The sequence below is a fragment of the Saccostrea echinata genome, unplaced genomic scaffold (genome assembly GCF_033153115.1).
Source record: "Saccostrea echinata isolate AGI-Se365-2 ecotype Australia unplaced genomic scaffold, CSIRO_AGI_Sech_v1 ptg000029l, whole genome shotgun sequence".
NCBI classification, from domain to species: Eukaryota; Metazoa; Mollusca; class Bivalvia; order Ostreida; family Ostreidae; genus Saccostrea; species Saccostrea echinata.
Genome location: NW_026889778.1, coordinates 10,064,559 through 10,119,288, shown reverse-complemented (window position 1 = coordinate 10,119,288; position 54,730 = coordinate 10,064,559). Strand labels below are relative to the sequence as shown.

Here is a 54,730-nt window from a genome sequence, read left to right as displayed (position 1 = left end):
GACTGTGTCGTACGTGTTACATATATATTTCATTTATACTTGAATATTCTATCGTGCCTTGAATAAAATTTACCCTTTAAAAAGGGTAAGAAAGAAGGAAAAAACTACGCAAATACATGAAATATGAAGATTTTCTTAAGGAATCAGTGGGCTTTATTTAGGCCAGTCTTCTCCAACATGTGTTTACAAATTTTCCTATCACGCAATGACTAGCTACATTTCAAACTGCCGGGTCAGTTTATATTAAGATTACATATGGGTGATAGTGGTTGAAAAATATTATGTTCTTTTATTCTTTTTTTTTTCTTTTCGAACAATATATATCATACAAGGAAAGTAAGACTACTGTTCAACTCTTGAAGTCTTTCAACCTTTTAGAAATAAGTAAGTTACAGGAAATTTGGCAAAAATGGGAATTCAAAGCTAAAGTCTATTTCATTTTATTTCACCATAGGATGTATGTCGCACAATTTACAGTGCATGGCAAAAAGTGATTAATTTCCTTTTTTACCATATATTTCATTGAAAAACCAGTTTTTGTTAAAAATATTGTGCATTCAATTTCAGTCCTAATTTCAAGAATGTTTTAGTCGTCCACGTGGCGCATTGGTTAGAGCATTGCGGAGTTAAGAGTTGATCCTTACGTCGCGGATTTGAATCCCAATACGGGACGTGGATACCGTATAAACCGAGGTCCCATGTCGCAGTAGGTGTTGGCACGAAAAAGATCCCTCACTGCTAAGTGGCCTTGAGTGCCGAGTATAGGTCTAAACTTGCAGCCCTCGACCGGCAAGTAGTGGCAACTCCATAATGAGTGAAAAATTCTCGAGAGGGACGTTAAACAACAAACAAACAAACATCAATAACTTTTTCACTTAATTATGCCAGATTGTTTACACTTTCTTTTTTTCTGAGGGTTAGCAAAATTTGGTAATTGATTACTGAGTATAAGATTTGAAATTAAAGTAACAATTTCTAACTTCAGAATACTACGATTTCTGGACAATTTTTTGCCTTAAAATTAAATTTTTCTTATTTAATATTTGATTTGACCGAACTGCATGCAGATAAAATTATTTTAAAAGTATGGGAGGAAAGTACAAAGAATTCATTATTTACTGATACTCAATTCATCAAACTGAGCTATATATAATGTTGCAATAATTTTTTTAAGATAAGCAATTTTTAATAATGTGTAGGTTTAAAAAAAAAATCAAATGATCACTTACAGTCATAAACTGTAGATGTTCCATTCCACATTGAAACACATGACAAAGTACAAGGTGTGGTAACGACCGAATATGGCCCCTTATTTGATGTAAAAATCAGAACACAGTTAAAACTGTGAAAGTTTGTAGTTAAGAACTTAAAATAAGCTTGTTTTAAAACCAGCACTTGTTTTGATTCAAAGCTTACACGGATGCAACAAGAGGGTTCAGAAGTGGGACATTTTCCCGAATTTCCTCAATTCTGGTGGAATTTCGTCAAATCTGAGATGCGTCTCACTTCGGGAAACATAGACCACAAGCTTGCCTATCTAAGATTTTATACACAAGATGCATCTGATACTAGTGTATGAAATATATAAATTTAGTAGATAGACAAGCTTGTGTTCTTTGTTTTCAGATAAAAAAAATGTGCAGTAAAATCGATGAAAATTTGCATATAAATGAGAAAATTCGGAAATTGACATATTTTTTTTTAATTGATTAAAAAAAAAACTTTTGTCATCCCTGCCTCACAATGAGTATTGGTTCTAAGTTATGGGATACACAGAGGTCACAGGAAGGTCAGGAAATATGTCAATTTCCGAATTTTCTCATTTTTATGCAAATTTTCATCGATTTTACTGCACATTTTTTTTTCTGAAAACAAAGAACACAAGCTTGTAATAGAACATTGTAAGTTGAAAGGGCAAGATAGGCTAAGACCCCTTTTTGGCACTTGGTTTGGGGTGTCTTTTAGAATGATGCAACTGTTGCATCATTCTAAAAGACACCCCAAACCAAGTGCCAAAAAGGGGTCTTAGCCTATCTTGCCCTTTCAACTTATAATGTCTATTACAATATGTGCAAATACAGTATCATTATGCACCTTCCCTTTTAAAAAGCTCAAATCTGCAACTCACTTTGGGTTGGTCAATTTACTGTTGTTCATTGAATATCTCAAACACCATTTAACTGAAGAAAATGCACATCTAACTTGGAAGGGCGTCTAAATGGAACCACACATGCATGTATATAAAGAGAGCTATTTTGGAATAAATATGTTTGGTCAATACTTGAATATATTAGAACCTTTTGCTTCCCTTATATTAAAATTGAGGGTAAACTGGTTTTCACAAGTATAAGGACTTATCGTACATTAAATTCAATGAAAAAAAATTAAACATTACGATCTTAAAATCCATTATTTGGATATATTTTCAATCTGCCTAATCCACGGAATCCTCAAATATGTTTTTATTTTAAATTTTCAATTATGATTGCACACCACAATAGTACAAATAGCCTAAAAAACTTGAAACGATCGAACTTTCGTTTCTGATATTTCAGCACATTTTTATTCTTCAAACCTTTTTTTAAGAATAAACCTAATGAAGAAAATTTTATATAATAAACTTTATAACAACTTCAATTAATATATGTCCTCATCATAATGACGCAAATGAAATAAGTTTACTTATCGAATACATGCATTGTGAAAAATTGCAATAACTTTTCATAATTTCCATTTCATTTTACAGATTCTTATTTATACCACCGTCTATCACTACTCACAGTACTTTAATTTATTGTTGTTAGTGTTCTTATTTTTTAAAAGTCTTCTTAAATCCTTATCACTGACGATCCCACACCTCTTTCACGTCGAAAATAAAAATCGGTGACATCAAAGTCCAAAAAAGAGCTGTCTCTATCGCCTGTATTTGTATCTTGGTTAATTATCTGTATCATGAAGTGAAAGATTTATGAAAATTATGAGTATAGCGAAGGTTTGAAAACTAAAGTACACTGTAAAGCAAAAAAAAAAAAATAATAATAATAATAATAATGAATAAATAAATAAATAAATAAAAAAAGACTGCACAATATTATTGCCGGGAAAACAAAGGTTGTATCTACCATTTCGTTGTTATCGTGGGTGCGTTCAGAGTTCATTAGTTTGTAACCAACGGTAGGTTAGGTAACCAACGACTGACTGCAAATGGTTACAAATGGTAGTACTTTGGATTTTAAATAAGGTCACCAACTCTACCAGCAGTCTAGAGGCTAGGCAGGTTTGGTATGTGACGTCACTTATGAAGTTCAAGATGGCGGGCTTAGCGAAAACTCTAGAGATAGCAGAGGATCTTTTCTCATTTGTATTGACAGTTAATGGAATAGACCAAACTTACCTAATTAAGCAGTCCGCCGTAGCGTTTATTTCAGAGAGTAAGTGTGTTTTGTAACATAACCATATTCCATACATGTCGAGGCTACGATTGTTGTGTACATATTGCATGGTCAGAACACGTGTTTGACATTTTAAGAAACTTGAAGCTTATGTAGTGATGTGATAGCGTAAAACTAAGGGACATTGGAAATTGATGAAATAAATAATGTTCGTAATTATACTAAAGAAATAGATCCGTGCCAAATGAATATAAACAATTTATTTAAAATGTTTTAAATGTTGTTTTTCTTAGAAGAAATCGAAAATTAGAACTAGTACTGAATTTTTATGATCATCTCTATCCATGTGTCGTTGCTCGTATGTAGACTATATCGACACAAGTTAGAACTCTTCGTTTAACAAGACTTGGAGAACCCTGTTAGGTACACGTAAATGCATAGAAATTCATTATGAATGCTTTCATAATCGATATGAATTCAGATTTATGAATTCTAGGCTAACTAGTAAGTTTACGATATGATGATCACTGATGATGGAAATTTGTAAAATTCACTAGGCTGAAGCAAAGAGCGTAGTTATAAGCTTGCAGCCATTTATAAGGAAACTAATCAAAGAACTGACAGAGGGTACTTATAGTAAAGATGACAATAATAAAATAAGGTATAAATAAAAGCTTTTCTCTTTGGATAGAATTGAAGATTTGACATCATTCTATGAATTAAATTCATAGTAATTAATACCAATGTGGGCATTAAAGCTAGCCTGTATGAGATATTCCAAATGTTTTATTGTCGGTGATACATCTATATGCACAGTGTAAATTTATATATTTTGACTACAAGTGTGTGAAATATTTTTTGATATTTACATTTGCAAATGTTTTCTTTTATATAACACTATTAAAAGCAATGCGTATCTATATCCGTATAAACACCGGTTCCTCGCGTAATAAATGTTCGACGTAATTTCTCAGTGACGTCATAAAGGGTCGACGCGCAATTCAGTGGATCAAACACTTGCCGTTGGGTTTGAAAAATAAAACGTTAAAGATTATAATCAGGTAAATATAAAATATGAATAAGTAACAAATGTAAATATAAGTAATAAGGTATCATTTTAAAACATCTATCGGGCTATGAATACGGGTTGGAACGAGATCAAATTTACCATAAAGCCCTTCGGACTTTATGGAATTTGATCTCGTGACCAACCCGTATTTATATCCCGATAGATGTTTAAAAATGATACCTTATTTCTTAAAGAAAAAGAATTATCAAAAGCAAATTGTTCTTAGTGAAGTAAACATAAAATCAGATACATGATGTTTTATAATTAGGATTTGTAATAATTATGATTTTATTATTCCAGATTATGAAGATTTCGAGATGGCCATCCAAAATTATTTTAATCACAATAAAGACAAGGGGACAGTACTAGAATATCTTAGCAATGTTGAAAACTTAACAAGGGAGTATCTAAACAAACCTTACAATGCAGGACCTAGTACTAACAACATAGCCAAGCCTACATCAAATAGCCCAGGCCCAAGTTCCAGCAGCCTTGCCAAACCCACAGGAAATAGACCAGGCCCAAGTTCTAGCAGCCTTGCCAAACCTACAGCAAATAGCCCAGGCCCAAGTTCTAGCAGCCTACCCAAGCCTACAGCAAATTGCCCAGGCCCAAGTTATAGCTACCTAGCCAAACCTGCAGGAAATAGCCCAGACCCAAGTTATAGCAATATAGCCGTGTCTACAGCAAATAGTCCAGGCCCAAGTACTACAAACAACAAGAAATAAAAAGAAAGTATGGGATGGAATAGCAGAAACTCTCCGTGAAGAGACTTGTAAAAATATAAATATAACGGGAGAACAGACCAGAGAGCGATTTTAAACTTTAAAAAGAGGTTACCGGGAATTTGTCGAAGATTCAAACAGAACAGGAAACAAAAGACCACGACCATTTCCCTTGGAAAAAGAAATGGCAGAAATCCTGAGTAAGGACCCAACATTTACCCCAGTAGGGGCCAAAGGTTCTCTAGATAGTAAAGCATCTCAAAATTCAGATGAGGAAGAGGAAGATGAGTCAAACAAGACCCCACCCCCAGAAAAGAAGAAGAAAAAAAGTAAAACGGAAGAATTACGTAGCATACTTGCAGAAAGAGATGAAAAATTTTTGAATGCGCTAAGAGATATGCAAGAATCACAAAATGCAGTTTTAAACAAGTTAATTGATCAACTGTCTTAAACTTGCATTTTTGATTCTTGAAATGTTCATATAGATGTGTTCGTTAACATTTTTTTTGGTGACTAAAAGGAAAATAATTGTGTCCACTGATATCAAAATTATTTTCTATATACAGTTAGAAGGGGGGATGTCCCAACTTGTTTATATCTAATATCTTATTTTTCTATAATGGGAACGTTTATTTAAGCGTAACTTTTCCCCATTTGAACCGATAAGAAAAGTTTTATTTATTTTCTCGAGTACACCCACCCCCTCTGCACGACTTAAGAAAATGAGATTTAGAAAGTATTTTCTTTTGAATTGTGGATTGCCATGAACTTCGGGAAGACCTCTGACCTGCTCCCTCCCATAAATTTGAAAACCCATACTTTATGCATGACATGTTTTTATTTATTTTTATTTTGATTTGTTAATTTTGTTTTACAAGTATGCACATTTAATAAAGAATTTTCTTTAAGAAAATATGTTTAATTGTTAATTTCAGTATTTCATTAAGGCTTAATTTATTTGCATGAGCTGCTGCATCAGTTCATTCCGCAGTCGAACTCCACTCATTTGATAACAATCTGGATTTTGTCTGTCACATACATTATTATTGTCAGCACCATCATTTCCCATATCCAACTGATAAAAATTTTCCTCATTCATCTTCATACAAATGTTGTGTAATACACAAGCAGAGGGAATAGAGTTTATAACAAGTTTTATGTCAGAAGCATCCAACCGAAGTAGTCGTCGAAATCTGATCTTCAGAAGCCCAAAGCTTCTCTCAATCACTGGTCTTGACTTACTATGGCACACATTGAAGAGGCGTTGATTTCGGGTCAAGTTGCCATAGTCTTTAAATGGTGTCACAAGCCATCCCAGAAGTGGAAATGCTGAATCCCCAAGTAAGTAAAATCCTTGGGGGAAAAGTTCACCTGACTGGGCAAACAACTCTGATGACCTGAGCACTGAAGCATCATGGGTGCTTCCTGGGTTGCCAGTCCATACATATGTGAACTGCAAATTTGTATCACATGTTGCTAACAGAACAACTGAATGAAACTTTTTTTCGATTGTAATAAGCACTGGGATTTTCCTTGGATGCCTTAATAGAGATGTGTGATCCGTCCACTGCCCCAAGCATATTTTGGAATCCCGAGATATCTCCAAAGGCATTACTTATTTCTTGGATCCTGGCAACACGAGGCCACTGTATAACAGAGGGCATTATCTCATCCACTACTGTTGTAGCAACTCTTGTAATGCTCAAGTGAAAAGGACTTTTCCCAACATCAAACCTATCAGCCATTGACCGAAAACTCTCCAGACTGCCTATAGTATTTAAAATAAAAGAGGGTTTACATTCATTTCAAAATGAATTATCAATACATTGTATATGATTGTGTCTACGGATAATTCATATGGAAATTAGGAAATTTGCTGAAGTAATAAAACGTTAAGTTTTAGGTATTACACATGTACAAGTAACACACTATCATTAAAGCTGCTGTGAAATTTTAAAAGCATGTGGTCAAAGATTATGGTGTTCTGTATGCAAGTTTAAAAATGCTGCTGGAATATCGTGTTTGTAATCTTAAATATCTATAGAGCTTACCTATGTACCATAGAAACATAAGAGAGTCTCTGATAGGATTTGCTTCTGGACCAAGCAGTTTGTTGTAAGTTTTACAGTTTGCTATTCGCATGGATAGGTAATCAAATGATTCTCTAGTAAGTCTAAAATGACTCCTGAATTCATCTGGGATATACCTTGGAATAACATTTTTATAATAGTTCTCTATCCTATTGACATACTCTTCATGTTGTAGAAAAACTGATGAAAAAGGCTTGTGGTGTTCATATGATTGGCCATTACCAGGCAATTTCGATTACTCTGTGTTTGCAAAGTTGTAAAAACTACCATTTTTTCCCGTATATTTAGCTTAAAGGGTAATAATTGGTCAACATTGGTTACCAATGGTAACCAAGTATTGCCATTTGTTTGAATTTGGCAAAAAATCGTTCATAGTCCTACAGGAAAAAATTGTTACCAATGGTAGCACTAGGTGACCAATGCCTACCTTAGTTTACACATGGCAACCAAATGCTACCAGTGGTCGTTTTCAAATTCACTAATGGTAAAACTCTGAACGCACCCCGTTAACGTCAAGGTCACGCCACTTTTTTTTTTTTTAGCGTAAACCTGTGAACAACATTCAATTGGAGCATGCAAAGGTAAGAAATATGTGCTAATAATCTTTTTTGACGATTGCAACAACAATTCTTGGTCTACCGACATTCCTTTTTTGGTACTTGAGAACATGGTAACTTTGCATGTGAGTTAAGGCTAGGTATAGGCGTCTCTATGCAAATGAGCTAATAAAAACGCATAAGAGGTATATTTATTATTCAGAGAAAGTTTTGATTTATTTTCTTATGCATAATTAGTACCCACGATATGTTATAGCCAGAACACATTATGACGTCATAGTATGACGTCATTATTCTTATCTACTGGTGGTAATAAAACACATCAAGAAAACATCTTCAGCGAAAGGGATTACCCAATTCATTTTTACATAAAAATTGTTTTATGCTAAGAAGAATATTCTATTGATTCATAAAACTGCTGCACAAATCTTAGGCATTTTCTCATTTGATCGACATTTGAGGAAACTTATATCGGTTTGGTTTTCTTACCCTGATTCAACTTAAAACTTTACAAAGAGAAATTATACAACTGAGTTGTTGATATTTGTGCAGCAAAACCACCATTCTTTGGATTATTTTTCTTCTAAATATACCTGGTTTCATTTAAATAAAATAGAGCATTCCCTTGCGCCGAAGCATTTTTGTTGATGTCCATTTTCATCTTGTGTAGTAAAGAACAATGGCGTCATAATATGACGTCATTATGTGTACTGGCTATCTCATGTCGTTGATACCAATTGTGTATTAGACAATAAGTTTTAACTTTCTCTGTATAATAGATATAGTCCTTAGGCATTTTAAATTAGTTTATGTGCATAGAAATGCCTATACCTTGCCCTAACTCACCTGCGAATTCTTCAACTTTTCTGCGCACGCGTACAATAAGGAGGAAGAAGTAAAACAATATTTTCGTGTTGGGTCATACAACAATTATTTTTTTCTCCATAAATTTAGATTTTTTTAAGTTCTGACACCTGTAATTTTCTGAAACCTATTCCTTTTAGGAATATTGAACAAAATTTGCAAAGGTCATGCAAAAATTCTTTGTTTGTCAATTTTCCCGTTTGTGCGTCACGGTGTAGCTTTAACATAGATTTTGAAACTCCTCAAATATATATCAGGATCAATCTACAATTTGTCATAAATCTACAAGAAGGTTAAATCGTCCACCATATCCGTTAAGAAATTAGAAGAGCTCAAATCAACTGCGCCTAACCCGTTGTCAAAACCTGACTGAATCTTACGTTGTTCTTGGAAATAATTATATACATGTACTAATATACTGCTGATGCTGCACATCTAAAAGTTGGAGGTGCATGTTTTGATCGTCACATTAAAATTGCGTTAAAACAAATTAATTTGCTTAACCTTATAGAAATCTTGCACAATTTGAAGTCATTTTCAATTTTTACACTTAATTATAAAAAAAAAAATTAATGATAAAGACAAATTCAATAGCTATCCAGATTGTGATTGAATAATCTGGGCGTTGGAACAGTTTGCGTATTAAACTGTCCCATCCCTGATTACATGTTATGTAGGAACTTCGAATAATTTATCAGAGATAATTCAGAGGTAAAAAATGGATGGGTGGCAGGGTAGGGTTTGGTGGGGAGAATAACACAAATCAATCCCCTGCATAATACATACATATTGTGTATAACAAAATCTGTAAACAATACAAATTATTTTTATCCTTGAACATGGCATAAAACACGACCCCCCCCCCCCCAACCCCAGAAATTTCAGACTTATTGACGCCATATTGATCAGGTAGACGCGGATAAGCATAGCGTGATGCTTTGTTTACACAGTCATGTATCAGTTTGGAGACGTGAATAATCATCACTGCCTTTTCTATGGTTGAATATTTGTCATGTAGTGAGTTAATTTTCATAAAATTATTTCAAACAACAAAGTGTATTTGTAAAGACACAAAATTATGCTGAAAATATCTGATTTGTGAAGCTCTAAGGAATCCTTACGAAGTATCAACTTTTATATTTGATCAAGTTTTTATATTATAAAGTTTGAATGTTTACCTTTCATTAAAATATAGAAAAAAGGACTAAAAAATATTTTAGTTTCTTCCGGAATCTTTTGCAATGTTGTATTCAGATCTTAGGTACATACAGTGGCCATTGCGGAACTAAATAAACCTTAAAGTTAGGTATGTATTATCCTCTATATTTCTGTTAGTTAAAGACATTTACAATTTAATGTATTTTGGGGGAGAAAAAAAAAAAAAAACAAACTGAAAGGAAATTTAAAGGCATTGAAAGAGCGGTAGTTAACACGAACATCAGATTTCTACTTACAAAGAAGACGAGAGGATTTTTTGTGATTATCTATCTGAAGAAATCTACAGTAGCAATCAATTTCTTCTTTATATTCATAGACAATGCATATTGTTAAAATTATACTAAGTTGATTTATCGGTTTTTGAACTTGAAATATCTTTATTTGTAATTTTGTTTTCTGTCCTTTTTGACGCCATATTTATCAATTCCACCTGTAACATGAGTAATAGTGTCAAGGTTATGTTAGCGATTATTGATCAGGTTGTATGTGTATCGTATTATTGTTTGTCTTTTAAAGGAAAGCTTACTTGTCCTAAATTTAAAAAAAATGTTAGTCATAATTAAAACATTTCAAGATACTCTGCTAGAATTTTTAAGACCAGCGAATGTTAACTTCGTATTTGACAGCAAAAATATCAATAAAAATTGAATTGGTGTTGAAGTCCTTACAGACATTTGGAGACACATGTAGGTGAGACCTATAATTACGTTCCAACATCAAAGGATTAGTTAGACTCCAGGGATGACATGTATCCTTAAAAACTTTTCAGTGGGTCATTTTTTTTCTTTTTTGTTTGTAAGCAAGATGCATTTATGTGTCAATATTTAAATGAGTTTGCTCAAAAATCCGTTGTGATGCCAAAACATTACATATTTTATAACTCTTTTTTTCTAGAATGAAATAATTGCTACGCACAAGACATGATGAACACTCAATCAGTAATCCCAGAGGAAAGAAACAATGCAGCATTACCATTTCTACTTCTCCATGATGTGTGCGCTGAACAATTGCGCTCTGTGCTACGAAAAAAGATAAAACCGAAAGAATTTTCAAAATATATTAAGGAGAAACACCATCGTTTACCAGCTCTGCCTCCTAAATTTAGCATTATGATTATGCCTATTTCCGGAACATACAAGGGTAACTATGTTGAATTTGACATCACGTTGTTGTACGCTCTTTTAAGCAATGTTTGTGAATTACCTCCACCGAAGAAAGGATGGAACAAAGCTCCTGATACTGATGATATTTCATTGTCAGCATGCATAGAAAGAATTCATTTGGCACGCAATAGAATTTGTCATTTATCGCATTCCTATCTATCAACTAGTGAGCTAAACAATTGGTGGTCATCAGTTAAATTAGCCGTGACTGAAATGGACAAATTTCTCGGTAACAAAAATATATACGCACAGAAAATGGACGAGATACGCAATAGAACTGTGAATCAAGAGATGGTAGACTTCTACAAAGATCAGGCTTGTAAACAGTATGAGGTCACAGAGTTACTTCTTTCATTACACAGACTGTTAATGAACAGTAAGAAATTATTTCTCAGTATTTTCAAAAGGGCGTCAACTCTGAACCATTTCAATTAAAACAGCTTTAAAGACAATTATTCTCTTACATCTTTTACTAGTTATTACTTTTTTAAAGGACTCAAGGACTTATACATGCATAATATATATATATATATATATATATATATATATATATATATATATATATATATATATATATATATATATATATATATATATATATATATATATATATATAATTTATATATGGTATTTGATACATATTATTTAAAGTATGTTTCGAGCCTTTTCAATCATTAGGACATAATTTAATTTCTTTCTATTATAGAAGACATACAGGAGAAGAAAAGGAACGAAATTCAACAAGAATGTATGACATGTAAGATATTTTCTATTGATATTGAAGTTTATTATTGAAAAAAATGCTTTCGTTTCTGATTTATAATATCCATGCAGTTTTGGAACCCAGGTCTTCCAACAATCCGTTGAAATTCCCAATGGGTACTTGCTGTGCCCCGTTATAAGCAGACCTGATTTTGGGCCACCAACTCCGAGATTTACTCAAATCTTAGATTTCTAACCAAACTGTGCCACCAAATATTTTTTTCTCTGTTTTTTTTTCTGTTTTTGTACTTGTACTTATTCCAGTAAATTACTATTACACAAATATCAACAGAATGTTGTCTATATGGCAAGATTCCATGTACAAATATTTCTATGCTTTCGAAATAATTCGAATAATAAATTAAAAATCGGTGATGATAGCAGTCTGTATTTGTCTCTTAACTAAATTTATAAAAATCTCAATTCAGAATACGCACAATACATCCCACACTGAAATCTGGATTTTTGTATTTTTTTTAATAAAAAAAATTGACAATGCCATTCTTAGGTTCACCTATATGTATAAATCACGACATGAACTGCATCTCTTCGAATCAAAATTTTTTAAACACTTAATTACAAGTTGTCTTTAGAAAAAAAACCCCGACCAATTACATGTACGGTTTGAAATGAAACCGTCTTAACTGAAGCGATTGTGATCCATAGTTTCACATGGTGATTATACGTAGTGTAACTTTTAATTATGATATGATATTAGTAATTAATCACGACTAAATGAGAGTATGCCTGATTAACATGGGTTTTCGAAAATGTTTGACTATCTGGAAAGAAAAAATGAATTTCCCTGACATTTTCTCACAGGCGATAGAAATATGCGATGTGTTTTATAGCATCTTCCTTATACCATAGCGAGGATTTTTTTTTGGAGGGGGAGGGGGGCTGAAATTCTCTGACGAACAATCCTTATCAAAATTCCCTACACATAGAAGGATGATGTAAAATCAAGATGCGCCATATATTGACGACCTCTTGACATGTTCATTATCGCAATTTATGCACAAATACTTACTTTCACTCAAGAAATTTATGATGTGCCAAATTATATTGAGTTATTCCTTTTGATAAGTTAGAACAAAAAAAAAAAAAAAAAAAAAAAAAAAAAAGATCATGGAGTGTTCATTGGATAACGCTAAGTCGGCGGTATTTCAATCATATTTCGGGCTGTAAAATTTATTTCCTTACGACCGATGAGAATCATTTATTTTATATATTGAAATATAGGAAAAGTCCGTATAACTGTAGAATTTTTTCCATGCAAAATTAATATACATGTATCCGCCATTTCTAAAAACAAAAGAAAGAAAGAAAAATGTGTTTTATCAAAGGAATTCATTTTATTCAGTAGAACCGCAAAAAAAAGTTTTGATTCGCCTCTATACTTCTATTTGAATTTATCTACAGGTATCACGTCACAATGGCAGAAGTGACGCCTCCGTGTGTGTTTGTGTCTCTGTGTTTTCATGTTGACCGACTGCCCAAGACTATAAAAGTTTCATATGTTTGTGTGTTATTTTAGTAAGAATATTTTAAATTGGGACTCGCTGAACAATTATTGAAAGACTCGAAACAACAAATTAAAGATGTTGGAAGTGGGCGATGTGCATTTGAGCGATCATACACTAAAATATTGCATAAATAACTAACTTAAAGGTAATTCAACCATCCATTCAACTATTTCGTGCATTATTAGAAAAAAAGGTTGCACATAAGAATGAGAACAAGTCTACGATTTTTCTCAAATCTCAACTTTCTTGAGACAAATCTAGGGAAAAGCAAGATGTTTTAGGGAAATCTCAGCTGAGGGAAAAATCTAAGATTTGAGGCAGAGATTTGGGTTGAGATTTTTATATTGGTGGCCGCGAAGCCTGTATTTGCATTCAATCGAAGGTGAATGTACTTAAAAACTTCCAAATGAAACGAAGTCTCTTGCTGTGGCCTTAAATCGACATTTAGATCTATCGACGACGTTTAATAAATTACTTATTCATTTTTATTCCTATGTTGATACAATATATCCCTTTGAAGTCGAAATAAAAGACACCATAGAATCTGACGCATCGTCTGTTTCATATTTCGCTATTTTACTACAGAAACTAACAACTAAAGTTTATGATAATCGTCGTCATCTTCCCTTATTATTGTAACAATATACTGTTATCACCTGCATATGAAATTTATGTCCCCCAGTTGATTCGATATGCAAGAGCATATCTACATACAAACAATTAAAAAAATGCAAAATATTGACAAATAAGTTGATGATACAGGAATATCAGCAGTCTTGTTTGAATCAACATTTCGCAAATTCTATGGTCGATACAATCGCGGCCTTTTAGCAAATGTAATCTATTGTTAAGTAGAATGTTGACTGAAGTTTTTCATACAATTGTTAGGCTATTATTTTCACACTGAATAGTCTATAGATTTTTCCGTTATCCCAGTCCTGACAAGGAGCACATGGATGATGTGACCGGTCGACGGAGGATGATTACTCCTCCATGGCACCTGATCCTATTTCTGATTTTTTAGAGGTCCGTGTTTGCTCTGCTCAAAGTTTGTATTGTTTCAATAGGCTTTTTAGCTTAATCACTTTGTTATCTTTACATTGTCTCATTAAAAATCATTTAAGGCTTATAATTAATTATCTTTCAGCTTTTACGTCGTTTGAATTTCAATTTATGAAAAAATAGAATGTATCATGCAAATCCGTCCGTACAAAATGACTTTGGGTTGTCTGCAATATTTTCTTGTAAAAGGAAAACAAAAGAAGAACCAGCTATTTACCTGTTTTGTTTGTTTGTTTGTTTGAGAGAGAGAGAGAGAGAGAGAATAAATTATGCTATATTTTTGGAATTCACAGTTCCTAACAGTTATTTCAATGTAAAGCAATTCTGGGCGTATTGTTGTTGATGTTTATATCTGAAACTCCCACCTGATTATCATTAGTATTTTGTTTTAAAATTATCTGCTTGATATTTTTTAATTAGGTTCCTTTCCATCAAATACAAACACCTGTCTACCTCACCTAAGATTAATGGATGCAAGGGTGGAAGGTGACGAATTGATTCTGAAATACAAAACAATCAATAAATCATCCCAGGAGAATCAGAAGCTTTGCCAGTGCATCGCCTTAAATGAAAATAGGATGGATGAACAGAAATGTAAAATATGTATGTTGACTGATTGATGTATTTAAATCTATTTCTTTCATTTAATTTTACTATGTTTGAAATGCGCTTATAGATTCACAAAAGTGACTCATAAGCTATTGACCCTCTTTTCGATTTTGTACAAAATATCTATAAAACGCTACTTTCTGAATTTATTTTTCATTCATGAAATATTTAGGAGTATTTACTATTTTAACCAAACGATATATAACTGACATCTACCTTTAATTCCTCTTTGATTAGACATAGATCTCCTTTTTAGCAATCATTATCCCCCCCCCCCCCCCAAATTTCTATGCTAAATTAATGAAGTCTAGATTCACTAAGAAAAAGGAAATAGAATAATCATTTTTGTAAAAAAAAAAAAATCAATATATGAAAGGCACTGCTGTAACAGGAATAGTATTTAAATGTCTTTATTATCTCACCTGAGACAAAGACTTATAATGTAAGTGAGCTATTTCTGAAAGAAGAGTGTCTGGCGTACGCGTGTCTGTTTTGTCGTAGTCTGTCGTGTTTCATGTATAAATTTCAACTTTCAAGTACCACTGGGTCAGTTCTAACAGAACTTGTCACAAAGCATACTTGAGCAAATTCAATTTGCATAAAGAGGAAACGAGCTAAACATAAGGTGTCATTATTTTTTTTTCTAAGGAACAACTTGGCCAAGAAGCCAGAATTGATATTGAAGCTTCTTTCAAATGTTAGAAAAAACCGTTCACGGTAGCTCAGTCGATAGAGCGCTCGCTCCGTGATCGGGAGGTCGTGAGTTCGAATCTCGGCCGCGACTGCCTTAAGTCAATAAAAATGGGTAGCAACTGTTCCTTCGCCAAGCGCTCGGCACTTTGAAGTGAACGTTGCGGGTCCTTCGGATGAGACCTTAAAAACCGAGGCCCCGTGTCACGGCAGACGTTGGCACCATAAAGATGCCTCACTGCTCAATGGCCCTTAGTGCTGAGTAAAGGTCAAAATTTGAAGCCCTTCACCGGCTATATGGTGACGTCTCTATATGATGAAAAATTTTCGAATGGGACGTAAAACAACAAACAATCAATCAACCAATTGTGAAAATTTAAGTCTGTGCAAACTATGACCAACAGGTCTAGGGTAGTTCCATATCAGTGTCAAAGTTAAAAATGTATAGAAAACAAAAAATATCTTCTCAAAAACAACAGTACCACAATTAATTTTAGGCAAGTGTAAAATAAAATTTGTTCAAAATATTCTTTTGCAAAAAGAGGGGCAACTGTTACACGTCGTCATATTAATAAAAAGGAATCTCTAGGTAGATTCAAGTTTTTCTAAATCATGCCCCTGGAGGTTGGGCGGGGCTGCAATAGGGGGTTTAGGGGGTTTAGATTTAGGTTTAGATTTATATATATGAAATCTTTCTCAAGAACAGCTGGTCATGTTTAGTCATTGTCATATAATTATAGTAGTATCCCGATGAAGTATGAATTGGATATTGAAATGCATTTAAGTCAGGCCATGGTGGCGCCACAATTGGGATATCAAAATTTAGCTCATGAAAATATAAGAATATCTTTAAAATTTTCCCAAGTGCAGAAGAGTATCACATTCATAAAATATAATGCAAGCATCTGTAGAAAGTGAGGATTCAAATTCATTCAAACATAGCCCTGAAAAAAACATGGGGATACCATAAGGGATTTTCCTAGAATGTAAACTATTAAGGTTTTTTTTTCCAACATCAAGAGCACAAAATTTACAAATTAGTCACAATAATATATGCAATTATCCCTGTCCAGCTTTCGTATTTGTTCAAAATCAAGACCTCTGGCCCTGGTGTGGGGCCGAAAAGGGAGTGATACAAAGATATGACATAGAAATATACAGAAAAGCATAAAAAAATTTGTACAGGGATACTTGCATATTAACAGGATGTTATGCAACCGCAGCAGGGTACACTAAATTCGATAAGTCATATTGATATGCAAACATCCCAAGTCATGTGGATTTATACAGTTAAAGAATATTCTTGCATGATAAGACATAATCCCGACGGTAATGCAACGAAATTTACATGGAAATATATACGATAAAATCTTTAAAAATAGCGGGGCGAAGGTGAAGCAGGTCAGCTTTGTGGCCCATGGATTTCTTCTTATCAGTCTATTTATAAACGTAATCGAAATTTCTGTTGGGGTTATATAGAAATCATTTGTCTGTCTGTGTGTCTGTCCGTGCAATCATGTCCCGACCATTAGTTCATAATGGAAAAATGAAATGTACTTTTCACTTTCAGTAAACACGCATTTTTTTATTCGATAATCTAACCCCTTCCCCTTAAAGCAAGAAACTAAAGCAAGGCAGGACATCGCTTTTGAATGGAAGTGAAATATATCTTCCGACATAAATATATACCTCACAAACTATCTTTACTTGTGAGTCACAATTGTCACAATTTTTTTTATGTTAAAAGGGTAATAATAGTTTTCAGTAATACTAATCCTAATGAACAATACTTCTTAGTTACCTCAGAGTACATAATATACTTGTAACTCGTCTATAACTAGAAAAATTTTATTAACTGGAAATAAGTGCAATAAGATAAGTTTTACCACAAAACCCAGAAAAAACTGCAATATTGGGATCCATAAGTTTGCAATATTGATATGTATTAATATGTAAGAACCCTTTTTGACAATCATTTTAGGATTAAACATTCTTACATGTACATGCAACACATGGGTCTTCTTTAAGATGTGTGTTAATACTTTTCTTTCAGATAACTTTAAGACACCAAATAAAGGAATCAAAGTTTCTGTCACATTGGGGACGTTTTCTGCAATTCAGGTGGGTTATCGAACTTTATATCTTTGTTCTTTTAAAAAGAATATTCATCTCATACATGTAAAATTCTTTAGGTTAAGGTATGTCAGTCATCAGCTTTTAAGGACAGACGATGCGTTCCTCAATAATATATATTTTTTTCAAAGATTCTGTCATTGAATTATTGCTACTTTAATGTTTACTAGCAAAAAATGAGGTATCTTACCAGGCATTTGTGCAAGGTACCAGAGGATGATGTTTCCTATAAAATCCTTTTGGAAAAAACTTAATTTGCCGATATCACATTTTTTTAGTGTTTCAAATTTTTAAAGACAATTACAAACCAGTTTAGAAATCAAAATGTAATTAAAATTTTGAATATTTTCCATACAATACGAAGATATACAAAACAGATATTTGAGGAACGTATCGTCTGACCTTAAGAAAAGTTCAATCAGAACCTCTAACTTCAAAACTATTTATTACAATTCAAATTTTAGAACATATTTGAATTAAACAATGCAAATTATACAACATTTAATTTAGAAACTGCTCACAAAATCATTAAGAAGCAAGATGTATGGGGGATTATTACTTGTAGTGGAAGTATATTTAGAAGAAGAAAATCCTTCACTTCTACACATTTGCTCAATTTAATATCTTCGAACTTTGGCCCTACATATTTTTATGAGAGATTTTTTCTTCGTTATTATATGCTGGGAATATTAAATATAGTTTTCAATAAATATTTTTAAACAAATCTTACACATTCACTCAGCAGACTTTGCTAAGAAATGAAGATATATTGAAGTAGTCAAGATAAAATTTGAACTTTTTTTTTGCCTAAAAATCGCATATTTTGACCAATATCTCAAAATTTACATCACTGGCCCCAACTTTTTCTTTAATATTTTAAATCTTACTTTAGTTCCAAGCGATCAGCCCTAAAGTCATCCAAAGATTGATACAAGTAAATATTTTATTACCTTTTTAGATTTTTATTATCCCTCCCCCCCCCCTCCCCCCATGATACTTTTTTAGTGCAAAAAGGTCACAAAATAAAGCATGCGCATTCATTTGCATGATTTGTTCAATGATAAAAATATTATTCAAACTATTTTATCTAAAATTAGATTATATTTATTGCATTTGATAAAAATGATGAAGGTTAAATGATTGAAAAAAGAGTTACAATTTAAATACAAAAAAAGTCATGTTAATTGTTTCGTTGCTCAGTAAGATGTACACTAATCCTCAATTTTTGTTTGCGATTTTGAATCATGCTATATGAGTACTTATCTAAAATGTACTTGTAAAAAAAAAAAAAAAAACCTTGATAAAAGTAAGGTCACTAGTGACATATATTAAGACTCGATATTATGCAGAATCAAATAAGAAAGAACTTGTAATTGTATTCCAGGCATGGCTGTTCATTTTATTCATTTGTTCATTGCTTTATGACCTATCGTGTGTGCACTATCACATGAAGATAATATTCCTTGTTCATATGAATGTGCTCATAATTTATGACTATTTATACCTGTATATTTCTACATGTCAGTTTGTCTCTTAAATAACTTATTAACATAGAATGGAAAAAAAAATGAGATGTTAAACAAGTGCAATAATCAATAGATTATTTCTCTAGTCTGGAGCGTTTCACTTGATAAATTATATTAAATACACAATGATGTTTTTTTTTAGGTTGACGCAATTATAACATTTAGTGGCTGCGATCTGAATATGACGGCTGGACATGTTAACGAATCTTTAGTTAGAATTGAGGGGGAAAACATTGAACAGTACCTAAGGAATAACTATGCGTTTGGTCTAAGACCTGGGCAAGTAGCTGATATTCCAGCTGAAAATCTTCCTTGCCACAGAATCTATATTGGTGTATTACCGGATTACAACCAAGAGGTATTCAAAGTGAATATAAGCGAGTGTTTCCACACACACACACACACACACACACAGAGAGAGAGAGAGAGAGGTCAACCTTGAACATTATGCACATATCCTCTGACTGTGACTTAGTAAATACCTGTTTACGTGCTAATTTTCAATGTGCAATAATAGAGACATTTTACATGTAGGGTGGAGTAAATAATTTGTGTAAGTTAAGGTAAAATTACATTATACAGTATCCTATTAAGTTCCTGGACATGTTTACCTTAGTAGCATGAAGGAAAATCTCTCATCTACATTGTAATTATTTAAGTTGAAGCTTGTATTTCTGATGATTTGACAATAGTTCTCCAAAGCATTATTCATACTTTTTTTTAGGTCTTTCAACAAATTATTGCCGATTGTTTGCATATGTCAACTGGAAGAAAAGTGAAATCTCTCGGAATACCATGTTTTGAAGACAAATCAACATTTCTAAGTATTGTGCAAAAAACATTGGATGTTATAATAAATTACGACATGATATTATCAAGGACTACGGTCGAAGACATCTGCATCATTGTTGAAAATGAAGACATTGAGTTGTATAATGTACGTTAAAACATATCGGTTTTGGTGGTATCTCATTAAAATACTTTTAATATAGGCGAAAGATTTATATTATATATAATTATTATATAGTGTATATAATGCTGATAAAACAAATATTAAATATGAAAACTAAATGATAATATTTGAGGATAGATCTGTGTTTCATAGCAAATGAAATGGTTCACTACAAACTTTACAAGATCATTGACAAAGTGCAATATTTATTCTATCTTTTTTTGTTTGAACATAGGACATTCTAAGACTTCTTTTAAATACAACCATTTCGAAGACAAGAAGTTCAGAAAATTTGAAGAATTTCTGTTCATGGCCCAGGCCTCAGATTACTTGCGGGATTTTGGATCATGGTATATACATGCTCATGCCACATATAATGCTACTAATTAAAATTCTTGTAATTTCATGAAAAAATGAATATATTATATGACATTATTTTCTTTAGAGTTCATATTGAATGGTATTTCTGTCTGCCTTCTCAATGATGATATATTAGATGTACAGGCTGATGCAATCGTGAATAGCACAAACGCTCTTTTAGACCTTAATAAAGGTAATTGTATGTGAATGCCATTCCTCGACATCTGTAATCAAAAGTTGTTTACGATTTTGATCTTTTTAACAATGCAGCAAAAAAGCAGTTATATTATTTTAAACATTTTACTTTTTATTTGAAATAAACAGTAGCAGGAATTGTAGTTTAAGATCATTAGAATCGTTTATTAAATAAGATTCAAAACATTCTACAGGACAGCTGTCAAAAATGATCCTCAGAAGATGTGGACAAAATCTTGTTCAGGAATGTTCGAGAAAACGTAAAGTATTAAACACACACACACCCCCAAACACCCACCCACACCGCGGACAAGTTGTGTAGAGTGACAAAAACAACACTGCGTTCAAAACTTCTCACTACTCATTCATGCATTTTTCATCTATAATAAATACCATATAACTATATCGAAAACAGACCGTGAAAATTTGGTGATTATTTGCGCTTCAAGACTTAAATCTACGAGAGTTTTTGTTCTATAAAGGGTCGATGCATTTAATCAGAAGTCTTTTACAATCAAATGCCGTTTAATTTGACAATTTATTTAAAATTCTAACGTACAGTTTAATGTTACGGAACCATTCTACATTAGATTAAGATACCTCTATACACTGGTATCTAATGTTTATTTCAACATTATTCTCTTCAGATAATATAAACCTGAACAATCATTGCTGCACATATATTTTAAATCGTTCTTTTCCATTGTAAATATGCTTCTGATATCTTTCCATCTCTCTTGCAGGCTCGGAAATGGTAAAAAAACAAAGTTGTGGCAACCTCAGCTTACGAATTAATTGCTCGCAATATCATTCACATCACATGTTGCTTTGCTGTCCATGAATGGCTGACAAGATGTCTGACAATTTTCGACATTGCAAGGAATCTCAGATGTTCTTCCCTTGCTCTGCCTTTATTCGGAACAGGTAGGTAATTGGAAGTACTTGGAATGGTACAAAAATATTTTCTTATTCATTCATCATTAAAATTTCATTTCAATGATGAAAATAATAATACATTTTATTTTTTCTGACTATGCCTCCATACACCAAAACCTTTTCTCTATTTAACATTTTCTTTTTATATTTTAACTTTTTTCTTTCATACGTCATTCACAAAAGACATATTACATAGGTACGTACAAGGAAACAAATAGCTTTATACACAGATTTCACAAATTTGTATTGTTTATGGATTTTTTTTTTTTTGGGGGGGGGGGGGTCGATCAATGATCGTTATCTTCACCCTTTTCACAGTTACCATTTCTAAATTTTCCCTTCACATGACACATGCGTACATGCAGACGTTGAAGATGTTACAGAATTTTGAGCATCCACTCCCACTTTTATATTGCAGGCTGTGCTTTTATACCGTACGATGTGGAGACGATATGTGAATTGATATTGGTCAGCTTATCAATATTTTCACAACAGAATACAAGTCATGGACTTCAAAGTGTGAAAATTGTTGCTTATAAAGGCAAAGATTTCACTGACATTCTTTCATTTTTTAAGAAGGTCAGCCAACATTGCAAAACGTTGTGAAATTGTTAATATCTGTTAATGTAACTTATTGTGATGTCATGAAGTATACGGGTATTGTAATAAACAGATTTCATGACCATTTATCATCGGAGAACTTCGGATATTCACACGTAAGGCATGATGACGAATAGGCGAAACTCTGAATGACTTCAGTGTTGTATCAATTGAAGCCTGTTTTAATTTATTGCTTTTTTTCATATAAATAATGTTCTACGGACAAGTTCTTCCTGCACTGTTTGTCCTTTTAAGTGAAGGCGTCCTATGAATATTTTTTAAAAAAATATAACTAAGATCTGAGGATTTAAAAACCATCATATATGTAGCCAGGAAACTATATGTTCATCTCCTGCGTTGTTTTAGGCATTGTCTGGCTTGTTAATTTGTGCTATAGTTGACACTCCTTGAAAGTCTTTTATATACACCAACAAAGTTTTTACAAAATTTATATCACTGTTATATTCAATGATATGTATATTGTTTGACCTGGTCCGTTATCATGTGATGATGACATCTGTTACAGTGGTAAAAAGGGTTTTTACTTTTATGTAAACCGGTAACTAACAATGTTATTAATATATACAATTTACATGTATACCAATGCTGTATGTTTGAAAAAGTAAAACAATGGATGAAGGATTGTTGATTTTTAAGTCAATTTATATAAAAGACCTCGTTGTGTATGCTAAGTTTATAAATCCCTGCTCCATGTGATATTAGACTATACAGTACTACAAAGAGAGCTTAGTAATATTTATTGAATATTCAACATTACATAATAACTTTCTCATATAGAAAATAAGTTCAAATGATAAAAGAGCCAAAATATACCTGAATTTAAATACGTTAAAAATCTTATGCACTTGCTCTATTGTTAACAATTTGACTTTTATCAAAACCCAAGACCAAAAGCTGAAAAAATTGTGAAACTGAAAAAAGTCAATTCTTGGTCAAAACCGACAGTTCAACTTCCGAAATTATTAATGGAAATAATACGTTCCTTTCAGGCTACAAGTTGTCTGGATTTCTTTTCCATAAACTCGATTTAATCTGTTATAATCACATTGGATGGTCAGAGTTCGAACAAATGAGGGGTAAAATATTCTTTTATGCTAAATACATTTGTATAGTTTCGTGAGCCCCATGTTTCATGTTATAAAATAATGTTTATTCAAGACACAAACTTGAATCCAAAAGTTCATGATAATAATCCACATTTGATCTATTAAATGGTCAAATCACCTGGAATTTTAAAATATAGCAAGTGCATGTATGAAAGAAATGTTTTTTCCCCTTGAGAAGAATAAGACTATAAAATGTCATGCAATGTAATTACATCTAATTAGTCCTGGACAGGTCAATGGGATCTTGAACAGGCGAAATGTAGAGAGGATATGGTCCAAAGGTTATGTGTTTTCAAAACATTGGCCATCTTTAACGTAGACGTAGAAAAAAAAAAAAAAAACCTTTTTTATATTTTGATAGCAACGTATTACTTTTATTTGGGAGAACCCTTTCACCCCAGAGATTTTACAATATTTTTGCAAAACTGACAAAATAAATTCAAATTCAAGTAACATTTACATAAGGCAACCCATAATATATTCTGAAGATGTTTATATTTTTATTTATGCATAGTAATATGAAATCAGGGTTGCCATGGCAACAAAATGAATTAAAATTAAAAATGTAGGATTTTAAAATTTTCTTTCAAGAAACACACAAATATTTACAAATATATTTTCTTGCAGAGTAGTGACTGATTCTTTTCAAACAAAAAATGTCAATAATTAGCTTTTGATTATTTTTTATCTCTGATACACACACACTACAAAAACAACAAACAAACAGAACTTCACACTAAAAAAAAAAACAAACAAACAACAAACAAACAGAACTTACGCGATGGGGGGTGAGCGTCATCTGTAGGTTTATCTTTTTAGCAGTCTGTTTTCTTGTTACAGTGTACATTTTTTAAATACTCCTCCGACAGTTTTCATCCGATTTCAATAAAACTCGGTACACAAGTAGACTTTACTAGTATAAAGAATCGTGTGCATCAATAATTGGTTTAAATGAATGGGGTTGATATGATTACTAATAGTAACAATTTCCTTTTCGAAATTCTACTTCGTCGAAAAAAAAAGTTCTGATTTGATCATAAAACAATTTATCACAGATATATTACACCATGGTTCCCATTAAAAAAAATCATGGAACAATATTTTAGTTGTTGATTAGAATAGACTACATTGTATGTATATCCATTAAAAAAGTCACTACCTCCCTTATATGCAATTGGCTGGTGCAATTTTTTTTCACGTTGATGTAAAACTCCTAAGATGAAGGACAACAATTGATATTCAGTCAGATTTTTAACTAGTACATAACTACATAAAGATGCATTTTAAGGGATATGTTCTCAAATGAAGAAAAAAATTAATAAAGGAAATTTCAAGAACTTAGTTCTTTAACAATTTCTTCATCTAATTTGCTTGGAAGTTGTGATTCTCAATGTACCTTAATGCAAATGTTCAATTAATTTACACATACAAGAAGAGTACGTTAAATAAAAAAGCACACAAATATTGTCCTGTTACATATTGTCTAAAAGATTGTCCCTTTTTTAAAAATCACTTGGCATACTTAAGAGTGTAGTCTGTGAAAATCTGAAAATTAACGGGATTTTTTTTCTAGAGAATTATCTACACATGACAGCTTTATGCTTTAGTAAAATCTAGTTGGATGCACTGATCTCAGTTATCTTAAAAATCAATGAGTTTAAAGATATACTTTCAGCATGAAATATGGAGATAACGAACAGTATTCAAACTCAAAGTCCATTTAAACAATACAAATCGAGAGGAGAGAAAACACGGACCTCCAAAACTTTCATAGGTTGGATCAGGTGCCATGTTAAAGTGAGCATCCCCTGCAGACAGGTCACATCCGCGGTGTGCTACTTGTCATGATCGGGAAAAACGGAAAAAATCCGTCGACAATTCAGAGTGTAAATAATGGCCTAACAATAAGTATGAAAAACATCAATCAGCATTTGACTTAATGATAAGTTGTATTTGCTGTCAAGGTGATTGTATCGACCAAATTGACCTCAAAGAAGACTGTTGATATCCTTGTTTCATCAACTTGTTTGTCAATAGCTCGTTTTAGAAATTGTTCATACGTAGAGCATGCTCTTGTGTATCGAATCACCTGGAAGACAAAAACTCCATATGCAGGTGATAAGGGTGTATTGCTACATAAGTAAGGGAAGTTGACGATTGAAAAATTGAAGTCATCAGTTAATCATAAAGCTTTTTTGTTAGGCTACCATTATAGTCTTTTTCTAATAAAATATCCAAATATGAAACAGATGTTTCACATTCTGTGGTATCTTTTATTTCAAACTCACTGGGATTTGAAGATATGATTTATTGTTACGATGAAAGATGCAGCGAGAGATCGGGATTATAACATGAATACACAATTTTTATCTTAATGCTATGAATGTACAGCCCAAAATTTCATTATATTGTTATCAATCAGATGCAAATAGATTATATTCCGTTATTTAAGAGGGGCAATTCGATTTTTGACGTGCACTCCTTGACTCGTTTAAAATTTAATTCGTATAATGAATGCGCACTTTGTTCCTGTCCATTTTGATAGGGGAACTCTAGTGTGTGCATTAATGAAATTTCCGAAATTAAGTGAGATTTTCCTACCTTTTTTTTTACAGGAGTCGGCAGTTTTATTCATAACGCAACGTAAACAAGAACCAGTGATCTCCGGGAGCGTAGCGACAGGAATGCAACGCGTTTTTGGCGAATGAATTCTGCTCTGGCGCTTTAATTAATCAAAATAACAATAACACGCGGTATAAATCACGTCACTTCATGTTTCTAACCTTATTTCTGGTCCGATCGCCCTCTCAATTGCCGTACGCGACCCATAAAGCTAATGTTAACGACATCTCGAAAAGAATCAGTCACCATGAGGGTCTGCATGGCGTCACACCATTCGCTCTTGAAGTTTTTCGAGTTGATTTTTTTACGAAAGTTATTTTAAAAATATATTTAACATATAATCAATAAAATTTCGCGTCTGTTTTTTTTAAGTACTAGGTTAGTGATAATTGATTATATAACGTAAAAGTTTACTTGACTTAAAAACACCTAAAAATAAAGGGAGATGATTTCAAGGTTTAATGTTGTGCAGCATTTTTCGTCATTTTAAATTATATCCCACTAAACTTAGTTTTTATTAAAAAAACGTTTTAAAATGTAAAAGATTAGACGTTAAATATATTTTTAAATAATTTACATATAAAGTGAATGGCGTGAAGTCAAGCAGACCCTCATGGCGACTGATTCTTTTTGAGATGTCGTTAACGTTAGATTAAAGGGTCGTGTGAGGCGATTGAGAGGGCAATCGGACCAGAAATAAGGTTAGAAACATGAACTGATGTGAATTATACCGCGCATTATTGGTAGTTTTATAAAATTAAGCGCCAGAACAGAATTCGCCAAAAACGCGTTACATTCCTGTCGCTTCACTGAAGCTCACTTGATTTTATTTACGTTGCTTTATGGATAAAACTGCCAACGCCCGTGCTTTTTTTTTTTTAAAGATGAAACATGATGCTGCTTTAAACACTTTGACGTTATTATCTGTGCACCGTAAGGCGATACCACACATTACATAGGATGAAGTTTGCAAAGTATATTGATGAAAAATGTATTAAAGAGTAGTGAAATTCTAAAATGTACTGAAAAGCAGGTTTCCATGGAGATTATGTCATCTTATAATATATTTATATTTACACACACTAAATATCTTTTTCTCCTTTATTTCTGATGAAAACCGATTCCCATTATTCAATCAATTATGTCTAAACTAGTTAAATAGTTTTTTAGACCAGCTGTATGAAATATTCTAAGAACTGTGTTCTTCTGTCAATATAAGGGCGAAATCAATAATAAAATATTGCTTATTTTCACATTCTAATACCAATATTGTATACAGAGAGAAATTATAGTAAAATCCTTTTCTATTAACGCAGAATTTCAATTTATCGTATCTACAGATTACACAAACACTTCATTTGTAGTTGAAACAATTACTGCTCTTCGCCTTGCGTTCTCCAGAACCGATACTCTTTGTCCGAGCTCGCGCACCTCTTCTCTTGTTCCCTGTGCTGTTATATTAATATCGTCTACTTTTCTGGTCAAAATGTCGATGCGATTTTCTATATTAGAATAGTTACCTACTAAACTATTGGAATCTCGAAACTGTAATAATGCAGTTTTCGGTAGACCAAGATCAACCAAAACGTTTTCTATCGGCGTCATTAAACACGAACCATGTGCTGTGACCGCAATGACCATACCAACACAAGATAATTCAAGATTGTCTTCCCCAAGCATAAAAACAAAGGCTCCTGAATCACCATTGGTAACAAAGTTCGACATTTGATTCCTTTGTCTCCTTAATCCAAGTACCTCTAGCTGACCATGTATTACAACAGTGTGTTCTGAATCCTCGTTGACTTGAAATTCTGCATCATTTTCTGCATGAGTTTAGCATGGCTATTGAAACAGCTTAGATAACCTACAGTAAGTCCAGTTCTAGCCCCAACTTTTTTTAGTGGTTTGCGAAAATTGGAGGAGTCAATTTTTGATATTAATCCTCTTGTAAATGAAGGTTGGTTGTAAATAGAGAATCCTGTAAAAAATATGTGTTTTGCGATACAAACCAACAGCAACTGTAAGTTTGTATACATGTAATAATAATAATAATAATAACAAGAGGCCCAAGGGCCTTAACGGTCACCTGAGTACAATACAACAATTTAGAGGATCCATAAACTGACAAATGAAGCTTTGTTGCTCAAAAGCAAGAAATATAGTATGATTAGCATCAACAAAATAACTGGTCTAGTATCTATCTGTCCCCCATTTATCACTATTACCATGCAGACTACTTAACAAAATGTCTATTTTTTAATCCCATATTATAACTTCTCAATTTGGCCTCTCTTGGCCTTTGATTGATTGATTGTATATTGTTTTACGTCCCATTCGAGAATTTTTCACTCATATAGACGTCACCATATACCGGTGAAGGGCTTCAAATTTTGACCTATACTCGGCACTTAGGGCCATTGAGCAATGAGGGATCTTTATCGTGCCAACGCCTGCCGTGACACGGGGCCTCGGTTTTTAAGGTCTCATCCGAAGGACCCGCAACTTTCACTTCAAAGTGCCGAGCGCATGGCGAAGGAACAGTTGCTACCCATTTTTTTTATCGACTTAGGTCAGTCGCGGCCGAGATTCGAACTCACGACCTCCCGATCACGAATCGAGCGCTCTACCGACTGAACTACCGTGAACGGTCTCTTGGCCTTTGAAGAACATTTAAAAAGATATTTTTATCTCAATTTTATTCATTTATTATTTCCAAGTCTACCTGATCATTAAAACTGTGAAAGTAATTTTTTTTTACAATAAATATTCTTGCATAATTCTCGTATTCTATTAAACTTCCAAATACATTGTTTACAGTGATTAATTATCAAAGGTGAATGGCAAAAGGGAATAACTTTGCTCAGCAGAATACAAGTTCATAGAGCACTGGCCAGGACCAGAACACTTGACTAAATGGTCAAGGGGTTCAAAATTCTGGTAAAAATACCTTTGCATATTAAAACTTCTACTCTGTTTGACCAGAAGCATAGAAGATTTTCAAAGAAATGCATTTTCACTATATTATTAAATAAATAAAGTCCCATCCTTACACCAGAACATCTGACCCAGGGGCCATGAACTCACAATTCTGGAAGAAGCACCCTTGCTCATCATAACTATACACTTGTTTCTTTGCTTTATAACCAGTAGTAGAAAAAAAATAATTTATTTTGAAAGAAATTATGCATTTTCAATATATAATCAATAGAGACCCCCCCCCCCCTCTTCACCTAACCTTTGACCCAGGGGCCATGAATTTCACAATTTGGAAGCGACATTTTTCCTTATCATAACCATGCTTTTCCTTTGTTTGAATAATACCAAGGAGCAGAGAAGATTTTGAAAGTAATGGATTTTCCGTTTATAATCAATAGAGCCCCGCCCTAACACCAGAAACCTTGACCCAGAGGCCATGAAATTCATAATTTTGGAAGAGGCAACCATGCTCATCATAACTCATCGTCATTATGTACTTACTTTATTTAGTACCCAGGAGCAGAGAAGAAGATTTTCAAAGAATTAATGCAATTTTACTATATAATCAACAGAGTCCCGCCCTAACACCTGAACCCCTGACCCAGGAGCCATAAAATTCACAATTTCTGAAAAGGCAGCCATGCTCATCATAACTATGTTCTTCAAGTCAGTTTATTTAATATCCAGGAGCAGAGAAGAAGAATTTCAAAGATGTAATGCATTTTCACTATATAGTCAATAGAGCCCCGCCCTAACACCAGAACCCCTGACCCTGGGGCCATGAAATTCACAATTTTGGAAGAGGCACTCTTGCTCATCATAACTATATACTTCGTTACTTTATTTGATACCCAGGAGCAGAGAAGAAGATTTTCAAAGAAATAATGCACTTTCACTATATGATCTATATAGCCCCACCCTGGGGCCAGAACCCCTGACCCTGGCGCCATGAATTTCACAATTTTGGTAGAAGGCTCAATGCTTATTACAATGATGCCAACAGTTTGACTGCTTGATGTTCAGGAGTAAAATAGAAGATTTTTAAAGATTGCATTATTTTTGGTGGTTTTAGCCTCACCCCTCAGGCCCCAGGGGGGCAGGGACCATGAAATTCACAATTTTTGTTCCCCTTTACCAATAGATGCTATATGCCAAATTTGGTTGAAATTGGTTAAGCGGTTTCAGAGAAGAAGCTAAAAATGTTCAAATGTTAACACACGACGCACGCCGACGGACGAGAACGGATAGCAATAGGTCACCTGAGTGACTCAGGTGACCTAATAATAATAATAATAATAATAAATTTTTATAATAAGTGCATTTTGTATCTTTGAAGATATTATGAAAAAGATATTTTAATAAAGAATACAATAACTAAAGCAGTATCGAATCATATTATAGTACAACAGGATTTCACATTCACACCAGTGTCTAATCAAGTAACTTTACCTACACGAAGAAGTGATTTATTTGTTTTGGTGCGTTTATACCTATCTTTCATATGTGTAATTTGTATATGAAATGTGAAGATAACGAATGGTATTCTATCTTGAAAGTTCAATGACACGATACAAATTTGGAGCAGAGCAAACACGGGCCTCAAAATTTAGAGTGGGACCAGGTGCCGTGGAGGAGTTAGTATCCCCTGCCAACCCGTCACATCCGTTACTAAATTCTACATAAGAATAGCACAAAATGAAATAATATCTGAAATTCACAGTAAAATTACTATAATTAATCAAAGTATACATTGTAAATCAGTATTTTTAAAATCTTTGATACTTTGATTTGCTTAGAACTTAATTTTGGTCGTAACGAGCCATCATTTGATTGGATGAAAAATTACTTCAGAAACTGTGTTGCCGAATGACTCGCGTCGAAAACGTACCGATTCCCTTTACGTAACATTTGAATTTTGTACAATTTGAAGTCATATTTAATAATAATCGTTTTATTTTATTATACTAAGTGAATGAAAATTAAATTATAATGAATGAATTTAATAATTCACTTTTTTAGAAACCGCTTCGTGCTTTATAAAGTGCCCTAACCCAGTTTATACGGTATAAATTGGACAGCTATTAAATTCATTCCTTAGAAAAAACTTTGAAACTATGATCTTTTGTAATGAAAAGATTAATATACAGTGAAATAATGAGCTATATTTCACTACTCTTACTACAGTATTTCGTTAGGGCGTAACCTACATTTCGATGTATTGTAATAAAATAGTTGAGCTATATTTCACTATGGTTTACTACGGCTTTTTATGGTTAGAGCATTTACCCGTCGCGGGTTCGAATCCCACTGTGGACGTGGAGACCGGTCCTTCGGATGAGACCGTATAAACCGAGGTCCCGTGCGCAGTAGGTGCTTCCTCACTGCTCAATGAGCCTTAGTCCTGAATATGTGTCTAAATTTGCATCCCTCCACCATCAACTGGTAGCGTCTCAATATGAGTGAAAAATTCTCGAAAAGAAACTTTAACAAACAAACGAACTACAATATTTGTAGAGCGAAACCTACATTTTGAAGATGCATGATTAGGTACGATGGTTCATCCAAAAATACTGCTACAAAATCTATAATCGAATTTTATCAACAAAATTTTACATACTAATAACCCTATCTTTTTTTGCTTTTTGTCTTAAAATTTCATTCAGTTATATAAAATACCCTTTAAAATATTAAGATAAACACAAAGGTAGGTTTTGTCTATCGTGCACGGCAACAATGTTACGGACGACTTAATGACATTACTTTTCGGCAGTCATCTTCAGATCATCCACATACATTTATGAACCTCTCATATGCTTCTTTTATATTACTTTAATATTCAATATTTCAATAATCTTATCTGCTATTAAGCGTCTTGTTTTGAGATGTTGTATCAAAATTATTTGAACTTTGTCAAAATGATATTTCTTAATTCATTCTTTTTTGCATAGATTTTAGTTGTGGATGAACTGAAAATTTGTGCTGAAATGAAACGTCATAAAGACGTCGGTACATTCTTGCCGTGCCGCGATAGACCAGACTAAACATTGTGTTTAATCTAATATCTTAAAAAGTACTGGATAAATATGAATAAAAATTTACGGCGGAAATCAGAATGACAGAGGTATAAGTATATAAAATTTTGTTGATAAATTCGATTATTAAAGATTTTATAGCCCTTGATACATTACTTTTGGATCACTAGGTAGATATCTTTTTTTATTGAACGTCTTCTTTCTGCTGGCTAAACATTTCAAATACAAATCAAATAAAGAGAAAATATGATTTTTTTTCTCGGGGCCATCATTTGTTTTTTTTTAGATGTTGATTATATATTTATTAAATGCAGTACAAAATGTGAAGATTACGAACAAGACAGTATAATTATGTATAGACGGTATAACACCAAAATCTAATTATTCCTCTCCCTTTTTGAACTTTACCTTAAATTCAATTAAAATTCCATTCGTTTTCATTAATTTAAGAAATTTTTCAGATATCTCGATTAGTTTTTATGTCCTGTTCACAGATTTGTATTGTTTATTGATTTTTCTGAGATCCAGCACTGTTTATTATCTTCACCGTTTTCATTTTAAACCAAGTCTTTTAATTTAAAAGGAGGCAATGTTTTTTTAAATAATGATCAAGCCTCTATAAAGACAAGATTTTGAATTTTACTCGAAACTTGGTCATATCCAATTAGATATTTTTTCATCAGTGTACCTACATACTTTCCTTTAAAATCATCCGTTTCTATACGATAGTTAGCATTTTTGTGTAACTTGGTACTGATACACATACTTTGATTCACTATTTCAGGGAGGAACAAAATAAACTGTGGAAGTTTATTTCCTCAGTTAACCTATTATCATATGTCTATTCGATTAAATGCGATTAAATACTTTAAAGGACCGATGTACTTTCATAAACTAAAATTGATTAATGAAAACTACATTTTGAAACACTTATTATTAAGGGTCAAAGTTAACAGAAGGTTCTCGACTATTAAACGGAAAATGCTGAATTATTCAAGTTATTATGTACCGTTCCTCTGTTTTAAAGAGAGTTTGTATCTAAAAGAAATAAAAACTTTCACATCTGAAGAAAAAAAAACTGCTCAATAAAGAAACGTTTTGAATATAATCTCACCCATTTCCCTCATTTGTTGTCGATCTTCTGTGATTCTTTCGGTAAAATAACCATTTTCTGGATGTTTAGACCTATTATTAATTGATACTAATGCAGCGTCTACGCTGACGCGTGCATGATTTCCATGGTCAAATATAGCTTTCTGCACGGTTCCAATTTCTCCTGTTTCGTTTACGTCCATAACTGATATAGGATTGTTCTCAATATAATGACTGAGGTTTTGGTTAAATAATGACTGGGATGGACAAACAACGTGTGCACATGTCAGAAATCCTATTTGACTAGGACAATTAAGCTTAACAAATCCCCCGAGTGTTCCACATTGACCATTTTGTATACCAATTTCATCGCCCATTTGAAGGCGTTTTGGACCGGCAGCTAGGAGACAAGCGCTTTCTCTGACGTCCACTGAATATTGTTTAAGCTTGGTAGGAAATGCTGTCTCCCCAAGCGGTATATATCCTTTTACCCAGCAGTAAATGACAATGCATTTCTCTGAGATTATTTCATGTTGAGTTAAATAATTTCGAGATCTTTTATGACAGACAGATATACAAGTGAGGTTTTTATGATCCTTCATTATTTTTTGTATTTCCAAATTACTTAGAGGTACCTTATGTAATTCAGGAAGTGAGGGATTTTCTGATTCAATCCTTGTCATTATCTTAGCTTCTGCACTAAACAAAAAATACTCGGTGTCTCTAAATATAACCTGGAATCCACAAAAATGTATGTTTGGTTGGTTTCTAACTCCTTTGGAAATCGCTATCAAAGCATCCAGCCAGTTTTTTGAATCATATTTTGAGGTAGCATATATACCAATTATTTTGAATTTTTCTTTATACAATCGTATGAAAGATTTTATCAATTCTTTGCTGATAGGCAGATGGAGAGATCTTTTAGATGCTAATAAAAGACTTTTAATTTTTGGCAAGCTATGTTGCATGTTTCTGAACACAAATTTGATCATCCCTTCACATGTGCTCTCTATGCCATTTTGGAGGATAGAAATGTATATATCGTCCATCATCTTTCCTTGGCGCCCCATTAGATCTTTTGTCTTCCATGTGCCCTGTCTGTCTGTGTATATTTTTGCAATGTCCTCAGATTTTGCAAACAATCCATCCTTTTGGATATTGAGCGCTAATCTAATTTCATCTGAAATCATTTGAAATTAAAAAAAATCGTTTCAATCATCTTGAATATTGATTATATACTACACATAAGAACTATATCATTTACGTGCATCTATTAAGGAATAACTGTCCATGTTTTATGGTATGATATCAATCAGTTTCTTCTTGTGTCAATTTCTATTTACGCAGAAGGCGTTTTCTGCTTAAACTTATCCTGCCTGCAAACTGATTGATCATCATCATAAAAAGAATGTTTCTCTTATAACTATATTTTCACCAGTTCCTTGAAAAAAACAATTCTTATTCAGTAATGAGAAATCTCAGCATCCCAGCCTACTGTATTATTAAGCTACACACCGTGAAAAAGCATGCGGGTCTGTGACGTGCTGAGGAAATCGCTTTATGGGGTTATGAATGTTTTATTTTTTTGAAGTCTTATCTCGGACAAAGGAATTTGAAAATGTAAATGTTTTCCGATGTTACTATGATATTTAATTTTTTCCAGATAGAATTAAATAAAAATATTTTTAAAAAGTAGACGTTTTGGTAACATTTCACATTTGCCTAAAAAGAACTTTATTATTTAGATGGGAAGTAGAAGGTGAAAGATTATAAAAAAAGGAGCGGGATTAACTTAAATATAAAATAATTTCGATTTGCTTCTGTCCATGGAGGTTATGTTTATCTACACACCAAGTAAAAACGAGGCGTTTAGACTGAAAAGTAATCGAGATGCTAAGGCAAAAAAGGGACATTTAAGTAAAATAAAGATTTTATTCTGGAAATTTTGTATGCAATAGATAAATATTTGAAAAAAAAATCGAGAAAAAATCAAATTAAAGTTTACGAATTAAATATTTCAATATTAAGGCAACAAACTTAAATTTTAGTGCTCTTTTTTCGATTGTTTCCCGTGTACATTTTGTCCTGTGTTTTGTATAAAATCTCACATTTTTGACTACTTCTTAAAAATCAATCATGGCACAAATATTGATGGTATGAAAGTCCATGGTTTTCTTCAATGCGAAACAATATAGACATGATTAAGGAATAAGGTATCATATAATACTTGAAATTTGTGCTACACTTACCATCATTGTCTTGATTATACATATGACAAGAGAGACTGATCGCCAAATTGCAAAATCAATATCAATTAATAAATTATATTTCCCTTTATTTAAAGTTTACATTTTTCCTGGAGATAGAACGTTTTAAGTTTTGTTACACATGGAATTAGAATTAAAAAAAAAACAATTTGCGAAAAAGGAATAAAAATCTTCTCTGTCTACAGAATAAACTTTAAAACATTTTGTTTATCCTTGATTAAATTGTCAATGTTTTATTAAGCAGTGGTATGATCTTGCGGTGCAGCCTCAAAATACGACGTATTTCCACCATGAGCCTAACGGAGACAAATACTGACATGAGCATTTGTCGTCCAATTTTCAAATTTATTCACTAGTATGATGTGAAACAATTGTTTCTTGAAATCTATAATTCTTGACTCAATTTTTCAGTTCTTTGAGATCTTATCCTAAGTTCATTAGCGAGTGCTAAAAAATAGTTCTTAAACAAGACGCCGGAAAGGGGTAGGTGCTTTATCTTATTGCCGTTATTTAGTGTTTTCCTTTTGAAAATCTCGCATATGCTTTTGAAATGTTTGAAACAGGCCAGGGAGAGAAAAAAATATGTCCAGGTTACTTGTTTTTAAATGGCATAAAAGATTCAGAGAGAGGAAAGACACAGTTAATGCCGATTCGCGGTAGGGGTGTACAAAGTCAGAAACGTCGAAAAAATAACGTTGCCTGCATGTTGTAGAAAATAAACTCCGTCAAGTTGATTGATTAAGCTGTCAAGGTCAAGTAAGGATCTTCTTCATTGGAATAGATCTTTACAATATTGTTTACCATATTGTGTTTTGAAATCAGGTGTATCTGAAATTTTAAAATCATATGAACAAAATGATATTCGGTCAGCAATTAATACATGGTATTTCGTCAAGAAAAGTACATTAAAGAAGAGTCTTTAAAAAGCGACGACAATGTCGATTGTCATAAAACTCAACAACCATTGCGCCTTGTTATCATATATTGTCCTTGGTAATTTATGATAAATCGAAACATTATCAACGTTTCAAGCTAATATTTTCAACACTTTTTTAAACTTTCGTTATTTTATGTTCCATATAGATTTTGTAAGCACAGTTGAGACAGTGTTGATTTTAGGGCGCAAGTCTACGAATTTTTCATAATCCCTTGTATACTTATGTGTGTACGAAAACATACGAAGCCTCTCATTTTGGAAAGTAACAACAAATAAAAACTGCTCATTTGTAAGTATCATAATTCAAGATACGTCGCTGGTTCGAATCCCACTGTGGGGCGTGGAGACCTGTCCTTCGGATGAGACCGTATAGACCGAGGTCCCTTGTTGCAGTAGATGCTGGCACGAAAAAGATCCATCACTGCTCAAAGGCCCTGAGTGCCCAGTGTAGGACAGAATTTGTAGCCCTCCACGAGCGAGTGATGGCGTCTCCATATGAGTGAAGAATTCTCGAGAGGGACGTTAAACACCAAATAAACAAACATAATTCAAGATTCATTAATAATTTCTTACATAAATATGATATATAAAACAATTTTTAATATCTCAGTCATTAACAGTACAAAAATTGCAGTGAAAAAGTTATCCATGTACAAAGGCTTTCAAAAAAATCTGTGGTTTTTCTTGATGATAGTGTCTCTGGAAAATGCGCACGTTAATATTTCAAAATAGATCATGATCGAGAAAAAAAAAAATCAGAGCAATGTACACCATTTTACGAAAGAAAGTCGAACGGCCTACTCTGAAGCTCAGCATCAATAATAACGATAAGCAAGTAATGTTCAGTGGACTTTGACTTCTTGCATCTTCTCCCAGGTTGTTTGTATACCATCTGTCACTTCCAAATCATTGAACTGGAAATATTCCCTTTACCTGTTGATTTTGTGGTTTCTTTATCTTTCATGTAATTTTTTATGATACCCTAAAGAAATGTTGTTCAAATGGCCAACGTCGCTCTTTCGGATGAAATCAAAGAAATATTCTTGCGGTTTTTCTTGAAATTCCCATATCCGTCTAATACTCGATGCTAAGCTATCAGAAAATTACGAAAAACTATTTTATTTACTTTTGTAAAATTTCTAAATTGATTAATGAAATTTCGTATATAACCACTTAAATAAAAAAAAAATATGAACACGTTCATTTCTTAGCCCTTGGCCGTTTAAGACAAGTTTTACATTCAATGTAATCTCAACCAATCAAACATAATTATATTTTTTTCTTGTATTTTGACAAATATTGCGGTATACGTATGCATATCAATAAGCTTCAGAAACACTAAAACTTTATGAACAGTCCTCGTATTTCGTATCAAAAACGGCATGTTTTACGTTTACTAACGTCAATAAGTAAAATTTTTGTTTTTGTATTTTTCTGTAAAACCCTTCAATCTGTAAAAAGCACCTATTCAAGTATTTTTCAATTTTTAACAACATTAATTACCTGGTTGTTTGTTTTCTTTTAGGTCTGGTTTACCTCGAGGATTTTCTTTAAGAAGTCCCTGATTGAAAATGAAATAACCAATACATGAAATCTATAGAAATAACAAACAGTATTCAAGCTGAAAAGTCCATTTAAACAATACAAATTAGGAGCAGGGCAAAACGGACCTCTAAAATATCAGAGGTGGGATCAGGTGCAATTGTGGAGTGAACATCCCCTGCCGACCGAGCACACCCGCCGTGTTCTCCTTGTCATGATAGGGAAATAATGGAAAATCCGTAGACAGTTCAGTGTATAAATAATGACCTAACAATTAGTATGAAAAACATCAGTCAGCATTTGATATACTGATAGATTGTACTAGCTGACAAGATCATTGTAACGAACATAGAACGCAAACATCGTTTTAATATCAACATCAGAGTACTTGTGTGTACAATAAGAGTGCTTTTAAAAAAATAATATAGTAAATGATCAGTGACAAGGTAAGTATATTTACGAGTTCCATTTTTATTAAAAGAGCAGCTGTCTGTGATGTCAAAAAGCCTGGAGTTCCATTTATCGTGGGGAATGGTTGTATAAAGTGTTGAAAAATCGTACGTTTTGATGCTATTGATTTAAGTAAAATTTTGTGATTTCAAATTTTCCAAAAGTTCTTTGGAGTTTTTCAGTATCCACATCTGATTTACACCACTTCTCGAACATAGTTCTCATGAAGTTTCTCCTTCATTACAGTAAATATTTTAATGAGAAGTAAAGACAGAGGCTTGGTAGAACATTTACTGGAACTCACTATGTATCTTTGTTTGTAAAGATTTTTATGAAGTTTAGGAATCCAGTAAAAGTATTGTAATTCAAATTCATTTTAATTGTTGGGAATATTAAAAATATCTAAAACGGATATATGATTTTGAAAAATTTCCTCCTTAGAAAGGGAGCTATGGGAGTAAGTTGGATTTACACCCGTAGAATTAAATCTTAGTTCCTCTAAAATACAATTCAATTAAAAAGCCTTACAAACAAAGACTGTGTTGTTACCAGCTTTGTCAGCTGGGACCAGCACATACATGCTTGAGTTTCTGATTAACAGTATCTATGGAGTTTTTGCAGATCAGGTCTTCCAACAATCTATTGAAATTTCCATGGGTACCAATTGCGCTCCCTTATTAACAGACCTATTTTTGTATTCATATGAAGCAAAATTTATTCAAAAATTTCTACATGAGAAGAAGAAAACACTTGCTGTGGCCTTCAACTCGACATTTAAATATATCGCCGACGTATTATCACTTAACAATAGTTACTTTCATTCAAATGTCGACTCGATATACAGTCCCTGAAACGTTCTACTTTCCCACTTGAACGGTGAGCGAACGCTGAACGAACGGTGAACGAACGCTGAACGAACGCAGAGCGAACGGTGAGTGAACGATGTGTGAACGCTGAACGCAACTTGGTGAACGATGTGTGAACGCTGAACGGTGAGCGAACGCAGAACGCGAACGGAGCGCAAACGCGAACGCAAAGTGAACGGTGAACGAACGGTGAACGCAAGATGAACGATTTATTCGGAATGCCTCTGATCTTTTCCTTGCATTGAAACTATTCTATTGTATGTATGCTAAAAAATAAATGAATAATAAATAAATAAACAAATCAATGAAAACTGTCCTAAGAAAGACGATACATGCACATTAAGTAAAATTATTAATTTAAGTTTCTTACAATATTTTCTGCAGATATGTACGATGTTCAAATTCAACTTTTTAATAACACGATTTTTATCGCTGTAAAACATTGTAATTGTTACCGAACGCTGTAGTAATCTAGTTGTAAAATAAATATGTTTATTCTTATTTGATATATAAAATCATTATAAATAATGTGGATTTTAGAAGAGCAAATTACGGACTTATAGAATGAATCACAACTGTTGTAACAACCATATATCTATACATGTATATTCGTGCCAAGGCGATTCCGTGTAAAAAAAAAAAATGAGAAAATTTTTTTTTACAAAGGTATGTGGACGTATTGCATAAATACGCCAGTATTTTAAAATTTTAATGCAATAATATACTGATGTGTCAGTTTTATTTTTTATGATGATTTATTGAGCAGATTTATACATGTATCTATAGACATTTCCCGGCCGTGATTATACTCGGACAAGATGATACAAAGAGGCATTCACATTACATGTATTTGTTATATATTAAATTTTCACAACTTGATATTTAAGTAATATGCTGTCATAGTTTTTATTAAACAGACAAATGTGTGTGTGTGTGTGTGTGTGTGTGAGAGAGAGAGAGAGAGAGAGAGAGAGAGAGAGAGAGAGAGAGAGATATTCGGTTTTAGCCCCCCACTTCCTCAAATGTTTGTACCTATATCAAATAAAAATTCTTATTTTTTTCCCAAATATATCAGGCAATGAAAGTAACCATTTTTATCAACAAATCCATTTGTTTTACAGTCATAATCGGTTTTTATTTTCCTGCTTCAAGTTCACACGAAGTCCACGTGCTTGACCTGTCAATCAAATCATTCGACACTGTGCAGGTGTGAACGTCTCGTCACACCGAAGGCAAAGTGTTAGTATTTCCAAGAAGTTTTAAGTTAAACATTTTTTCTTATCATTTCTAGATCTGATTCCAACACTTCTAAAAAATAATAAAAGAATAAAATACATTGGGAATAAACACTTGGAATGATTAAACCGCTTGAATTTGAAACATATTCCCTGTCAATTTAAAATATCACCGCCGGCACATGTATATTTTGAATTACTATTGTTTAATGACTTTGTTTAGATGCATGTTTGTTTTGAGACTGAATTTTTTGTGCTACAAAACACATTAACTTCTTTTTAAATGTTAATTAAAATATACTGGACATACATGTTCTAACTAAGTAACCGATTTAGGGGAAAGGGAGGGGGGGGGGGGCTCTTAATCATATCGAATGGCAAACATATAAAGATACGGTGAAAAATATCATTACTGCGTGGAGAATCACTTTGGTTATATTAATGATAATCATGTTATAAAGGCATTTCTCTCTCTCTCTCTAATTAAAGACTTTATATATGTAAAGTAGAAAAAATTCTATAATGTATTACGTTGTAAACAATTTTTTTTTCAATCCACACCATCAATTTAATTCGCTCTAAAGATATTTAATTAACTGTATATCCACAGTACTGTTTATAATCCTCAGAATTAGTTCTAACATGTATTTCTGTATTATTTGAAAAAAAAAATGTGTTAGAAATAAATATTCTCGTATTTCTGATAATAATGATTCTTTAAACACGATATGTTAATTATTAAATTTAAAACCTGTAAATCCTTACTTAAAAAAAGATAAGTCCTTTCAGTTCGGAATTCCGAATGGCAATAAAGACTGAACGATAAGTGAACGCTGAACGCAAGGTGAACGCAAAGTGAACGAACGAAGAGCGAACGGTGAACGCTTTGTGAACGGTGAACGCGAGCGCACGGTGAACGCTGAACGCAAAACTGTGAACGGAGAGCGAACGGTGAACGCACGGTGAACGAACGGAAAAATGGGAAAGTAGAACGTTTCAGGGACTGTATCTCAGTGAGCTTGAAATAAAAGATATCACATATTCCGACACATCTGTTTCATATTTTGATATTTTACTTGAAAAAGACGTTAATGGTAACCTAACAACAAAGCTTTATGATAAACGTGTTGATTTCAACTTTTCAATCGTCAACTTCCCTTACTTATGTAGCAATATACCTTTATCACCTGGGGTTTATGTCTCTCAGTTGATTCGATAGGCAAGAGCATGCTCTACGTAGGAACAATTTCTAAAACAGGAAAAGAGGAAAGGTATGGACAAACAAGTTGATGAAACAAGGATATCAACAGTCTTGTTTGAAGTCATCTTCTCGCAAGTTTTACGGTCGATAAAATGACCTTGTCAGTACATACAATTTATCATTGCGTCAAATGCTGACTGACGTTTTTCATACTAATTGTTAGGCCATTATTTATACACTAAACTGTCTACGGATTTTCCCAGGCTTTTTCCCCCGATCATGACAGGGAGCACACGGATGGTGTGACCGGTCGGCAGCCGATGCTCACTCCTCCATGGCATCTGATCCCGCCTCTAAATTTTGAGGTCCGTGTTTGATCTGCTCAAAATCTGTATCGTTTCAATGGATTTTCGAGACTGAATACTGTTCGTTATCTTCATATTTCATTGGAAGGATTTTTATGACATTTTGGAATCCAATATAGATATGGTAATTCAGAATCATTTTTATTGTTAGGAGTACTAAACATATTTAAAACTGACACATGATTTCGAAGAACTTCCTCTTTAGAAAGGAGCTATGTACATATTCAATGAGCGCTTTTGAATTTTGAATTAAGCAGAAAAAAGGTGTAGAAAAAATTCCAGAAACGACATTTCGTGACATTTCTCGTAATTAACTGGGGGTGTCAAATCACCTTGATAGAATTACTGAAAAATGAAATGACATAATAGTGGAAGTTCAAAAACTTCGTTTTTAAGAAGTTGATTAAGTAAGTTTTTTTTTGTTTTCTGTTTTGTCTTTGTTTTCTTTCTTTTTCTTTTTCTGAAGATGATAGAAATTAGATCTTTTTAAAATTATTTGAGACTTGAATAAAACTTCAAATAAATTTATTGTGTGGAACGAAACTGAAGCACTAAGTAAAAGTAGGATTTTTGTTCTTCTATTTTTTTTCAATTTATTTTCATCTTAAAAATCTATTTATGATAATTAAATTATTTCCTTTTTCGGTCTTATATCGTGAGCGTTAGGTTTCTACTAGTTTTGTGTCATATAACGTTTAAGGACAGATAACAAAAACAAAAGAAAAGGATGCCTGGATTGGTAAATATTTTGGATCTATTTTAGTTGTAATCGATGCAAAAAATACATTTCTTAAATATTAGGAAATTGTAAACCTTCAATGATGTTCAAAATTCTACCTCTCTGCAACTATCCTTATTAATCTATTTAATTTTTTGTCACTTATAATTCTATTATTGTGAAACTTTAAGTGAACATTAAAAAATCTATGCGTTTAAACTTATTCATTTTACTTTTATAAACATGGATTAAGCCGTTATTTTTAAAATTTTGATAAAAAGTTTTTTTTTTGTATCGTTTGTCCTTGATTAATTTTTTATCCAAGTTGTATTTAATTTGTTTCAAATTTTGTAGTAAAATTTATGTGTATATAGGACCTGTTTAGAGTTTATTGTAAAAAGCTATATATTACTGACATGTGTCATCATGTTTTGTTTCTATTACGTTGATGCGTTTTAATGCTTACATGTACATCACTAATGTATCCGCTTTCGTCAGACCTGAAATGGGAATGCATTCTCTCAACCTGGAAACGAAAGAAAAATAATTTCCTTAAAGAAAAACAAATTAAAAACAATGCAAGCAAAAAATCAGACAGTGTGATATTATTAAAATAATTTTAAAATACTGATAGAATTATGAAAGGATTAGATCCATTATTGAAAAATTCTAATCTTAAGTTAGTGTTTATATTAAGTATAATAAAGCTAGGGTCATCCGTTCAGCATTATATGCATATCCTCATATGTAAGATAATATATGCTACTGTTTTAGAGTTATGCCAGGATATTCCTCTGTACATTTCTATGTAGTGTCCCTAAATCGTAGTACTACCATTCCAGGGAATTATTTTCTTATTCATTTACCGATTTTCAGTGAACGATTGGTTAGTAAAAAGGAACAAGATAATAAACGAATGGAAAAGAACAGAGTGAATGGTAAACAACCAAAGAGCAACCATGGTTATACGGATATGGATGGAGAAGAAAAAAGGAGAAAAACCATGTAAGAGTGAGGTGCATTTCAGCGACGAAAATGATTTCCCTATGGTTTAAAATCTTTACATTAGAGCCTGAGATTTACACAAACTTTTATTGACATTCGAAAAAAAACATATATACTTAGTGACACAAGCAATTTTAATATTGATTAATTTGTATGAAAAAATATTTTATACTTAAGAACGTTCCTCTAATATTGATATTTTAGCTCAAAGGTTCATTCGGAAAAAATGTCATTTTCCTCACTACCTTAAATTATGTTCCAGAAACATGTACCACTCATAGAAGGATCTTGATCTTTCATTTGAAAAAGCTTGACTTACCATCATCCAAAGATTACATGCTGCAAATTAGAGAGAAATTGGCCTTTGGAGTTTCGGAGAATATATATTAACGAACATCTTCTAAAGTACAAAGCAGTACTAGTACTTATCTTGAAAAGAAGTAATTGTATATGTTTATTCCAAAAATTTTAAAGTCAATGCTAAATACCAATAGCAAAGACTAATTTGATTCTAGAATGAGCAAACTGAAAGACTTCATAAAAATATACTGCACGTGCACATGCATATTTATGTAAAAGGTGACAATAACGAACAGTGGTCAAATTCATAAATCCAGCAAATAAAACAAATCGTGAAGGGCAAAAACACGGAGCCCTGGACACATCAGAGCTGCATCCCTAACAAAAAAAAAATACTATAGTAAACTATAGTTAACCATAGTATCAAAGTAAAAACTTTGGAACTTTGATTTACTATAGTGAAAACTTTGGAACTTTGATTTACTATAATGAAAACTTTTGAACTTTGATTTACTATAGTAAAAACTTTGGAAATTTGATTTATTATGGTAAAAACTTTGGAACTTTGATTTACTATAGCAAAAACTTTGATACTTTGATCTACTATAGAAAATACCTTGGAATTATGTTTTTGATTCCCATTCTTGACATTTTATGATATTTGATGTTCAAAATTCATAAAAGCTTCAGAAAACTTATTATAAACCCAATCACTTCCCTAAGAAAATGTACAAGATATGATTTTCATATAAGGTTGTCTGTCGCGCCATAGATAAGCAACATTTAAATGTATTAATTTTAATGCAGATGTAGTATAAGTCTTTTTTATGGAGAAAAGAAAATAATAAACTATAAAATAAAATTTGTGTCATTTAGAACCAAAATACATGCTCCATTAACTTCAGTTTAAATGTATTTTGTTTTAAATTTTTAATAGTAAATATTGCATTTGAATTAGGTATGTTGTAAATTTAAATTAACGTGCACAACAACCCCCAGCCCCTACCCAACTCCAACTCCACCCCCTTAAAAACGGCAAAATAAGCAAAAAAAATTTGAAATACTTTAATAAGTTGATAAACTATTGTGAAAACTTTGAAACTTTGATATAGTATATTTATACTTTGAAACTTTGATTTACTTTTAGTAAAAACTTCGGAACTTTGACTTACTAGACTAAAAACTTTGGAAATTTGATTTACTTTGGTGAAAACTTTGGATCTTTGATTCACTATAGTGAAAACTTTGTAACTTTGATTTACTATAGTAAAAACTTTGGAACTTTGATTTACTATGGTAAAAACTTTGGAACTTTGATTTACTATAGTTAACTATAGTAAACTATAGTTTACTGTAGTATTTTTTTGTTAGGTTGGGATAGTATGCATAGGATGAGTTAACATCCCTTGACGAGAGGTCAACCCATCGTGAGCCCTATATTGATCAGGTATACGGAGTACTAAAACACAAATATATGCCATATGTATTTAGACGGAAGATGGTTATCATCATTGTTTTGCTTAATAGAGTACGATCGGGAAAGCGAAATGGTACTGATTATTTTACAAATCAATTTGTAATACGAATACTTTATTTAGATCCATTGAAAAACATTATTTTGACTTTTCTTTTCAAAATGCAATTGCAGTCTAAATCATAACACGTCATTCACTTGCCACATGTACATTATTATTTAGATTTGGCGAAAAATTAGTACTCACCTCCATGTATTTTCCAATCCCTCTCTGTTCTGATTGGATATTTAATTCAAACTTCTGTATGCCTGTGTCCTTAAATATAGGTATTAGGTAGTAAGGTATAGGTATAGGTAGTAACTTTAACTATAACTTACTGTAAACTGATTAAAGGAAATGGATGACTTTAACATTCTAAAGAGTTTTCCCCCTTTTGGGCATAACAATAAGTTTTTCTCACTTTTGTAACAAACATGGAAATATTTTACATCTTTTACATCGCTTTTTGACAATGTTGTACCATTTCTATATTGGTATAATATATCATGACGACAAAGAAAACATGTTGAACATATATAAACAGATTTAATATGATACAAGTAGCACCATTAAGTTGGTAATGTTATAGAGTACCTTACACCAGTTGATACCACATTTACAAAGGGACACAACTCTTTTTGATGTGAAAGTCGTCCATTCAGTTGTGGTCTCTCAAATCAACCCTTCTCTACCGGTAAATTTTAATCGAATTCATGATCAGAGACATTATCATAAAGAAGCTTATTATTCTTATAAATATAAGAAAAGAATACTATGCATATTGCATGCAAAAAAAATGGGAGAAAAGTGTTTGAAAAATGCCTTAAGCTTCAAATGTATAAACGTCAAATTTATCTTGTGAATTAAGGTTTTAAAGTAAAGTCCTTATAATTGAATTGAATTGAATTATGACAAACAAAACCTTTTTGCGGAAAATTCTTTGGGAAATAATTTTATGTTTTTAAAAAAGTGTGATGATCTTGGTGTTCGAACCCAAGCAATACAATCCTGAGTATCATTTTTTTTCGAGACTAACACACTTATCACCACGTTATACAGCTCATAACAACTGATGGCATTTATATCATGTTGATGATATGACCCTTGACTAAATGAACTTCAGTATTTCTCGGAAAGATACGACTGTTGTCATAAATGCTAAAGTGTTTGCTACAATGTTCCAACAATGAATGTTGAAATAGAAAGTTATAAATATTCTGACTAAAGAGCGTCATACTGAGCTAAATAACAAGAGCATTTTTTTTAAAAATAGCATATATTGACTTTCTACGAAATTGCTAGAGAATGCTAATTTTCAGTTTGGAAGCTTTTCCATTGTAGTGAACATTTGAGAAAAAGATCAGAAGCAGTATTGTTCGTCTAAAACCACGAGGACTTTTTTTTTATCAAACCTAATAACAATCAATAATAAATTAGGAAATTCCGAGCTACTCACTAAATGGCATCATCCTATACTGTTTTCAAAATGTAATACATGTCTTCAAAAGGTGAAACGTATTAAATACTGATGTATAAATCGGAGAAATTTTACAAAGGACAAGATAGGCTACATGTAAGACCCTTTTTTGACCAAATTACCAAATTTATATATTTCATACACTAGTATCAGATGCATCTTGTATATAAAATTCTCAGGTAGGCAAGCTTGTGCTCTATGTTTCCCGAAGTGAAAAGTATCTTAAATTTTACGAAATTCCACCAGAATTGAGGAAATTCGGGAAAATGTCCTACTTCTGCACCCTCTTGTGGCCTCCGTGTAAGCTTTGAATCAAAATTAGTGCTAGTTTTAAACCAAGCATCATTCTAAGTTCTTAACAACAAACTATCAGAGTTTTAACTGTGTTCCGATTTTTACATCAAATAAGGGGCCAGATTCGGCCGTTACCATACCTTGTCCTTTAAAAAAAATTTTCTTTTCTAAAAGATGATACAGTCATAAAATTTTGAAGAATTTCCTCCTTATAAAGGGAACTATAGCAGTAAGTTGAATTACTACTTGCAGAATTAAATCCAAGTTTATCTGGGACCAGTACATATTGATTGTGTAAACTATCTAATTCTTTTTTCACTTCTGAATTATTGTAAACAGAAGGATAGATGATTTTCTTATTTTCTTATTGCCCCTCAGCCGATTATAATGTCAGATTTCAATCTGATACTCTTAATCCATTTTCACAAAGTGTCATGTCTTCTTTTTCATGTTTGGCCGATCGTCTGGCGTAATCTTCCACGGATTTTATAATATTTATGAAATGATAATACAAGTTGAAAGATTAGGGTTCCCTACATTTTTGTCCTTTTTAAATAAGCGATTTAAGATTCTTATTATCAACTATATTTATAACACCAGTTATGACGTATCCAGCAGGACTATAATTGTAGGGTGAAGAAGAAAATCAACACGTAGGAAGATTTTGTTTTAGATCTAGGCATTGCAGAAATTTTCTTTTGAATTAAAAAGTTTGGAAGCAATAATTGATGCATATTTGTAAGAAATACAAGCTATAGACTAGTAGAATAAAAGACTGGACCCTCTTGTGAATAAGAATATTGCCAAAATTTGCTGCGTCAAATCCTTTGTTGGAAAATTGAAGTTTACGGAACAAACGTGTTGTGTTCCATAAAATGTGGCGGTTTAAAATCCTATGATCTGCAATAGCAATATTCGTAATCATAGATCCAAGCCTGTATTCTGGTGTCGAAGAATCTTAATATGGACCTTCCATGCGCTTTTCAAATAGACCATTTCAAACCAAACGGATAGAGTAAACTTTGGTGCGAATGTGATGAATATCCTAACTGTTCATTTATGTAATGTTATAGTGAATCAAAAAGAGACATCGTGTAAAATAGGCTTATTGTACATGTAAGACCGATGTCCATGACAACGTTTAGTTCTCTGTGTATTATTAAAAAGTCCCATTACATTCATATTACCGCACTGTGGACTAGAAAGATTCCCAACACTATTGACATTGTCATTGACACCATATGTAAAGACTATTATTGACAAATGTTATGTAGACCTTGACTACAGCTGCAAGACCCTTGTTTAGTGCCACAGTTTAAATATTATCGAGAGAATGTATTGAATTATTTCTACCGTGGTTTTGTATACAGAACTGTATTTGTATACAGCATGTTTAGTGCGTCATTAAAACGCCTTATAGCGAGGGCATTTTCTTAGATTTTGACCATTTATTTGAATATACATAAAGAATATATTCCTTAACTTAAAAAGCGCTGCTGCTTTCGTGAAATAGAATTTTACCTAATCAATACAAAAAAAAAAAAAAAAAAAAGAATTGGTAAAGGTCGCACATATACTCTTCAACCCCCCTCCCCCCCCCCCCCCAAAAAAAAAAAAAAGAAGAAGAAGAAGAAGAAAAACAAAACAAAAAAATCAGGAACCAACACAAAAAAAATGTTAAAAAAACAAACAAACAAATTTTATCATTTTCCAAAATCAGGTTTTTTTTGTCTGCCTGAGTTTTGTAAAATGGCTGTCAAATCAACAATCGCGTAAAAAAAAATAATTTACTGGAATGCATCTATCTAAAAATTGTACGACAAAATGACTTTATATTATTTAGGGTGTTATTCCTATTGTGCGTTTCTTTTATTTTTCTTTTCTTTCTTTTTCTTCTTTGAATAGTATATTTTCAATCTGAGCTAATTACTTGAAGTTTAAATTAATAAAATGCGAATTTTAATTGTTTAAAGCAGCAACACTTCCCGAAAGTACAAGTTATGTAAAGTGTGTATCACTTAAATTTTTAATTTGAATAAGGATATGCTCTTGCGACATTGAAATTTGTTAGTGACCTCCATGTAGTACACATCATATGTATTTTTCATGTAACTGTCAAAGCAGGTGACCAAACTTTTTTCAATACAGAGTCGGGTATACTATGTCATTTCAATTAATAGGAATTCACCACCAAAGGTTAAATCGATTTATGAAAGTGAAAAACTATTAATTTTCGCAAAATACGGTTATTTGGGATGGTTTATTTTGGTCCTTGGTCAGTTAGTCTATACCTCAGCACATTTTGTTTACGTCATAAGTGCACTGATTCACCATCAGTCGAAGCAGAAGTTTTCAAAGGTAAGGACGGAATTTCACTCGGTGGTAATTTTTCGATTGTTTCTTGCTAATACGTTTACTTTTGTCAAAAAATTGTTGTAATGAAATTTTAAACGCTATTTTATTGCATATTTATCCAAATGTACTCATCGATACCAACAATTTTCGTGGATATTTTGTGATTTTAACAAGCTTGCGTGTATATATGTTAGGCACACTCGTGCATTCAAAGTACCCTGGGTAGTCATATTACATTAACTTTTGATGACAGCCTATGGTAAACAAATTTTCTCTTTGTTTATATTTCGAGATTCGAAATTCCTAAGCGAAAGATGACGAGTCAGACCCAGGCTCAGCCACGAAAACGAGCGGGGAGACGAGACCCTCGCCTGGAGACTACTTCCGAATTTCCTCCGCCGGCGAGCATCACGCGGAACAGTCCAGCCTACCAGTTGTCCTTCTGATGCTCTAGATGTACAGGCTTCTACACCCTCGATAATGCCTTCCAACGTTATATCATCCTACCAACTTCAGGATCTGGCTCACCGCATTTCCACAATTTTGAGTGAGCGAGAAGACTCAGCCCAACTTCAGGGGACAGAAGGTACACCTTCATCTAATGCGAACATAAGAGTTTCTAGTTATGACAATGATTTGGGGCACAATGACCCAACAAAATTAAACTCAAAATTGCCATTGGCGAATATGTTAATTTAGTTTCATTGATTAACAATAAGCTTGAAATTGACCCCCATGATGATACGAGATATTCTCACTGCAAAATGGCAATTTGGCTTTATCATCAAAATCTAAATTAAAACCCATTACTGATATTCAAACGTGGACAAATGCATTTCTTGTCTATGCAGCTATTTATGTGCTGGCTCGCCACATGGAAAACACTGCCCTGTTTAAATATGTCCACTTACAATACGTCTCGGGGCAAGTCGGGTTAATGGTCTGGGTTGGCGTGACTATGACATTCAATTCAGATTGAAGAAAGAGTGCAACCCTTCAATGTCATTTGCCTCAGTTGATCAGGAGCTTTGGCTCCTTTAAATGTAAAACAATACCCCTCACCGACAGCCTTCCATTCAGCCATCCCAACCCTTGAAATGTTTTGATTTCAATTACAAGGATTATTGTTCTAAGCAAAACTGCCAATATAGGCACTGGTGCATTCTATGCTCACAACCCCATCCCTTCAAAATGTGTAGAAACACTACTAGAAATTCATTGAATTTTAGATCTGGGAACACTCAGTCAACCTGGCGTGCTCAATCAACAGTCAAACCAGCCAATAGCAGAGCCCCCGTCTCAATGCCAGTTAAACATCAGTAGTATTGCGTACAGTCCAATCAAGACTTCAGTTTTATCAGGATGTTTGAGTAATTATCCAGACAAGGAAAATGTACATGAACTATTGCAAGGGTTTCAATTTGGTTTTAAATTACATTATCAAGGTCCTAGACAGCCATACGACTGTAGAAATCTTAAGTCTTTGAATTCACTTACTATAGAAGCCATACAATTAGTCAATAAAGAAATAAGTTTAGGTTGGGTCGCTGGTCCCTTTTTCTGCTCTCTATTTCCCAACCTTAGACTGCCCCCCCATAGGTATGGTACCTAAAAAAGATAGTACTTTTCGTCTTATTCATCATTTGTCCCACCCAGTTGGTGATAGTGTGAATGATTTCATTGATCCTTAGTAATGTTCAGTTAAATACACACCATACAACGAAGCTTTGAAAATGTTGGAAAGATTAGGTCCGGGAACTTGTATGGCTCGCTTAGACATTAAGAATGCTTTTCGTTTGCTACCAGTTCATCCCTCTGATTTTGAGTTGCTGGGGGTTCAAAATTCACACAAATATTTATATTGACAAGCGTATGCCATTTGGCTGTTCTGTAAGTTGTGCTAAATTTGAAAAATTTGCTTCTTTTTTTGGAATGGTGTTTAAAACACAAGAGTCTATCTGATAATGTTGTCCACTATTTGGATGATTTTTTACAAGCAGGTGCATCTGGGACGAAGCAATGTCATTATTTAGTCTCAACATTTACCAATCTATACAAGGATTTGGGGGTCCCATTAGCCCACGACAAAACCTTAGGCCCTACAGCAAAATTGGTATTTTTAGGTTTCGAAATTGATACAGTCACAAAGGCTGTTAGTATCCCATCAGAGAAGCTACGTGTCAGCTTTATGATCACCTCATTATTTCCTATCTCGTAAAAAGTTACAATTAAGGAAATCCAGTCCCTTACAGGCCTACTGAATTTCTGCATTAGGGCAATTCAAGCGGGTCGAGCATTCGTCAGGCGCTTGTATGATGCCACTGTTGGGCTTAGCAAGCCTTATCACAAGAGGCGTGTTTCTGTGGAAATGAAGCAAGATATAAAAATTTAGCTAATGTTCTTACAATCTTTCAATGGTACAACATCATATAGGCAAGTAGACTGGGCCAGCGACTTTCAACTAGAGTTGTATACCGATAGCGCTGATTCCGATAAACTAGGGTGTGGGGCTATCTTTGGAACTCATTGGGCTTTTTTAACGTGGCAAGAATCATGGCAAGGGGCTAGCATATTTAGGGACATTACTTTTTTGGAATTGGTACCAATAGCAATGGCTTTGTCTATTTGGGGAGATGAGCTGGGGGAAATGCGAGTTATTTTACATACTGACAATTTTACATACTTACAATGTTCCCTTGCCACCATTTTGAACACTAAAACATCCAAATCTCACAGAGTTATGTATTTCTTAAGGGTTTTGGTCGGAAAGGGCACATGTGCACAGTATTCAATTTAAAGGGCAGGTTATTAGGGGAGTGAAAAATGTTAAGGCTGATTCTCTTTCTCGTCTTCAGTGGCAGAGATTCAGTCAGGTCTTCCCAGAAGCCGATCAACTACCTATGGCAGTCTCAGAATCATTTCTCAGACTCATCTACAACATCGAGCCCAAGAACTTTTAAACTTTTCCCTGTCTGTAAACACGAAGAAATTATAACAGACAGCATTGCAGCAGTTCAGTTATTTCTACCAAGTGTACAAGGGTAATCAATGTTGACCACCAAATTCCAAAGACCTGATTCATTTTGTAGCTTATCTTTCATTTAAGCAGTTCTCACCAAGCACAGTCAAAACATATATAGCTGCAATATCTTATTTTTTGCTAAATCCAAGGTTTACCAGATACAACAAAATCGTTCATGTTACGGAAGGTTTTACTTGGGTTGGGTCGCGTAAGCGCTAGGAAAAACATTCGTAAACATTTCACTATCAACATACTTCAAAGCATTTTGTCTATCCTCCCCCCAAGTATGTTTATCAGACTACGAGTCAGTATTATTTGGTGCATTGTTTTGCTCTGCATTTTTTGGTTATTTTCGAATTGAGGAGCTCGTTCAGGATTCTAAGGACCAACCCGGTCATACTGTCCAAGTAGGTGATGTCAGATTAAAAACCAACAATACTATTGTTATGTCCTTAAGTCATTCCAAAACTGATCAAGAAGGGAATGGGGCTACAATCACATTAGTTCCTTCTGCCCAATTCGGTTTCTGTGTTAATATTTACTTTTAAGACCAAATGCTTATGGGGCTTTTTTAGTTCATCTGCCTGGCTGTCCAGTGACAAGGTATCAGGCAGAGTCTGTATTTTAGAAGGCTAAAAATATGTTAGGTTTAGACACTAAAATGTACAAGACCCATTCCTTCCGTATTGGTGCTGCTTCCCATGCTTGGGCTAGTGGTACGAGTCGGCAAGCTATAGCGACCAAGGGTCGTTGGAAATCTCAATGTATGTACAGTTATTTTAGAAAATGAGCATTTGTTATGTCGTGCAAAATTTGCAGTTCAGCAAGTTAAGTTTGCTTTACCATTACTGTCTGAGCATACAATTTTTATTTTATGTATGTTCAGGTGTAGAAAAGTGAAATGTACAGAATTTTTTGTATTGTTCCCTTTTGTCTTTTCAACTCAATTTTGTATTGTAGATATTAGAATTACGATTGTGGGCTCTTCCATTGTAAAAAGGGCCTTTTGCCAGGCAAGGCAATCAGATTTTAGAGCCAACCTTGATGTAGGAAGGCATCACGCATCCATATTTTGGCAGGGTAAGGGGGGATGAGATAAGCTGAAGTTATGCCAAATCTTCATTAAAACTAGAAGACCCCTCTCAGATTTTAGTATTGCATTGTGGGGGCAACAATATTCCTGATGCTAAGGGCGAAAAGTCAATTAAGTTCAGATTAAAAATTAACACAACCCTGGTCGGCTTGGCTAAGTTGCTGCCAGATACTGTTTTAGTGTGATCTCAAATCCTCCCCCGCCTGTATTGGCGCGGCAGTATTAATCAAAAAGACTTGGACAAGGTAAGAATGAATAGTAAAGAACGTGTGTATAGTACGCAAATATTTCGTATATTTTGCGGAGTATGCAGTAAAATGCTAGAGTATGTGCAGTAAAATGCAGTATGCAGTAAAATGCTAGAGTGTATGCAGTAAACTGTAGTATGCAGTAAAATGTTATGATATGCACGAGCACGAATCCAGTTAGTATATTTTAGATACAAATGTTATAATGTATGTAATTTACAATAATTTTGTAGATCCAATATGGTCCAGGAAGCCATTCAGCCCAAACAACGAACCATCTTGAAATTTTTAAATTTTGTACAAAGCCAATAAATGTAATATAGTCAAAGAACAGTCCTTGTATTCCTTTTATGAGGCGACCATTCGGCCTGCCTGCGACAGTCAGTTATTCTATACGTCAACACATTTTGTTTACGTCATAAGTGCACAGATTCATCATCAGTCGAAGCAGAATTTTCACCCACCCTCCAACTCCCTTTTTGTATGAGCATTTTAATTGTATTTTTACATAAATAAACACATAGACAATGTGAGTTTGCTACATGTTTCTGCTGTTAGATTTG

At 33.1% G+C, this 54,730-nt stretch overlaps 2 protein-coding genes, 1 non-coding gene and 1 pseudogene across 3 annotated transcripts; 2 read left to right on the top strand and 2 right to left on the bottom strand.

Moving 5' to 3' along the window:
• Positions 1-6,135: 6,135 nt before the first annotated feature.
• Positions 6,136-7,328, bottom strand: LOC133194948 (putative nuclease HARBI1). Its single transcript, XM_061330845.1, has 3 exons — positions 7,238-7,328; positions 6,728-6,954; positions 6,136-6,639 (listed from the first exon to the last, which is right to left on the bottom strand). Exons 1-3 carry the CDS (start codon positions 7,326-7,328, stop codon positions 6,136-6,138), a joined length of 822 nt encoding a protein of 273 aa, XP_061186829.1.
• A 12,826-nt stretch (positions 7,329-20,154) lies between these two features.
• Positions 20,155-21,215, top strand: LOC133194947 (uncharacterized). The gene is made up of 4 exons (XM_061330844.1): positions 20,155-20,323; positions 20,574-20,688; positions 20,784-20,891; positions 21,088-21,215. Exons 1-4 carry the CDS (start codon positions 20,252-20,254, stop codon positions 21,213-21,215), a joined length of 423 nt encoding a protein of 140 aa, XP_061186828.1. The 5' UTR covers positions 20,155-20,251.
• Positions 21,216-28,750: 7,535 nt separating this feature from the next.
• Positions 28,751-28,824, bottom strand: Trnat-cgu (transfer RNA threonine (anticodon CGU)). Its single transcript has one exon. It is a non-coding gene; the product is annotated as a tRNA-Thr (tRNA).
• A 14,951-nt stretch (positions 28,825-43,775) lies between these two features.
• Positions 43,776-51,127, top strand: LOC133194946 (uncharacterized; annotated as a pseudogene).
• The last annotated feature ends 3,603 nt before the right edge of the window (positions 51,128-54,730 follow it).

Coding starts and splice junctions, on each gene's coding strand:
- LOC133194948 (XM_061330845.1), bottom strand. CDS start 7,328: ATGCGAATAGCAAACTGTAAAACTTACAACAAACTGCTTGGTCCAGAA. Junction 6,955..7,237: donor TATGTTTCTATGGTACATAG/GTAAGCTCTATA, acceptor TAAATACTATAG/GCAGTCTGGAGAGTTTTCGG. Junction 6,640..6,727: donor GATCACACATCTCTATTAAG/GCATCCAAGGAA, acceptor ACAAATTTGCAG/TTCACATATGTATGGACTGG.
- LOC133194947 (XM_061330844.1), top strand. CDS start 20,252: ATGATATTATCAAGGACTACGGTCGAAGACATCTGCATCATTGTTGAA. Junction 20,324..20,573: donor AAGACATTGAGTTGTATAAT/GTACGTTAAAAC, acceptor GTTTGAACATAG/GACATTCTAAGACTTCTTTT. Junction 20,892..21,087: donor TCTTTTAGACCTTAATAAAG/GTAATTGTATGT, acceptor AACATTCTACAG/GACAGCTGTCAAAAATGATC.